We start from the raw sequence: 72089 nt of genomic DNA on the forward strand, positions 1-72089 counted from the left end.
ATACAATGTAGCAGAGAGGCAAAGCGCCTATCATCTGGATACAAAGACACTTGTGATGTTTACTATAACTCGACAAAATGTATAGTTGGTGGTGACTCCATAAAAAGGGACACAATTGTTTGGGAACTTTTGGGGTATATTGTGGACGTTGTGCTACATCTTGTCCAGTTATGAGTCTATAGTATTGTAGGCTAACTTGCATTGCCTAAATGAAAAGATAAATCTTGCCGGCCGATTAACTTTCTAAGGCCTTCTGTAGCCAAGTGAAGGTTGGTTGCATGCACCACTGCCATTACTGAAATTGAATTTACGAACCTTTCAGTTTCTGTCCTCGTGGGTTTTTCTTCGTGACCATGGCTATTCGAAGTTGCTTTGAATTCAAGTGGAAATTCAAAATTAGCGAGCGTCACTGTCAATTTCTTGCAATAAAGGTGGCCCAGTAGAAATCAAATCTCTCTGCCCTCATAAACCGAAGCCCATAGCAACCCCGTCGACTTTTGAGTGACTGCGCCCTCAGCCAGTGAGGGTTTTACGAAGACAAGATGGGCGGAGAAAGGGAAATGTCGTCCAATTCGCTTTCAGAGGATGTTGTCTTATTCAATCGTGTGGATACCCGCAGGTTAGAACCACCTCGTCCATGGTCATGTCTAGATGGGATACAGTTTTTCTCGAATTTGACCTCAAAATGAGGTTTTCGCTAACCCTAACCTTAACTATTTTTCTAACCTTGACCTAATTCTCCGGACCTGATACGTTAATTATCCTAATCTGCTGCGTAAATTCTCGTAAACCTGCTACATAAAGTCAATTTTGACAAAAGTTGTATCCCTTCTAGAGAAAACCCTCGTTCATGCCCGTTTTTTTCTGTACTGGAACGTGGCAAGATAGAAGATAAATCCATCGCGAGACTAGACGGTGTTCTTCACAGTACTGTAATAGCTCTTTATTACGTAACCTATGTAATCACGGAGTCATAGTGCAGTTGTAAACCGTTTTTAACAAATATGTCGCTTAAAGCCACGTTACCTTGTGACGGAATTGTATTAATGGCGCATGTTAGATGTGCATTTGATAGAAAGGCCTACTAAAAGTGAGTCACAAACAAGACGAGAGACGTGTGTAGAGAATGGCCGTGTTCGAGAGGATCAAAACCGTAATGTGTCGTGGGTAAATTGTGACTGACTGATCTACAAATAATAATGAGTAGTTATTATTGATGCAACGTTTTTTGTAGATCAACCAGTTGGCAGTTGCCTGCACGGTCGGCTGCAATTTCGAACAAGCCCAATTAATTGCATAGCCTAGTAGCTTCCATGAGCTCATTAGTGTTTGCAGACTTAAATCCAGTGTCAGCACAATGCTGATTCTGCTCTAATTCTTCAGAAACGGATATCTATAATTATCAAAGTAATGTACTCCCTTCATGCACTGCAAGTATGCGGCAGTATACAAATTACTTTCCAGTTGAATATTAAATTATGTGACGTACACTTGTGCTAAACCTGCGCTCACGTGCCCAGTCATGCAGGAGTCCACATCATCCTTAAATGGGTTCGTGGCAGGCAGAGAATTCTAGACATGCTTTGCCGGAATACAACCGCACAACTGGACAATTGTTGATTGAAGTAGGGAAATGTGTGTGTGTGTGTGTATATATATTTACAGTACCAGTCAAAGGTTTGGACACACCTACTCATTCCAGGGTTTGTCTTTATTTTGAATTTTTTCCCACATTGTAGAATAATAGTGAAGACATCAAAACCATGAAATAACACACATGGAATCATGTAGTAACCAAGAGAGTGTTGAACAAAATCAAAATATATGTTATATTTCAGATTCTTCAAAGTAACCACCTTTTGCTTCGATGACAGCTTTGCACACTCTTAGCATCCTCTCAACCAGCTTCATGAGGTAGTCACCTGGAATGCATTTCAATTAAATGGTGTGCCTTGTTAAAAGTTATTTAGTGGAATTTCTTTCCTTCTTAATGTGTTTGAGCCAATCAGTTGTGTTATGACAAGGTAGAGGTGGTATACAGACGATAGCCCTATTTGGCAAAAGACAAAGCCCATATTATGGCAAAAACAGCTCAAATAAGCAAAAAGAAACAACACTCCATCATTACTTTAAGACATGAAGGTCGGTCAATCCAAAATATTTCAAGAAATTTTACATTTTCTTCAAGTGCAGTCGCAAAAACCATCAAGCACTATGATGAAACTGCCTCTAATGAGGACCTCCACAGGAAAGGAAGACCCAGAGTTACCTCTGTTGTAGAGGATACATTCATTAGAGTTAACTGCACCTCTGATTGCAGCCCAAATAAATGTTTCACAGAGTTCAAGTAACAGACACATCTCAACATCAAAACTGTTCAGAGGAGACTGCGTGAATAAGGACTTCATGGCCAAATTTCTGCAAAGAAACCACTACTACAGGACACCAATAATAAGAAGAGACTTGCTTGGGCCAAGAAATCTGTCCTTTGGTCTGATGAGTCCAAATTTGAGATTTTTGGTTCCAACTGCAGTGTCTTTGTGAGACACTTAACCAGCATGGCTACCACAGCATTCTGCAGCGATTCGCCATCCCATCTGGTTTGCGCTTAGTGGGACTGTCATTTGTTTTTTAACAGGACAACGACCCAACAAACCTTCAGGCTATGTAAGGGCTATTTGGCCAAGAAGGAGAGTGATGGAGTGCTGAATCAGATGAACTGACCTCCATCCAATTGAGATGGTTTGGGATGAGTTGGACAGCAGAGTGAGAGAGAATGCCAAGAGTGTGCAAAGCTGTCATCAAGACAAAGGTTGGTTACTTTGAAGAATCTAAAATATATTTAGATTCGTTTAACACTTGCTTGGTTACTACATGATTCCATATGTGTTATTTCATAGTTTTGATGTCTTCACTATTATTCTAGAATATAGAAAATAATACAAATGAAGAAAAACCCTTGAATGAGTAGGTGTGTCCAAACTTTTGACTGATACTGTGTATATATAGTAATATCTTATGTATGTGTAATTACTTGCTACATTATATTCAGTTGTGTAAAGTACTTGAAAAAGTGCAGTGAAAAGATATTTGCCCCTTTTACATTTTTGCATATTTTCTATATTGAATGTTATCAGATGTTGTACCAAAACCTAATATTAGATAAAGGGAACCTTTACAAATAACAAAAACATATAGAGTTGAAGTTGGAAGTTTACATACACTTAGTTTGGGCTCCTTAAAATCTCGTTTTTCAACCATTCCACATATTTCTTGTTAACAAACTATAGTTTTGGCAAGTCGGTTAGGACGTCTACTTGGTGCATGACACAAATAATTTTTCCAACAATTGTTGACAGACATATTATTTCACTTATAATTCACTGTATCACAATTCCAGTGGGTCATAAGTTTACATACACTAAGATAACTGTGCCTTAAAACAGCTTGGAAAATTCCAGAAAATGATGTCATGGCTTTAGAAGCTTCTGATAGGCTAATTGACATAATTTGAGTCAATTGGAGGTGTCTCGTCTCCTAGAGATGAACGTACTTTGTTGCGAAAAGTGAAAATCAATCCCAGAACAACAGCAAAGGACCTTGTGAAGATGCTGGAGGAAACAGGTTCAAAATGATCTATATCCACAGTAAAACAAGTCGTATATCGACATCACCTGAAAGGCCGCTCAGCAAGGAAGCAACTGCTCCAAAACCGCCATAAAAAAAGCCAGACTACGGTTTGCAACTGCACAACAAAAATAGAACTGTTTGGCCATAATGACCATCGTTATGTTTGGAGGAAAAGGGGTGATGCTTGCAAGCTGAAGAACACCATCCCACCCGTGAAGCACGGGGGTGGCAGCATCATGTTGTGGGGGTGCTTTGCTGTAGGAGGGACTGGTGCACTTCACAAAATAGATGGCATCATGAGGATGGACAATTATGTGGATATATTGAAGCAACATCTCAAGACATCAGTTAAAGCTTGGTCGCAAATGGGTCTTCCAAATGGACAATGACCCCAAGCATACTTCCAAAGTTGTGGAAAAATGGCTTAAGGACAACAAAGTCAAGGTATTGGAGTGGCCATCACAAAGCCCTGACCTCAATCCTATAGAAAATTTGTGGGCAGAACTGAAAAAGCGTGTGCGAGCAAGGAGGCCTTGCTCCGTTACACCAGCTCTGTCAGGAGGAATGGGCTAAAATTCACCCAACTTATTGTGGGCAGCTTGTGGAAGGCTACCCAAAATGTTTGACCCAAGTTAAACAATTTAAAGGCAATGCTACTAAATACCACTGGGAATGTGATGAAAGAATAAAAGCTGAAATAAATCATTCTCTCTACAATTATTCTGACATTTCACATTCTTAAAACAAAGTGGTGATCTTAACATACCTAAGACAGGGATTTTTTACTTGGATTAAATCTCAGGAATTGTGAAAAACTGAGTTTAAATGTATTTGGCTAAAGTGTATGTAAACTTCCGACTTCAACTGTATATACTTATTTTATTTATTCAATTAACAAAGTTATGCAACAACCAGTTCCCCCGTGTGAAAAAGTAATTGCACCATTACACTCAATAACTGGTTGTTGTGGCACCTTTAGCTGCAATGACTGCAACCAAATGCTTCCTGTAGTTGTTGATCAGTCTCTCAAATCGGTGTGGAGGAATGCAGAACTGCTTTAACTCAGGGACATTTGTGGGTTTTCAAGCATGAACTGCTCGTTTCAAGTCCTGTCACAACATTTCAATTGGGATTAGGTCTGGACTTTGAATCGGTCATTCTAAAACTTAATATTTGTTGCTTTTTAACCATTTTCATGTAGACTTGATTGTGTGTTTTGGATCTTTGTCTTACAGCATGACCCAGCTGTGCTTCAGCTCACAGACGGATGGCGTGACATTCTCCTGTAGAATTCTCTGATACAGAGCAGAATTCATGGGTCCTTCTATTAAGGCAAGTCCTTCGGGTCCTGAGGCAGCAAAGCATCCCCAAACCATCACACTACCACCACCATGCTTGACCGTTGGTATAAAGTTCTTACTGTGAAAGGCAGTGTTTGGTTTTTGTCAGACATAATGGGACCCATCTCATCCAAAAAGTTGATTCAAGTTTGCCAGAAAATAACCTGGAAGCACCTGAATGATCATCAAATCTCCTGGAAGAATGTTCTATGGACGGATGAGTCAAAAGTATAACTGTTTTGACGACGTGGGTCCCATTATGCCTGGCGAAAACCAAATACTGCATTTCACAGTAAGAACCTTATACCAACGGTCAAGCATGGTGGTGGTAGTGTGATGGTTTGGGGATGCTTTGCCCCCCATCTATCTTCAGAGATTGTGCTGTTAGGTGACCTAAACTGGGACATGCTTAACACCCGGGCCATCCTACAATCTAAGCTTGATGCCCTCAATCTCACACAAATTATCATGGAACCTACCAGGTACAACCCCAAATCTGTAAACATGGGCACCCTCATAGATATCATCCTAACCAACCTGCCCTCCAAATACACCTCTGCTGTCTTCAACCAGGATCTCAGCGATCACTGCCTCATTGCCTGCACCTGAAATGGGTCTGCTGTCAAACGACCACCCCTCATCTCTGTCAAACGCTCCCTAAAACACTTCAGTGAGCCTGCCCGGGTATCCTGGAAGGATATTGACCTCATTCCATCAGTAAAGGATGCCTTGGTTATTCTTTCAAATTTGCTTTCCTCACCATCTTCAATAAGCATGTCCCATTCAAAAAAAATGGAACCAGGAACAGATAAAGCCCTTGGTTCACTCCAGACCTGACTGCCCTTGACCAGCACAAAACATCCTGTGGCGTACTGCATTAGCATCGAATAGCCCCCACAATATGCAACTTTCAGGGAAGTTGGGAACCAATCTACACAGGCAGTTAGGAAAGGAAAGGCTAGCTTTATCAAACAGAAATTTGCATCCTGTAGCACAAACTCCAAAACCTTCTGTGACACTGTAAAGTCCATGGAGAATAAGAGCACCTCCTCCCAGCTGCCCACTGCACTGAGGCTAGGAAACACTGTCACCCCCGATAAATCTGCGATAATTGACAATTTCAATAAGCTTTTTCTACGGCCTGCCATGCTTTCCACCTGGCTACCTCTACCCCGGTCAACAGACCTGTACACCCCACAGCAACTTGTCCAAGCCTCCCCCATTTCTCCTTCACTCAAATCCAGATAGATGATGTTCTGAAAGAGCTGCAAAATCTGGACACCTACAAATCAGACGGGCTAGACAATCTGGACCATCTCTTTCTAAAATTATTTGTTGAAATTGTTGCAAACCCTATTTCTAGCCTGTTCAACCTCTCTTTCTGAGATCCCCAAAGATTGGAAAGCTGCCGCGATCATCCCCTTTTCAAAGGGGGAGACACTAGACCCAAACTGCTATACAGACCTATATCTATCCTATATCCATCCTAATAAGGTCTTCTAAGCCAAGTTAACAAACAGATCACTCTGTCAATCACCACAATCTTTTTTTAAATAAAAAAATTACCCCCCTTTTTTTACAAATACCTAGATGTCTGGTTAGACTGTAAACTCTCCTTCCAGACTCACATTAAGCATCTCCAATCGAAAATTAAATCTAGAATCGGCTTCCTATTACGCAACAAAGCATCCTTCACTCATGGTACCAAACATACACTTGTAAAACTGACTATCCTACCGATCCCTGACTTCGGTGATGTCATTTACAAAACAGCCTCCTACACTCTACTCATCAAATTGGATGCAGTCTATCACAGTACCATTCGTTTTGTCACCAAAGCCCCATATACTACCCACCACTGCGACCTGTATGCTCTCGTTGGCTGGCCCTCGCTTTATATTCGTCGTCAAACCCACTGGCTCCAGGTCATCTATAAGTCTTTGCTAGGTAAAGCCCCGCCTTATCTCAGCTCACTGGTCACCATAGCAGCACCCACACATGGCACGCGTTCCAGCAGGTATATTTCACTGGTCATCCCTAAGCCAATTCCTCCTTCGGTCACCTTTCCTTCCAGTTCTCTGCTGCCAATGACTGGAACAAACTGCAAAAATCACTGAAGCTGGAGACTCATATCTCCCTCACTAACTTTAAGCACCAGCTATCAGAGCAGTGCACAGATCCCTGCACCTGTACATAGCCCATCTGTAAATAGCCCATCCAACTACCTCATCCCCGTACTGTTATTTATTTTGCTCCTTTGCACCCCAATATCTCTACTTGCACACTCATCTTCTGCACATCTATCATTCCAGTGTTTATTTGTTATATTGTTATTATTTTGCCACTCTGGCCTATTTATTGCCTTATTTATTGTATCCTACCTCATTTGCACACACTGTATATAGACTTTTTCTATTGTATTATTGATAATATGTTTGTTTATTCCATGTGTAACTCGGTGTTGTTGTTTTTGTCACACTATCCTGTCACACTGCTTTACTTTATCTTTATCAGGTCACAGTTGTAAATGAGAACCTGTTCTCAACTAGCCTACTTGGTTAAATAAAGGTGAAAAAAAAAAAATATATATATATATATATATATATATATAAAAAATCGCTGCCAAAGGTGCTTCAGGAAAGTACTGAGTAATGGGTCTGAATACTTCTGTAAATATGGTATTTCAGTTAAATGTTTTTTTAGCAAAAAAATATATGTTTTGCTTTGTCATAGGGTATTTTGTGTAGATTAATGAGGGGAAAAAACGATTTAATCAATATGGCTGTAACGTAACAAAATATGAAGAAAGTCAATTGGTCTGTGAAACATAGTATTTCCATTGACAGGATCCTACTGAAGAGGACTGACCACCCCTCAGAGCCTGGTTCCTCTCTCGGTTTATTCCTTGGTTCCTGCCTTTCCATGGAGTTTTTCCTAGCCACCGTGCTTCTACATTGCTTGCTGTTTGGGGTTTTAGAGTTTCTGTTGATAATACATTTGATTGACTGATCCTGACTACTAGGTGTTGTTATTATATGTTCAGAACCAGTCAGAAGTTTGGACACACCTACTCATTCAAGTTTTACATTTTTTAATTTGACTTTTTTTAAACTATTTTCTACATTTAAGAAAAGTAGTGAAGACATCAAAACTATGAAATAACACATATGGAATCATGTAGTAACCAAAAAAGTGTTAAACAAATCTAAATATATTTTAAATTCTTCAAAGTAGCCACCCTTTGCCTTGATGACAGCTTTGCACACTTGGCATTCTCTTAACCAGCTTCAAATTCCCACATATGCTGAGACCTTGTTGGCTGCTTTTCCTTCACTCTGCGGTCCAATTCATCCCAAACCATCTCAATTTGGTTGGAGTCGGGTGATTGTGATTGTGGAGGTCAGGTCATCTGATGCAGCATCATCACTCTCCTTCTTGGTCAAATAGCCCTTACACAGCCTAGATGTGTGTTTTGGGTCATTGTCCTGTTGAAAAACAAATAACAGTCCCACTAAGCGCAACCCAGATGGGATGGTGTATGGCTGCAGAATGCTGTGATAGTCATGCTGGTTAAGTGTGCCTTGAATTCTAAATAAATCACTGACAGTGTCACCAGTAAAGTACCCACACATCATCACACCTTCTCCATGCTTCACGATGGGAACCACACATGCAGAGATCATCCGTTCACCTACTCTGCCTCTTACAAAGACACGGCGGTTGGAATAAAAATTCTCAAATTTGGACTCATCAGACCAAAGGACAGATTTCCACCGATCTAATGTCCGTTGGTCATGTTTCTTGGCCCAAGCAAGTCTCTTCTTCTTATTGGTGTCCTTTAGTAGTGGTTTCTTTGCAGCAATTTGACCATGAAGGCCTGATTCACACAGTCTCCTCTGAACAGTTGATGTTGAGATGTGTCTGTTACTTGAACTCTGTGAAGAATTTATTTGGGCTGCGATTTCTGAGGCTAGTAACTCTAATGAACTTATCCTCTGCAGCAGAGGTAACTCTGGGTCTTCCTTTTCTGTGGCGGTCCTCATGAGAGCCAGTTTCATCATAGTGCTTGATGGTTTTTGTGACTGCACTTGAAGAAACTTTCAAAGTTCTTGAAATGTTTCGGATTGTCCTTCCTTCATGTCTTAAAGTAATGATCGACTGTCATTTCTCTTTGCTTATTTGAGCGGTTCTTACCATAATATGTATATATTTTCAAATAGGGCTACCTTCTGTATACCACCCTTACCTTGTCACAGCACAACGGATTGGCTCAAATGCATTAGAAGGAAATAAATTCCACTAAATAACTTTTAACAAGGCACACCTGTTAATTGAAATGCATTCCAGGCAACTACCTCATGAAGCTGGTTGAGAGAATGGTAAGAGTGTGCAAAGCTGTTTTCAAGACATAGGGTGGCTACTTTGAAAATATATATAAAATATATTTTGATTTGTTCAACACTTTCTTGGTTACTACATGATTCCATGTGTTATTTCATAGTTTTGATGTCTTCAGTATTATTCTGACAATGTAGAATTGTTTTTAAATAAAGCAAAAACCTGGAATGAGTAGATGTATCCAAACTTTTGACTGGTACTGTATGTGAACTTATAGCATGTAAATCTGTCACATTCGTCACTTCTAGTCCGTCTGGCTGCCTGGGCCTCAATGCCAAGAACAAGACAGATCTCTTTATCCTCCAGAGGATTAAATTGGTCATTTTAATAATAATTTTGGTCTGTAAAATAGTCAATTTAATAAAGATGATATTATCTTGACAGTGGGTTTATGGAGTTGTGTACAGCTCATAGCGTCAGGTCTAATAGTAGGCATACTTACGAGTAATTTGACAATGAGAATTGATAGTCATAAATATTTTAGGGCATAGTGAAGAGAATTCAGGATGTGGAGATACTAACTCATAAGCGTTTGGACTTTGGACTCATATTTTCCCCACTAGATGGCAACACTAGACCAGTTAAATATCCAGTAACTACCGTTCTGTGACTGATTATTTTTCTATGCTTTTGAGCCTAGTAATTTTATGAAATGCCATGGAAAAAATTGTCTGTGGACACTCAAATTCTTCCCACTGAAAGTTCTTCGTCCTCATTCACCAGGGAAGTAAGGGAATTCCATAGGAGGGAAAACGGTTGCACTACAGGGCAATTTTCACAAAGGAACTAGATAAATACATGGCAATAGACTCGTGCGTTGCTTTCCCTCCCACTTCTATGCATTTCTTTCGATTAGAGCAGAGGGCATAGACTGAAATTCAGAAAACCTGGAAGTTAAAATGTCATTGGTAAGAACAAGCAGTGGTGGGAAAAGTACTCAATTGTCATACTTGAGTAAAGATACTTTAAAAAGTCACCCAGTAAAATACTACTTGAGTAAAAGTCTACAAGTATTTGGTTTTAAATAAACTTAAGTATCAAAAGTAAAAATAATTAGACAGCACCCTTTTCTTGTTTTTTAAATTTACGGATAGCCAGAGGCACACTCCAACACCCAGACATAATTTACAAACTGTTTTTAGTGAGTCCGCCATATCACAGGCAGTAGGGATGACCAGAGATGGTCACCTGATAAGAGTGTGAATTAGACAATGTTCCTGTCCTGCTAAGCATTCAAAATGTAACAAGTGCTTTTGGGTTTTAGGGAAAATGTATGGAGTAAAAAGTACATTATTGTCTTTAGGAATGTAGTGAAGTAAAAGTTGTAAAACATACAAATGGTAAAGTACAGATACTCCAAAATCTACTTAAGTAGTACTTTAAGGTATTTTAAAAATATTTACAAATGTCAAGACAATGAGGGTAATATTAATTTGATATTTTAATAAAATATTCACCTTCTATAGCGGTTTAATAAACTTTCAATAGTGCAAGTTGTTTAATTACAGTACTATTCCAATAGCTAATAATAGTAGGAAAAGTAACCTTTGCCATGAGGAAGCAAGATGACGGTCTATCAGGAACCACTGTATGACGCAAAGCTTACAAAAGTTATTTTAAATTACTGGTATGTTCACATTTCCTCAATGCAATGAGATTGGTCATAAAGATGTAGCAAGCAATGTGTTCCAACAAGCCTCAAGTAGAATATCAATAGAGAAACACAGAGGCACTTCATCAAAAATCATTTTGCTCGTCTTGCTCCTAAACTCCACACAAATGGACACAAATAAAGCATAACTGAACATGATTAAATGAAGCCATCCAAATGTGATGAAATCTCCTCATACATGGACAGAGGGCTTGTTTACTGAGTTTACTGAGGGCCTGAGGTCAGGAGGGGAGAGAGCCCAGCCAAACTCAACACAGTAGACTGAGAAAGATCCCAGCCAGGCTCAACACAATGTTGTGAGAGAACCTAACTAAGCTCAACACACTGCCCCTCTGGACGGCATTTAGACTTTTGGACTGTTTCACATAAAGACAGGGAATGGACTAGAGCAGTGGATGCTGCTGAAGGGAGGGCAGCTCATAACAATGGCTGGAATGGAGTCAATGGAATGGTATCAACCACATGCAAACCACGCGTTTGGTACCATTCCATTGACTCCATTCCAGCCACCATGCGCCATCCTCCCCTCAGCAGCCTTCACTGGACTAGAGCTTCTGTAATAATAAACAGAGACTTATATAGCACTTCTCTCATCTGAGTGAGAGAGATGTTGAAAACATTGTCTTTCTTTAAAAAAAAAAAAGTTTTTTAATCTCTCCAATTTTGCTACAATGTGAACATTTCTGAGGACACATTTCTTTCATAATCGTCTGTGAGAAAAAGACAAAAAAGCAAAGAACTGAATCAATTTCCTCTGAGTTTGCTACTACAGACTGGGCAAAGGATATTCAGGGATTTTTGCTATCTTGTATTATCAATCTGGGTTAACGGATCTTTCCAAGAACAGGCTGGCTCAGCTTACACTGATTTGAGTAAAGAACTAAGCACTTAATCTTTGTAATTAATTAAAACACCAATCATTGTATAAAAATACACTTCACTACTACAGTGGACATTCACAGAACTGTACAAATAGCTAAAATATGTATTTAACCTTGTCTTTTGTTTTAACACATTATGGAAGCAGTTGGTTGAGTAAATGGAGATACCTATAGTCAGTCTTACAACTGAACGCATTCAACTGAAATGTGTCTTCTGCATTTAACCCAACCCCTCTGAATCAGAGAGCCTCGGAGGGCTGCCTTAATCAACACTTTTGCACCCGGGGAACAGTGTGTTAACTGCCTTGCTCAGGGGCAGAATGAAATGTTTTACCTTGTCAGCTCTGGGATTCGATCTAGCAAACTTTCGGTTACTGGCCCAACGCTCCCACCCGCTAGGCTACCTGCCGTCCCAATAATATGAATGTTTGCAAAACCCATAAAACAGATGAGATGGAGAAAAGTAGTCTAGGCCCAATTCCAATGTGTTATTACTGAAACACAATGTGTTATGATACTATTTTGAGCACTAGCTCCTACCGAGCATCCCTCGTCATCATCCTATCTTTTCATTGACTACTGATAAAAACTTTAAATAAATAAACAGGATGCTCATATAAACTCAAAACTAGCAGACAATCTTATACCGAGAGCTCAAGTTTTGTACCCCAACCATATCGATTGGACTTCCCTTAAAAAAGAAGGTGAAGGAAGGAATAAGAAATTGGAATTGGACTTCAGAAGGATGCTACGAGTTGTGTGGTTGGTCAGTGAGATGCACTCTGGGATGTGTAGTCTATGGGGAGTCAGGAGCTGTAGGCAGACTGGCTATCAGGTTCTGGGTCAGAGGTGACCTCATCTCCTGCAGGGTAGATGGAAAGCTGGGTGAGGAGTTCCTCAGACTGCAGGATGTGGGAGGTCCACTCCTGACACACCTCTTCCATGGAGGGGCCGCTGCCCCCGTACTCCTGGGGGAGGATGTCTTCGGAGAAAAAATCCCTCAGAGTCTCTTTGAAGGTGCTGCCATGCATGTGGATCTAGGAGTAAGACAGGAGGGCATTGACATGAATTAGTATCACTGCCGTCATGATCAACATTGTTGTCACTATCATCAGAGACATCATCATGGGTTATAAGAACCTGCTCTAAACAACATCGAAAGTCGCTAACATCATCTCCATCACTCCCGTTAAATGTATGAAAGAGATGTATCCAGGTGAAAACAAGAGTCGGTGCAAGAAGGTGAATGATGAAGCATGGCGACTGACCCGCTGTTTGATCTTATCGGGCAGAAATGGGCGGAGCATGGCGAAGACGGGTCTGAAGAATATGGGCTCGTTGATCAGATGGATTCCTCGCACCTTCAGAGGGAACGAGTCCTGAGGGGATCACATTTAAATAGAGGCTTAAAGCTAGACTCAGCTAGATGATGTTGCAACGAGCAGCACCGCAGATATTGAAATGAGCGGGGTGCAACACTTTGCTCTCACACAGTCACACAAAGTATCTGTGCATGTGCACGGGTGTGCTTCCCATTACAACAGAGGAGAAGTTCAGCCTCACACTACAACGCTCTTAGTTGTTGCGGATATTGACTAATTACTGTTGTTTGCTTTGTGCATCTACATCATATTCATATTCATATCATATTACAGTATATTCTGTAAGAGTAACATATGAGATTTCGGCAACTCTGGATCCAGAACTAACCGTATCCATAGACCTTTACAATTACTGATCATGTTATTCTAACACATATCATACAAAGATTATTTCTCAAACCAGCAGACGGGCCCATTAAAACAGTAGTTGATAATGAGTGTCCTAATGAACATGACCCAGTTCAACAGATAACCTACCGTGAGCACAGAGGAGATCCTTTTGGCCAGGGAGGGGTTGATCTGGAGGGCGTGAGCGAAGCACCATCCCTGCATGTCAAAAATGGCTTTTAGTCCATTCCTCTGAGTCTCCGTCTCCTGGACGATCAGCTCAGATGTGATCAGACTGACACGGAACACCTCGTACACTGTGAAGTCTTTGGGGTTCCACTGGCCTGAGGAGAAAAGCCAACACATCTCAAATGACACCCTAAAGATAGGCCCTCAAATTCAAACCTTGACCTCGAAGCCAGTTTCACTGCTTTAAAAAAATGTATTCCCCTCTAATCAGGGACTGATTTAGAACTGGGACACCAGGTGAGTGATTCCCCTCTAATCAGAGACTGATTTAGACCTGGGACATCAGGTGGGTGATTCCCCTCTAATCAGGGACTGATTTAGACCTGGGACACCAGGTGGGTACAATTCATTATCAGGTAGAACAGAAAACCAGCAGTGCTCCAGACCTCGTATGTTAAGAGTTCAATATCCCTACTATAGAGTAACCTATATTGAAGAGTATTCCATCTCCTTACATGTTCAAAGCACATTTTAGGTGGTTTTATGCAGTGGTACCGCTTGCCTTGCCTGACACCCAGACCACACCCTATGAGACCATAAGAGGTGAGAACTAACCGATCCTATAGATGAGCACTCTGCTGCCACTGAGGTCCCGGTCCCTCAGCACTCCATGGTAGTTATTCTGGAGGAGTCCCAGGACAGAGGATGGCTGCAGGTTGGCACTGATCTCTGGGCACTCTCTCCTCCAACGCTGGTAATTAAAGAGTAGCTATAGATAGAAAGAGAAAGAAAATACATATTTTGGGGATTGCGACAGAGGACCCACAGCCAGCTGTCATCCTGTCAAATCCTGGCAGGCTGTGTGAACACTGTTAAGCGCCAAGCTGGTAAATGTTTTCCAAACCTAGGTGCACTGACTGACATTTGTAGGCTATGAACAGGATACAGGGCTACAGACATGAACTATGCCACACATTTTGTTGAATGCAGTTAAGACACATACAAACATGAACGTACAAGTGTTTAAACCATGAATGATACAATATAATTCACACTCCTATGCCTGCATTGCCTATCCTACAGTGAATGTTTAGTTGGAGAGGTCCAAAACGTCCAACTATTGCAAAGCAAAATGTCTTTTTTGACATGGTTTTTGACATTATCCATGCATGTGATGCAATCTGGTCGTTTAAAACTTCCTCACATAGCGACAACCTGTAGCCCAAATAGTTTATTTTCCCCGTTAGTCCAGTTGGCATGGACCCAACTTTCTTTCAGTGACAAACAGTCTTTGAGTCCAAGTTCTAAACAAGTGCGATAGGCATCGAAACCCAGCTAGCACATAAACGTTCCGAGAACCATGTTTCTTTGAGCTTAGTCTTATGGTTATTTTGCATACAACCTTCCCACAATTTTCTGGAAATGGTGCAGCTCGCACATAACGTTCTGAGAACTATGTTTCTTAGGTGGGAATTTCAGTACTTCAGCATGTTTCCTCCAGGTTTCTACCTCATGGTTTTATTTAAAGTAATTCTCAAATTGTTTTCTGAGAACATTAAGAAACAACATTCTTCTTTGAGAATTTCAGTACTTCAGCTTAACAATTCCTACAGACTATCATGGTTCTATTTAAAGTCATTTAAAGTAATGTTTTTTAAACACACATGCCACAAAAAAAAAAAATGGTTACATGATTAATTCATTGGGAATTAATTTCCATGTGTCCCAACTGTGCTTGGAGTTCAAAATAGTTCAACTAGGCTATCAGTTTTATTGAGTTATTGAAAAGGTTATCAGAACGTTAATCATCTTCAAATAACCTATAATTTCCATTCTCAGAAAGTTCATAAAACCTAGGAAAATGTTCAGGGAACCATAGTAAAACATTCTCAGAACCTCCCTGCAATTTAAAAAAAATACTATAAACAGGTGAAATTTTTACTTCTGTTCTCAGAACATTTCAAACGTTTTCAGTTTTACCGGTCAAAACAGTTACGGCTTCGTAAGTGTTCTGACCAATGGGATACCAAAAACGTACGTTCCCACAACTTCGAAGGAACCAATGTGCTAGCTGGGCAACATGCGGCATAGCCTAAACAGTTTCAATTTCTCAATACCTTTAACCCACCGAGATACCAACCTTCAGTGACAGCTCAACATTAAAGTCTCTCGCTCGCAGAAACTTTATTAGAAAACTGTCTGACCAATTCAAGCTTTGCTGCGGGTCGATGATGTCTTTCTGTGCCCTCTGTCTCAGTTCTAATAAATAAGGTTGGACAAAGTTGGAGTCTTCGGGCAAACTATTTAGGTCTCCCTCGTAATCCGTCTCCTCTCCGGACTTCATGTCGGTACTGTATCACATTTCACGCCCATCACATATAAAAGTAAGTTACTCTATTTACACAACGGAGAATGAAGAAACTTCCTTCGGCGCAATCAGAATAGGCTACTGAAATAGTCTCGCTCGTCAACGCGCACGCGGCTCACTTACTCACCTCTGTACAACAAGGCAAATACTTTATGCGACGAAATCAAGGCTGTACAGCCTTTTACTGGTCAGGGGTAAAACTGTGTTTTCAAGTACTTGTCGACCTAAAGTCCACTGCCATGATACGTGGCAGTAGAGCAAGACAGTGGAAAAACTAGTCCAGCGACTTGAGCAATGTTTGAGCTATTAGACTAAATGCATTTTCCATTATGCTACAATTCAAACACTCAAATAAGGCAGGCTAGTGTTGTCTATTTGGTCATACATTTTATTTAACTAGGCAAGTCAGTTACTAAGAACAAATTATTTACATTTACGGCCAAACCCGGACGAAACTGGGCAAATTGTGCGCCGCACTATGGGACTCCCAATCACGGCCGGTTGTGATACAGCCTGGAATCGAACCTGGGTATCAGTAGTGACGCCTCAAGCACTGAGATGCAGTGCCTTAGACCGCATGCATCACTCCCTAAACGGAATGAAATACTTCCAGTGAAGAAGGATCAGGAATAGATTGTAACGTTACAAACGGGCTGTAAAATGTATTTTTTTCTAGACTAAGTGTATCCATTGTTATAAAGTGTTTCAACCTTCTTCCACGAAAGGGCGGTGTCGTATTGACCACATTTGATAGCGGACGTCTAGGCTTGGGCATATTTTTTGGTGCCAAATCAAATGTGGCTTGCCCTTGCCTAAACCTGGTGAACAGTATTCAAATATTACAATATTTCATCGAATTTCTCTTACACCTATTAAAAAGGTTTCAGCCTGCCAAGCATGGGCAAGAAACGTTGTCTATTACTTTGAGTAAGCTACACGAATACATTTCTTTGACACCTCCCTATGCAAAAGAAACCAAAATATATAGCAAAATGTTCTCACCATTAGGCCAGCCACATTCAAACATTATGGAATAGAATGCCCTCTAAAGGTCATAAAACAGCGCCACCCGCAGGACAAAGAAATAGTGGAAGAAAATTGATAAAGTGGAAATAAATGGGTACAGAAGGATGGAAATAAACAGCTACAAGTACAGAAATGTTTAGACTTTTTTTTAAACTCAAAAACCATGTAACAGGGACAGGGAGTCAATCCAGGCACCTCAGTTAGCAGAGAATGCCAAATGCATGAGGAGTACTCTAAAGGTAGTAGTTACAGTGACCAGGGTATGATGACAGTACATAGGGCGAGCATATTAAAAAACTGGAACATAAAAACAACGCTAGCGGGACATATTGGACATGGGCAACAGTCCGTTTCATATAGTTCATACAGGGCCCTTCCTTCACTTGGGTTTTTTCCGTCTTTATAGAGTTCTAAGCAGAAGGGAAACACGGTAACTTTCTAAAGAGCTTTGTTTTGGTCCAGGCTTTTGGTACAGTAGGTTCCACTCTTCTTCCATAGGAGGATCTATTTGAGTGACAGCTCAGTGATCCAATGAGAAGCTATAGGGAGACAGGTCCAGTGCAACTCCACCCTTAGCATTCATAGCTGGAACATACTCCAAGCAAGGTGTTTGAGTGTGTGTACAGGGTATAATTGTAAGTAGGGTGTGTGTAAGCACTTCAGCGAGAGTGTGCATTAATATTTACAAGGCTTTGTATGTGTGTGTGTGGGCCCTCCAGCTCACTCTCTCAAGGGTGAGATGTTACTTTAGGAATGTAACAAAAATATAGAGATATTCTCTATTTCCCCACTAGGTTAATTGGTTGACCTAGGTGGTACAGTCTCCAGCCAGGTAGAGACCACAATATTTGAAAAAGTAACAACAGGTGACCATCACAATCTTTTCAAGGGGCGGGGGGACCCAAGGTGCACAGGGTGTTGAATTGTTACTAGTTGTCATTGGGCCCCAGCTTCTGCGTTTCTGTTTATTCTGTGTCTACTATGGTTCTTTTTAGCAGCTAAAGTGCATTTCTGGCAAATCATTCAGATGAGGTGACTCTAGTTAAATAGGAACTATTTGATCTACAACACACTGAGGCCCAATGAAAACCAACAGTTTGCCCTGAGGCACTGGGGTCCCTCCTCCCTCTGCTGCAAACATCACTTTATACTTATGACTTATTACAGGGATAATGCATGGCTGTTATTGCTAACCAGCTCCATTCAAGTCTAAGAGCCTCCAAAGTCGGCTCCCTTTGAGCTGGTCATGACATGGTCGACAAGAAAGCTCAAGCATCACAGGGACATATCTGAAATGGCACCCTATTGCCTATATTGTACCCTAAGTTAAAAATAAGTGCCCTATATTGAGAATAGGATGTCATTTCGGATGGAGCCACAAATAGAACACCGTGTTGTCTTTATGTGGTTATCTTCTTCATCACATTATTTAAGTTTCCCCAGACATTTAAGCTTCATCAGGCTTTCCACAATCACTATTGTGGTTGACCTCTACACTACAAATGCAGCTTGAACTTCAAGAAGTATGGGCCAAATCCTAACCTGAGATACACCTGGGTTAACTCAAACCTTTGAATATTGTGCATTAATGTCAATGGGAGACGAGTTATCCGGGCATATCAAGTTAGGATTCTGCCCTAAATGATTGCTTATATCTTTACAGAGTTAGTAAATCTACCAGGGCACACAATGGGGGTTAAAACCCTCAGGTGGCTTTTGGGAGAGGCAGGAATTCTAGGAAATTGTGTTTACTCAGTAAGAGTAGAACATTTAAAGCTTTTGCCTTCATTAGAACTGAGAATATGCATTGAATGCATTCTAATATTAAAGACTCCTTAGGTGAGTCAACACAGACACTTCTCTTCGGGACTAAATGTGAGAACGCACACACATCGTGTTTGTTGGCTGGAATTATTAACAGAATGATACATTCAACAAATGACCCAAAGTGAGAAGTGTTCAAGCTAGGAACGAATAAAAACTATTGAATGGATGGAATTACTTAGATTTCTACTACAGAGGAATATAATGATGTTTTATAATTTAATTCAACTGAAAATATTCATTTCAGTTATCTAGTAAAAAATAAAAAAGACGCAATACACACCCAGGAAGTGGACATCAGAATGAACAGGATGGATGAATCACAATGGAGATGATTGGTTGGTGAAGAGGCCAATACCTGCACACCCCCAGACACATGCGACATCGGACTCCTAACTGGCATTTGGGTGTGCTGCCCTGAGATCTAATGGAATGGACCGGACCGGGAACAACACAGGGCCAATAAAGATGGCTAAACTGAAGTTGACAACAGAGATCTGCGTTATGCTGTATGGGGGGGGGGGGGGGGGGGGGGGGCTGCGAAGTAACGCAGATAGAACTCAGATGTCTAGAACAGAAGGTATATATTAAAAAGTGAGTAGGGCTCTGATTTTCTCCTGACCATGTGACCTGACAACTCAAGTCACATGACCAAGAAAAGTGAGGGCTGTTAATAGTGAAATATCTTCTATAGATTCTATTTATATCTGCTGTGCTATGTGACTTACGGAGGAGTTGTGCCGTGGAAGCACAGTCCAGCTCTCAATGGAATGTTGCAGATATTTGGCCAGCTCTGAGAAGAGCAAGCGATATAACGATAGTAGAAAATCCTGCCATTCTCACACAGCTTACTGAGAGATTGCATTAGCTCACACTGGTATCTAAAAAGACAAAAGACTAGATTTGGCATGAAAGTAAACACAATGTTATAGTTAACCCAGATTGGAAGGTTCTGAAGACAGGGAAGGGGGTGGCTTGTTTTGAGAGAATTGTCTACATCGGAGCCTCCTGAGGGTTTTTGAACATACAAAGTCCTTTTATAGGATGAGATGCCCAAAAAACATTGGTCTCTGATCAGACTTATATTCAGGCCGACCCACTTAACCATTAGAATGAATCCCAATCCCCAACAGGTCCTGGAACAGTTCTTATGGGCAACGTCAGGCAGAGACTTTAGAAGCCATTTCAAATCAGAAACACCCATTTTGTTTTTAATTTAAAATAATTCACTCCCAAAATATTTTAGGCATCTCTCCCCTCGCATAAATAACAATTAAATGTACATTCAACAAAATAAAATAAGAACCAAGGTATTCGTGGAAGAACTTATAGCACATGGAAAGAACAGCCACATTAATATAGTCATCTTCATCATCATCATCATGTTCATCAAAACATGGAATGAGGAAGTCAAAGAACCAGACTGGTCAGACACTCCTCTGCAATCACTGTTCAGAGTCCAACGCTCTCAGTCTTTTTTTATATTCGATCATTTCTGATTAGCCATCTTGAAATCAAAAGTTAGTCCACCCGTTTGTTCTTCCTGATATCTACATCAACATGTACAGTCTTGTTGTTTCGTCTCATTCCCATGAATCTGAAAAATAACGGGTGACGTCAACTCAGTCCTAAATGGTCCATGAATGTAACAAAAAGAAAGTTTCTTAAAAGTAGCTGTTCCAAGGTGTGTAATATTTTGTTCCTCTACCTACTCCTATATTCATGTCTTTGTACTCCCTCTCTCTCTCTCTGTGTGTGTGTGTATTTATGTCAATACATGTAAGGTGCAGATAGGCAGCTCTGTGATGGACTGATTGGAGAAGCTGACGAGGGGGCAGGTCAATCAAACGATCGATCGACTGATTGATGGGGGAGGAAGGGGGTCAGGGGGCGTGCCCCTAGGAGGGGCGTGGTCCTTTAAAGAGGTTCTGAACCCATGCTATGGATGCAATGGGTCTGGCCTGATGTCAGGTGTCCTCGTCAGTGTCCTCGATGAGAACTTTGGTGTCTCGGGTCTTGGTCCTGAGAGGGAGAGAGAGAAAGTTTAGTGGAGGGCAACACAGCCATACGTTTTATATAAGGTGTGTACGTTATTACCGTACTGGGAAGCAAGGCGAGGCCGTCTTAGGGACATGCTGTAGCTTTGTGTGGGTGTGTATGCATGCCAATGTGTGTGTGTGTAGCTCTTCTATAACCGTACTGGGAAGCAAGGCGAGGCCGTCTCAGAGACATGCTGTAGGAGCGTTTCCAGTTCTTCTTGCCCAGGCGGTTCCGGACTCCGTCCTCCTGGTCCATCATCTGCTCCAGCAGCGTCTGGTCGTCAGCGTTCAGTGGAGCCACTGAGATGTCCCTCACGGCTCGGAACTCGCCACAGTTATTCAGGTGCTCGTTCTCCAGACGGAAGAAGTTCCAGACAAAACGCCTGCAGTGGAGAGGGAGAGGAAGAGAATAGCAAGTGAAATATTGTTGAGGTGTTTCAATGTTCGTATGGGAAGAGAGAATTATGTATGAAATGTCCTTGAGGTATTTAGTGGCTAAAAGTTTGTCTTTTAAAATCTTCAGGAAAGAGCTCTACCTAGAGGTCAACACAATAGTAGTCAGCCCTGAAATGTCCATTTACAAGAAATAAGATATTGGCATAGAAAAAGGGTGTTTGAGAGACAGCGGGTAGGGAAAAATAAAGTGAAAGGAAGAGAGAATGCAAAGAAAATATAGAACACAAGAGACAGAGAGAGGAATGGTATTTGGCCCTAAACAGAGAGTACACAGTAGCAGAACAGCTGACCACTGTGACTGACCCAAGATTAAGGAAAGCTTTGACAATGTACAGACTCAGTGAGCATAGCCTTGCTATTGAGAGGCCACCATAGGCAGACCTGGCGCTCAAGAGAAGACAGGCTATGTGCACACTGCCCACAAAATAAGGTGGAAACAGATGCACTTCCTAACCAAATGTTTGACCATATTAGAGACATATTTCCCTCAGATTACACAGACCCGCAAAGAATTCCAAAACAAATCCAATTTTGATCAACTCCCATTTCTATTGGGTGAAATACCACACGAAAAGGGCACCGAGTGAAGAACAAACGTCATTGTAAATACAACCCATATTTATGTTTATTTACTTTCCCTTTTTACTTTAACTATTTGCACATCATTATAACACTGTACATTGAAATAAACAGACATTTTAAAATGTCATTATGGCTCTTGCTTTGGCAATGTAAACATATATTTCCCATGCCAATAAAGCCCTTTGAATTTAATTGAGTGGGGGAGGGGGAGGTAGAGCGAGGTAGAGAGATGTAGAGCGAGGTAGAGAGATGTAGAGCGAGGTAGAGAGATGTAGAGCGAGGTAGAGCGAGGTAGAGAGATGTAGAGCGAGGTAGAGCGAGGTGGAGCGAGGTAGAGGGAGGTAGAGCGATGTAGAGCGATGTAGAGCGAGGTAGAGAGATGTAGAGCGAGGTAGAGAGATATATAGAGAGATATATAGAGAGATATATAGAGAGATGTAGAGCGAGGTAGAGAGATATATAGAGAGATATAGAGAGATATATAGAGAGATATAGAGCGAGGTAGAGAGATATAGAGCGAGGTAGAGAGATGTAGTCTGTTCTCACCTGAAGACCTCCAGAGGGGCTAGGATGGTGGCCAGGATGTCTGCAGCAGAGGGTATCCCACTGACTGTGCTCAGGAAGAGGGGTATCGTCCAGGCAAAACGTAGCAACACATCCTCCAGTATGGCACAGTAGTAGTAGGCCTGAACACACACACACACACACACACACACATCAAATAATCATATACAAACCTTCTGAAATAATAGGCCTGAAAATGTTTTTATGGTGATTTACATTAATAACCCTGTAGATTTCATCTGGCCCTCCCTAAAGTATATTGAGCCAATGGCAACCACTGATGGCCGCTAGTGTATCGCCAACTGAGCTCTCATTAAACCATCAATACGCGTTAAAATCACTGGAACAGCTGATCTCACTGGCAACCCTCATCCACCACCGATTTACCACTCCATAACACGGATGTCGGGGGTTATCCTTTAGTCCTAATTAGGGTTGCAAAGGGAGGGTATATTACTTGAAACTTTCTAAGTTTCCCAGCAAACTGCCAGAATTTTTGTAACTTTCAAGTATTTTATGTAATTTATCACAAGTTATATCTATCTAGTGGCCCTTTTGGATACTTTCATGGTATACGATACATTTTTCATTTTCAATTGATGTAATCCTGTCAGGTATGCGTAATTGGCTGTAAGGGAGTCAGGTGCAGGTGAGCAGATATTGGGTAGCCAACGGAGCCTTTTATTTTGGCAAACCAAAAGCACATGGCAAAAATAAACACAAAATAACAATTTGGATTAACATAACCCAGCGCAACAGACTAACGTGCACATAACATGAAACAGAATAAACAATACCACACAAAGACATGAAAATAACATAAAATTTATCAGAAATAGTGTAGACATTGTTAATGTTGTAAATTACTATTGTAGCTGGAAATGGTTGACTTTTTAGGGAATACTGTATCTACAGAGGCGATTATTGGCAAACATCACTCCTGTGTGCCAATGACACGTCGCGTTAGCTAATCCAAGTTTATCGTTTTAAAATGCTAATTGATCAGCTTCATCAAATAGTACCCGCAAAACACCAGTCTCAACGTCAACAGTGAAGAGGCGACTCTGGGATGCTGACCTACTAGGCAGAGTTGCAAAGAAAAAGCCATATCTCAGACTGGTCAATAAAAATAAATGATTAAGCTGGGCAAAATAACACAGACACAGGACAGACGAACTCTGCCTAGAAGGCCAGCATCCCGGAGTTGCCTCTTCGCTGTTGACATTGAGACTGGTGTTTTGTGGGTACTATTTGATGAAGCTGCCAGTTGAGGACTTTTGAGAACCAGACGCCTCACACTAGACACTCTAATCTACTTGTCCTCTTGCTCAGTTGTGCACCGGGGCCTCCCACTCCTGTTTTTATTTCTGGTTAGAGCCATTTTGCGCTGTTCTGTGAAGAGAGTAGTACACAGCATTGTACGAGATCTTCAGTTTCTTGGCAATTTATTGCATGGAATAGTCTTCATTTCTCAGAACAAGAATAGACTGACAAGTTTCAGAAGAAAGTTCTTTGTTTCTGGCCATTTTGAGGCTGTAATCGAACCCACATGTGCTGATGCTCCAGATACTCAACTAGCCTAAAGAAGGATCGTTTTATTGCTTCCTTAATCAGAACAACATTTTTCAGCTGTGCTAACATAATTGCAAAAGGGTTTTCTAATGATCAATTAGGCTTTCAAAATGATGAACTTGGATTAGCAAACACAACGTGCCATTGGAACACAGGAGTGATGGTTGCTGATAATGGGCCTCTGTATGCCTACGTAGATATTCCATTAAAATAAAAATCTGCCGTTTCCAGCTACAAGTCATTTACAACATTAACAATGTCTACACTGTATTTCTGATCAATTTGATGTTATTAAATTGGGGAAAAAATAGCTTTTCTTTCAAAAACAAGGACATTTCTAAGTGACCCCAAACTTTTGAACGGTAGTGTATATATATTGAACAAAAATATAAAGGCAACATGTAAAGTGTTTCATGAGCTGAAACAAAAGATCCCAGACATTTTCCATTCGCACAAAAAACATATTTCTATCAATTTATTTGAAATTTTTGGGGGCATAAAGTCCAACCGGCCTCACAACCACAGACCACGTGTACAAGGGTGTGCTGATGTCAACATTGTGAACAGCATAGCCCATGGTGCGGTGGGGTTATGATATGGGCAGGAAAAAGCTACGGACAACGAACACAATTGCATTTTATTGGTGGCAATTTGAATGCAGAGATATTGTGACGAGATCCTGAGGCCCATTGTCGTGCCATTCATCTGCTGCCATCACATTTCAGCATGATAACGCACGGCCCCATGTCCCACGGATCTGTACACATTTCCTGGAAGCTGAAAATTTTCCAGTTCTTCCATGACCTGCATACTCACCACATGTCACCCATTGAGCATGTTTGGGATGCTCTGGATTGACGTGTGCGACAGCGTGTTCCAGTTCACGACCATATCCAGCAACTTGGCACAGCCATTGAAGAGGGGTGGGACAATATTCCCCAGACCACAATCAACAGCCTGATCAACTGTAGGGAAGGACATGTGTCACGCTGTATGAGGCAAATGGTGGTCAAACCAGATACTGACTAGTTTTCTGATCCACACCCCTACTTTGTTTTTGTCTGTATCTGTGACCAACAGATGTATATCTGTATTCCCAGTCATGTGACATCCATAGATTAGGGCCCAATTCCATTATTTATATATGTATATGAATATATGTATGTATATGAACTGTAACCCAGTAAAATATTTGAAATTGTTGCATTTATATTTTTGTTCATAGATGATTAAATCAATATTCAACATTTTGGTTGGTATAGCTTTTTTCCCCAAAGGTGCACACTAACTTTCTGGGGGTAAACGATCTCCTCTCTGAGTAAGGTGTTATCGCCTGCGTTTCGGTCAAACAGGCCCCAGTCCATCTTCAGGTCCCACACCAGGGTGTAACAGGAACTGACTATGGAACAGCCAATCAGCAGGTAGAAGAAGATCTTAGCTTCGTTGTGACTCGCAGCTAGGAGAGAGGAATACCAGTTTGACACCAAAATATTGAAAACACAAACTAATTGACAAGGTCAAATGAATAAGTGTGTAAACATAGTTTCATCCTCATTAAAACACCAATGGTATTCACTAAGTTGATGGCTTATATTTAGGATAATGTTTTTCAGCTTTGTCATTACAATTTTTCTCAAAAGTTTATAATCTTATTCAATTATTTGATATATTTGACATGTGATAAGGTCACACAGAGGGCCAAAGATGATTAAATACACCAGTGATAATCTGAGGTACCCAAAAGAGCCACTAAATATATTGTGCTAGGTTATATCAAATCCTTGAAAGAAACCAACATTCTGGTACTTTACTGGTAAACTTCTAAAGTTTCCAGTAATATACCCTCCCTTTGTAACTGTATTAATGTCTGAGGAGTACACTAGTACAATACAGTATCACAACACTCACAATTCTCTTTGTGAGTGCTGTACAGGGCAGCGAAGGTGACCACGAAGAAAGTGGTAGAGTATTTCCCAGCGTTGACCAGGTGAGGGAAAGCCCGTTTGGAGTCACGGTAACGGCGCAGGCACTGCACGAAGCGGAACCACGCCGGTAGACACTGGATCACGGCCCGCACACCGTACGAGTAGGAGTGACACACGCCTCCACCTATCAGAATACACATGGATTAGAAATTAACAAATCAAATCATGAGCACGTTATATGAGTAGGAGTGACACATGCCTCCACCTATCAGAATGATTATCAATCAACCAATAAAACCCAAATATGTTCCATTGAAATTCCCCTCTGTTGGATGGATTAGACATTTTCTTTATAGGAATGCAATTCAATATACACAAATGACTTGAGTTTAAAATGGAGTTGACTCCAACACTTCTCACCTGCAATCAATAACATAAAGGTGATAAAACATGTGTTGGTACAGGGTTAGGTGGTGGTGTGTATGTTTGTTTGGACTGGATAATGTTTGTTGTGTTTGCATGGTGTGTGTGGACTAGGCTATGTTTGTTTGGACGAACGTCTTGAGGGTATGTTTAGTGTGGGCTAGATCAGGCTGTAGGCTTGTTTTGGCTGAGCTTTGTGTGTTTGGATAAGGCTGTGTTGGGTTGTGTTGTGTTTAGTTGTGTGTGAGAAAGAGATATATACAGACAGAGAGAGGAGAGAGGGACAAAGGAGAGGAAAGAAAAATAAAAGTAACCATCAGAAATAAGAAAAGTCCAAATTGAAGGTCTGAAACTAACAAGCTTATTTTCAATGGAGCTTGGAGTGTGTATTTGTGTCTCAGTGCTTGTATGTTGGCATGTGTATGTGTGTGTATCCATGTGTACTCGTATATCCATTGCTTACTGTCCTGCAGTAGCCCGTCCTGTTGCTTCCAGTCGAGCTCGAAGCTGTAGAAACAGATGAGGTACTCCAGGTCCATCAGAACCACCCCTAGAGAGTTGAGCTGGTCAGCCAGCCAGAAGTCTGCAAACTCTACCCTGTGGAACGGGGCTGTCACCACACGGAACTGGAGGAGAGGGAGGGAGGGGGGGCAGAGAGAGAGAGAAGAAGGAAACAGAGAGAGAGAGAGAGAGAGAGAAACAGAGAGAGAGGGAAACCGAGAGAGAGAGAAACCGAGAGAGAAACCGAGAGAGAGAGAGAGAAACCGAGAGAGAGAGAGAGAGGTAGAGAGAGAGAGAGGTAGAGAGAAAGACAGGGGAAAAGAGATAACTATATATTACTGTTCAGGACACACCACTTGTCAACATCAAATGTCAATATTTTTCCCCCATCATGATGCCAAGCACATTGAGACATGTTCAGCAGCTTTCTGAGCGTCTCACCAGCAGTTTGAGGAGCCAGAAGCGTGACTTGTAGTAGAGGGTCTTGAAGGGGTTGATGAGGAAGAGTAAGAAGAAGCCGTAGAGGACCAGCGGGTTGGCCTGCATGGGCACCAGGATGGATTTGGAGAACAGACAGGAAAGGATGCTCACACACCACAGCACCCCCAGGAAACCAGCAATCTATGTGGAGGAGAGAAGAGAGGTTAGCTGGTGTTGGAATTTGATTGCATTTTCAATCTATTACTGTGTCATTCCATTCTACTGCTTCTTGCTTTGGCAACAATTGATGGCTAATTTCACATCAATAAAGCTAGTTCAAATTTGAGACAAAGAAAGAGAGAGAGATAGGGGTAGAGAGATGCGGGAGAGAGAGTGAGAGATAAGGGGAGAGAGAAAGATAATTCAAGCAAATTACTTGATACTAACGTGAAAAGATAGATTCAGTAACATGACAGTAAATGTGAACACAAACAACCACATAGGTACAACTAATATCCAGAGCTGTATGATTAAAACACATTCAGTATCCAACCACTGTGTAGAGCCCCAAACTCCTACCTCAAAGAGGTGCTGGTGGGAGAGGTTGTTGCGTGGGTTGAGCTCGAAGATAAGCACGTGGTTAACCCCTGCCTGGCGCCAGCCGTACGTGTTGATGCCCAACAGGAAGAGGAACTCGATCAGCAGGAAGCCGCCGCGGTAGATCCTCACCAGTGGCCACACGTTGGCATTCTCTATCACAACCGCAGCTAGCGGGCAGGACGGTTAATAACACATTCATAACATTAATAACACAATAATGGTAACATTGTCGATAACTGAGCTATCAAACCCTGAACTAGAGGACTAGGGCCTGTATGAAATAATGAGAATAATCGACATAGAAAATCTCAGTATCAAGCCAATCTTTTCACATTGTAAAGCGCTTCACACCACCATGGTTTAAAACCTGTGTTAGAGCTTCAGTAAGACAGAGGGTAGGAGGAGAATAGGGGAAAGGCAGGGAAGACAGGTATACCTGTGATGATGACGGTGACCATGAGGACTAGAAAGACTCCACAGTACAACCCAACCCTAAAGGTGGTCCACGCCGGAGCAGGCTGTGCAGCACCCAGTGGTGGCACTCGTAGCCTCTTCATGGCTCGCTGTCTGTCTCCTCCCTCCAACTCTTGTGTTACCAGGGCCTGCGAGGAGAGAGATTGTGTCACAGCTAAAAGACAAAAACTGAAATGATTATAGTACATTGCTACGAGCTAATACTTCTCATTGATAAGAGGGGAAAACAAAATGGCTGTCCAGTACCTCAGTCTCAGAGATGAGCTGGGTGATCTTCTTGCAGGTGTAGAAGGGGGCAACCTCCACATGGGCCACGCGCCAGTCGGCCCCCCGCGATGTCTCCAGGATCTTATCATGCTTCTTCAGGATTTTACGGAAACCTGTGAAGTTCAGATTCTGGGGAGACGAGAGGAGAAACAGTTGAATGGTTATAAGTAGGAGTCTCTCAGATTATTTTTTCGGATCCCTCAGATATATTTGTTGCTCGTACAGATATGACAAAAACTGTTGCAATTGATCAGGTGACACAAAACAACAAGGTTAGGCTTAGCGGTAGGGTGTCTAGGGTTGGTGTTTAGGAGCTGGTAACTAATGCTGGTAGTTCTGCAGCAGGATGAGGTAGTAACCAGGAACAGTGTATAGGGGGTAATATCTAAGGGTAGTATCCAGGGTTGGAAATTAACACCAGCCAAATGCAGGTAGATCGTCATTGGCGGGTAAGAATGTCTATTTCACCAGCCAAATTGGAAGGTGGTCACAACATTTAGGATTATAATTTTTTGATCCGAAGCCCATATGTGGAAGTTGGCCAAATTGACAAGGCAGGCTACTAAAACGTGACTTTGTCGTGACTTTTTCTTTGGCAAGTTACATTGTTTTGTTCACATGCTAGGTTGTTTTTCAACGTTAGAGTTTGCTGCAACTTTCTGCTGCTAGGAAGAAATCACAGTCTGATATTTTTTTCATCACAGATAAGCAAGTGTGAAAGTTACCATGGTTACGGCCCTTAAAGGAGGCAGCTGAACATTTGTCTCACCTAATGATTGTGCTCGATTAATAATGAATCACTCCCAAAAAACGTTTATCCATTAACTTTTGTCATTAATCTCGTAGATTTACTTGTGTGCTTCTACACTGAACAAAAATATAAACTCAACATGTAAAGTGTTGGTCCCATGTTTCATGAGCTGAAATAAAAAATCCCAGATATGTTTCATAAGCAAAAAAAGCAGATTTCTCTCAAATTTTGTGCACAAATTAGTTTACATCCCTGTTGGTGAGCATTTATCCTTTGCCAAGATAATCTATCGACCTGACAAGTGTGGCACATCAAGAAGCTGGTTAAACAGCACGATCATTACTAGGGTTGCACATTTTGGGGAATATTCAGAGGTGGAAACTTTCCGTGGGAATTAACGGGAATATGGGAAATAACGGGAATATAAGGGAATTAATGGAAATATGCTAATTAATATGAACACCATTTAAATGTAGATGGTTTTTGCATTGGATATATTTACCATATCATATGGAGACAAACATACATACCTTTATCATAAGTAGACATATTTGCAAATAATGAAATCCTTCCAATAGAAATTTTAAAAACAATTTAGTTACGAATTGAAGGAGTTGACTCTTCACATGGGATGATTTCACTGAACAACAAAAGAAAGGGAATATTGAATGATCCCCAATGATCCATCGCATCTCCCAAAAATGTTTTCAACATACATCTGTAAAATGATATCCTAAGCTTTAGTTTCTAGACTGTTTTCCTCTCAGGCTTCCATGTCTTCTCCCTGGACCTCCTCAATGTCCACCTTTCATTTATTTATTTTTCACCTTTATTTAACCAGGTAGGCCAGTTGAAAACAAGTTCTCATTTACAACTGCAACCTGGCCAAGATAAAGCTAAGCAGTGCGCCACAAACACAGAATTACACATGGAATAAACAAACGAACAGTCAATAATACAATAGAAAAAAATCTGTATACAGTATGTGCAAATGAAGTAAGGAGGTAAGGCAATAAATAGGCCAATAGTGGCGAAGTAATTACAATTTAGCAATTTACACTAGAGTGATCGATGTGCAGATGAGGATGTGCAAGTAGAAATACTGGTGTGCAAAAGAGCAGAAAAACAAAAACAAATATGGGGATGAGGTAGGTAGTTGGTTGGATGGGCTATTTACAGATGGGCTGTGTACAGCTGCAGCAATCGGTAAGCTGCTCCGACAGCTGACGCTTAAAGTTATTGAGGGAGGTACAAGTCTCCAACTTCAGCGATTTTTGCATTTCATTACAGTCATTGGCAGCAGAGAACTGGAAGGAAAGGTGACCAAAGAAGTGTTGACTTTGGGGATGAACAGTGAAATATACCTGCTGGAGCACGTGCTACGGGTGTGGCTATGGTGACCAGTGAGCTGAGATAAGGCGGGGCTTTACCTAGCAAAGACTTACAGATGACCTGGAGCCAGTGGGTTTGGCGACGAATATGTAGCGAGGACCAGCCAACGAGAGCATACAGGTCGCAGTGGTGCGTAGTATATGGGACTTTGTGACAAAACGGATGGCACTGTGATAGACTGCATCCAATTTGCTGAGTAGAGGGTTGGAGGCTATTTTGTAAATGACATCGCCGAAGTCAAGGATCGGTAGGACAGTCAGTTTTACGAGGGTATGTTTGGCAACATGAGTGAAGGAGGCTTTGTTGCGAAATAGGAAGCAGATTCTAGATTTAACTTTGGATTGGAGATGCTTAATTTGAGTCTGGAAGGAGAGTTTACCAGACACCTAGGTATTTTTAGTTGCCCACATATTCTAAGTCAGCACCGTCCATAGTAGTGATGCTAGTCGGGCGGGCGGGTGCGGGCAGCGATCAGTTGAAGAGCATGCATTTCGATTTACTAGCATTTAAGAGCAGTTGGAGGCCACGGAAGGAGTGTTGTATGGCGTTGATGCTCATTTGGAGGTTTGTTAACACAGTGTCCAAAGAGGGGCCAGATGTATACAGAATGGTGTCTTGAACATCAGACTCTGAAGCCTCATCTTCACTCTCACTTTCCAACCTTGTTGAGAATGGCTCGTTGTCAGGCTCAAAAAGCCTCAAATTTGCCCGGATGGCCACAAATTTTTGAACCCTTGTATTGGTCAACCTGTTGCGTGCTTTCGTGTGTGTGTTCCCAAACAAGTTCCAGTTTTGCTCTGAGACGGCTGATGATGGTGGGATCTGGAGGATAATGAAGGCAACAGGGGAAAGAGTCTCAAATCCACAAAGTCCATTCCACCAGGTGGCTGATGAGATATGTTGGCACGACGGCCATATTGCATCTCCATCCCAAAGTCCTTGCTTGGAAGTGTATTTCGCCAGACTGTCAAGAACCTTGCCCTCATCCAGGCCAAGGTGGCGAGACACGGTAATGATGACACCATAGACCTTGTTGATCTCTGCACCAGACAGGATGCTCTTGCCAGCATACTTGGGGTCCAACTCGTACGCTGCGGTGTGTATGGGCTTCAGGCAGAAGTCTTCATGCTTTTTGATGTATTTCAGAACTGCAGTTTCCTCTGCTTGGAGCAACAGTGAAGTGGGCAGGGTAGTATGGATTTCTTCTCTTATATCTGCAAACAGAGTCTGAACATCAGACAGGATGGCATTGTCTCCCTCAATCCGTGCAATGGCTACTGCTACAGGTTTCAGGAGTTTCAGGCTGCCACTCTTTCCCAAAATACATCATCCAGGAGGATCCTCTTGATGGGGCTGTTGTCCATATCGGCAGACTGTGATATGGCCATTTCTTGGAGAGATCCTTCCCCTCCAGGAGACTGTCAAACATGATAATAACACCACCCCAACGGGTGTTGCTGGGCAGCTTCAATGTGGTGCTCTTATTCTTCTCACTTTGCTTGGTGAGGTAGATTGCTGCTATAACTTGATGACCCTTCACATACCTAACCATTTCCTTGGCTTTCTTGTCGAGTGTAACCATTGTTTTCAGTGCCATGATGTCCTTGAGGAGCAGATTCAATGCATGAGCAGCACAGCCAATGGGTGGGATGTGAGGGTAGGACTCCTCCACTTTAGACCAAGCAGCCTTCATGTTCACAGCATGGTCTGTCACCAGTGCAAATCCCTTCTGTGGTCCAAGGTCATTGATGACTGCCTTCAGCTCATCTGCAATGTAGAGACCGGTGTGTCTGTTGTCCCTTGTGTCTGTGCTCTTGTAGAATACTGGTTGAGATGTAGTTAATTATTCCCAGGAACATTCGACCACTCATCAGAGATGATTGCAATACAGTCTGCTTTCTCTATGATATGCTTGACCTTCACTTGAAGGTGAGTATGCTGGTCAAAGAACATTCAGAAATCTCTTCCAATACACATTGCCTGTGAGCACCAGAGGTGAACCAGCTGCATACACAGCTCAAGCAAGACATTCATCAGCATTTATCTGACTACGTTCCTCCATTGAGTCAAAAAAACTTCTGATTCCAGGAGGACCATGAGCTGTTGCTATCGATAAGATGTATGATTCATCATTTTCACCTCGAATACAAGTAGAGGGACCTTTGTCAGAGGTTGCTTGTTGTGAGCGCTGAGGGAACTTGATGCACTTAGCCAGATGATTCTGCATCATTGTTGCATTCTTCACATATGATTTGGCAGAGTATTATCAAATGTACACAGCTTTTCCTTTTCATTAGCTGCAGTGAAATGTCTCCACACACCAGACAGTGCCCATGGCATTTTCCTGTGAAGACTAGGAACATTTTGGGGGGGAAAAACCCCCAAATACAATTCCATGTACAAATAAATAGTTAAGCACTTAGATCAAACAACTCTTTTGTAAGATACATGTTTTAAAATGAAACATGTATTGAAACAGGTGAATGAACACTCTTCAGTTAGCAGGTTCAAGCAAGCTAAAACCCACACGGTAGCAAAAACTAACTAGCAGAAATTATTTTGAAACACCTTGCTGTAGGCTACTATTTACTAGTTAACAAAAAATAATGTATGTCATATAAAATATCCACCCCACCCAGTACTGTAATCAAAAACTTACCAGAAAGCATATAGTCCTTGGCTCAGACAGTGTAGTAGTGTGGGCTCAATAGCATCTCATTAGTGTGCAAGATCTTGAGAATCAGCTGTACATGCCATAGAAGAGTGCACTGCACAGGTGATGGTAGAATGCGCTGTGCATTGAGGGTTGCAATTCCATTGAATTGGGGATAGTTTAACCAAAATATGCCACTAGAATTGTTGTAGATGTTCAGTTGTAGAACGGTTTATCTGTTTTTAATATTGGATTTAAAAATATTTATTTTAAACATAATTGGTAAAAAGATGCATTTCACAAAAATGAAATGAAGCAATATACCCCATTACTTCTTACTAGTAATAGTTTAGAAACATTAGGAAGGAACAACAAGAAAAAAACAATTGCCTGGTAAAAAATCTACCTGCCACCAAAAAGTTCATTTCCCACCCTGGTAGTGTCTAATAACTTGGTAATTCTGCAGCAGGATGAGGCTGAGGTAGTATCTAGTGATAGTGTCTAGGGCACAGGAGGTTGGTGGCACCTTATTTGGGGAGGACAGGCTCATAGTAAAGGCTGGAATGGAATAAATGGAATCGAACTCCTCATTTGATACCCTTCCAGTCACTTCATTCCAGTCACTATTAATGAGCCTTCCTCCCCTCAGCAGCCTCCTGTGGTCTAGGGGTAGTGTGTAGGGTTTAGGGTACTAACCTGGTAGTTCTGCAGCAGGATGAGGCTGAGGTAGAACTCGGAGAAGGCCAGCTGCAGGTCCTTGATGTTGCGGTGTTTGCAGCGCTCCTGCTGGGACAGGTGGAACACGGCCTTGCGGCGGCGACGGAGGCCTTGCATGCTGCTTTCCCTCTGGGCGTCCAGCGACGACTGCAGCTCATTTTGGAGAGTGGCGAAACGACGCTGGGCCTCGGCTAGCTTTTCTGGAGAGGGGGAGAAAATAGGGGGAGAGAAGAGCCAGAGAGAGGAGGAAGGGTCATGGGAAAGAGAGAGATGGAGATTGAGTAAGAGAGAGGCAGTCTGATTCGGTCTCTGTTGCCTAACTGTTGTTTTCTGGCAGGGAGATTCACTCCCTAAGGGTTTAAATGTTTGTCTTCTGAACAGATGGGCCTTTAGTGGCCTAGGCCAGTAGTGGACAGTGGAGGAGCGTGTAACTTTTTGCTAATCACGCAATGTGAATGTGCTGTAGTTTTTTTGTACAATCATAGAAACGGCTAGCTAACTAGAGAGGCACACAGAGGTTTGGTTATATGAGGTGCAGGATGACATAAATGAACAACATAAATGACAACACATTGTTGTACACAATTGTACAGTTACCTGAGTAGAATGTGTTGATTTTGGCCAGCTCCTTCTCGCACGCCTGAAAGAACTTCTCCTCAAACTTGGCATAGTATCTCTTGACTGTGTCCTCATCTGTGACTGGAAAGAACGAGGTGTTATTCATCTTATCTCTTACAGAAAAGCTGACGAATTTTCAAGGGGTTTGCAAATGTCTTTGAGAGCTTGCTATTTTTGCCACTTGTGATATCCCATTCATTTCACATTTGATGTATTTCAACACAAGCACCCCTGGTTCTACCATCTAGTCAACTAAATCAGCAAGCCCTTGTTTAGTGGGAATCCATCAAACATGTTTAAAACGACTGGATCCCTAAGACTGTGTTGAGAGAGGCCGTCTTAAAAGAAGTGGTTAGTTATTTTGGAGACTCAGCTTTGAGCAAGGCTTCTGTACATACATGACACAGTTATTACTTATTCAGCACATTCAGGTGGCACAACATTGTGAAGAAAATCTATAATGAATAATGTGTCCAGCCCAGCACCAAAACACTGGATTCACCTAATCAGTCTTGTGGATTAGTTGAATTGGGTGTTTAAAAAGAGTGACGCATGAGACCAAACCCTGCACACATTGCAGTTCTCTAGGAACGCCTAAAATAATTGAGAAAGTGCATTATGTGCCTTGATACACTGCTACCTCACTCCTGTAATACCCCAAAGGGCCACCAGAAGGAGCCACGGCAGAGGGCAGGAGCCCGCAGGTTGGTTCCCGGTAATTCCCAATGTAACAGAAGTAGGTTAACTTACTGTAGGGCTATGGGTAGTCCAGACAGGCACCTCTGACTCAGTGTCTGACGACTATCCGTGAGTCAGAACAGCCAGACTCTGTAGTCAGGAAAAAAAACTGGGTGGGTGTCTGGGATAATTCAAGGAGTCACTTTCATTACCCCTTACAAGCTCATGTTTTATCTGGAGCATTTGAGTAAGGATAAAACAAAAGGACTGGAGTTGTGGAGAATGCTGACCCATGTATGGTGCATTCGGAAAGTATTCAGACCCCTTGACTTTTTCCACATTTTGTTACGTTACAGCTTTATTCTAAAATTGATAAAATAGTTTGTTTTACCTAATCAATCTACACACAATACCCCACAATGACAAAGTAAAAAACGACTTTTAGACAATTTGCCAATGTATAAAAAAAAATTTTGTTGTTGAAATATGACATTTACATAAGTATACACCTTTGCCAGTGATTACAGCCTCGAGTCTTCTTGGGTATGACACTACAAGCTTGCCACACCTGTATTTGGGGAGTTTCTCCCATTCTTCTCTGCAGATCCTTTCAAGCTCTGTCAGGTTGGATGGGGAGTGTCGCTGCACAGCTATTTTCAGATCTCTCCAGAGATGTTCGATCGGGTTCAAGTCCAGGCTCTGGCTGGGCCACTCAAGGACATTCAGAGAATAGTACAGAAGCCACTCCTGCGTTGTCTTGGCTGTGTGCTTAGGGTCATTGTCATGTTGGAAGGTGAACCTTTGCCCCAATCTGAGGTACTGAGAGCTCTGTAGCAAGTTTTCATCAAGGATATCTTTGTACTTTGCTCCGTTCATCTTTGCCTTGATCCTGACTAATCTCCCAGTCCCTGCCATTAAAAAACATCTCCACAGCATGATGTTGCCACCACCGTGCCAGGTTTCTTCCAGATGTGACGCTTGGCATTTAGACCAAAGAGTTCAATCTTGGTTTCATCAGACCAGAGAATCTTGTTTCTCATGGTCAGAGTCCTTTAGGTGTCCTTTGGCAAACTCCAAGCGGGCTGGTCATGTGCCTTTTACTGGGGAATGGCTTCCGTCTGGCCACTCTACCATAAAGGCCTGATTGGTGGAGTGCTGCAGAGATGGGAAAACTTTCCAGAAGGACAACCATCTCCACAGAGGAACTCTGTCAGAGTGACTATCGGGTTCTTGGTCACCTCCCTGACCAAGGCCCTTCTCCACTGATTGCTCAGTTTGACGGAGCGCCCAGCTCTAGGAAGAGTCTTGGTTCCAAACTTCTTCCATTTAAGAATGATGGAGGCTGTGTTCTTGGGGACAGAAATGTTTTAGTATCCTTCCCTAGATCTGTGACTCGACACAATCCTGTCTCTGAGCTCTACGGACAATTCCTTCGACCTTATTGTTTGGTTTTTATATAGACAGGTGTGTGCCTTTCCAAATCATGTCCAATCAATTGAAGTTACCACAGGTGGACTCCAATCAAGTTATAGAAACATTTCAAAGATGATCATTGGAAACAAGATGCACCTGAGCTCAATTTCAAGTTCCATAGCAAAGGGTCTGAATACTTATGTAAATACGGTCTGTTTTGCAATTTTTATACATTTGCTAAAAAGAGCCTGGACTTGAACCTGATCGAACATCTCTGGAGAGACCTGAAAATAGCTGTGCAGCGATGCATGTGTGCCAAGCTTGTAGCGGCATACCCAAGAAGACTTGAGGCTGTAATCACTGCCAAAGTGCTTCAACAAAGTACTGAGTGAAAGGTCTGAATACTTATGTAAATGTGATATTTCAGTTGTATATTTTTTTTATAAATTTGCCTAAATTTCTACAAACCTGTTTTTGCTTTGTCATTATGGGTTATTGTGTAGATTGATTTCTTTACCAATGAATTGAATCCATTTTGGAATAAGGCTGTAACTTCACAAAATGTGGAAAAAGTCCAGGGGTCTGAATACTTCGGAATACTCCGACTGCACTGTATTAAAGGAATATTTCTTTCATTAGTCCACTGTTAGTCCATACGGTCACACATTTTTGTTGCATGTCAGCAAATCAAATTTTCAAGATATAGGACTTTCAAAAAGCAAATTGTAACTTGCCATATCATGAAAGTGTTCGTCTGATAACTCCAGATGTATTCCGGTATCAGTTTCTAAACTACTGCACGTAATCCCATGTAGGACCAAAGATGCTGAACTGAACTTGAAATGTGATAGGCTGGGAGGATCTGGGCATACTGGCCTCTTTATATGGGTCTATGACTGGGACCAAATCCACAAAATCTCAAAATAGGCAAGAGGACAAGGATTCATCATCCTAATAGCCCTGCATCAGATGAGAAACTCTAGATTCATAACAAAAACTGCCCATCCTGCTTTCTGCAGAATGAGCCAATCATGAATACATTACATATGCGAGCACTCGTGTTCAGACATTTGCAGCTAAAGTTAATCACTGGTCTGCAAAGTTTTGGGACCAGAAATGCTATCTGGAGTCATGCGGTGAGCGAGTGAGAAAGAGAGGCCATCGTTAGAGCCTGAAACCACTGGATGAGGAAGAGAGAATGGGTAGAATGATGGATGGGTGCAGATGAATATTAATAGCCAAAAAATACCACTCAGAACGCTCCTTCTGGAACGGTACGCCTGAACAGGATGTTAAGTCTGTGTTAGTGCCGTTGGTAAGTCTCCAAATATCCCTTTACTGGCCTTTCAGACTGTTTTGCACAGTGTCTTTCCCTCAGTGAAAAGGTCAGAGAAATGTAATAGGTCTGAATGTAAACATTTTCACAGACTCCATAAAGGATTTTGACAAAGTGTTTTTCCCTGACTGTTCTCCAAGCTTTGGTGAAGTCTTTAGTCCATTGGGCTTGATTGAAATCCGAAGAGAGACAAAACAAGTTCAAAGTAGGAAGAAATTATACTTCACATTGATGGATAATGCCATGATTTTATCATTTTTATTCACATAAATGTATGTGTTATGACTCCAGTTTCAATATACAGTGACACATGCTGACCAAATGTGAGTGGGGACTCTCCAAACGAGTTGTTGTGAGTCTGCAGATTAAATACAGCTCATTTTATTAAAATAGATGCTATTTTATAGCAGACAGAGTGATCCTGACACAGGCTGAATCATGGACAAAATTATTACTGTTTTCCTCAAAATGTTCCTTTAGCAACTGGACAAGGGGGCAGATGACATTGTCACAATACCAACAATCTTAATAGGCTATAGGCCGTCCCTGCTATACCCACTCAATAAAACACTTATCCGGTGTGATGTTGTTTATCAAGTTGAACTCCGGATTTGATCAAGGTTGTCAACTGCCCCAGGGAATGGCAACAGCACTAGTAATGCATCCCAGCTGTTAGTGTAGTACTGGTTTGACTGAGTCAACCCCTATATAAAACTAAAACTGGTTTAGATGTATAGAACTGGGTCACTGGGGCCGACTGGGCCCTGAGGAGAGCTGACTAGATTAGAGAGATACCCTGTAACCAATCTATGCACAGCTGGATGACACACTGACAAATCACAGAGGGGAAACATTGGTCTATTTTTTGATGTTTCAGTTTCCAGATGTTTCCAGCGAAAGATTAGCCTCATGACAATTTCAGTATTTCAACATTTGCCTATCAGGCTAGAGTTGAAGAAAGCAATTCTGCGCCATTTCTATGCACACAGAGTGGTTAATAAAAACATTAAAACAGTTTCGACAGAGTGGGCAGACTATGATGATGGTGCCAGTGAAGTCAGACTTGTGAGAATGCTGGTAAGGTAAGTGACATCATGGCGTCCGTGTGAAAATGAACGGGTGAAACCGACCTCACAGGTCCGCAAACATCAGCCGTTTCGGAGGACCATCATTAACTTTTCAATTACATTCAATTTGGCCTAAAATGGCCCTGTGATTATCATCAGTCTGCCATGGCAAATAACAGGTATGGACCAACCATTGAGGAAGTCGACTAAACCATTATAACGTTTCTGCAACTACCTCCCCCGAAAAAGCAACGTTTGAAATATTTTCTATCCTCTTGTGGCTTTGAGTCAGTGACTCTTATCGCGCATGCACACACGCAGAGCTACGTTATGGCACAAAAACAGAGATAATCAACACACCCCTACACATACATATTTATAAACCACAGCCATTCAATTCAGTAATTAACCACACATGGGTAGGCCACATCCTCGCTCCCGTTCTCGCTGACTCTGAGAGACACACACACACAGAGACCACACCAATCAATAGAAAAAGTGCATGACTTCAGATATGAAGTTATTGTTTAAGCCACAGAGATCCTATTAAATTACTAGAGGGGCTGTGTCATAAACTCTCAAAAATCACAGAATGCGGTGAAAATAGCAGACTTATTGTTATTGAATTAGAGGTCGACCAACTAAATCGGAATGGCCGATTAATTAGGGCCGATTTCAAGTTTTTGGACACCGATGGCCAATTACATTGACTACCTGTTATGCGAGTGCAGCAAGGAGCCACGGTAAGGTGTTAGCTAGCATTAAACGTATCTTATAAAAAACTATCAATCTTAACATAATCACTAGTTAAACTAGTAATATCATCAACCATGTGTAGTTATCTAGCTTGTCCTGCGTTGCATGTAATCGATGCGGTGCCTGTGAAATTTATTATTGAATCATAGCCTACTTTTCCAAACGGGTGATTTAAGCGCATTCGCGAAAAAAAGCACCGTCGTTACACCAATGTGTACCTAACCATAAAGACAGCCAAACGGGGGATGATTTAACAAAAGCGCATTTGTGACAAAAGCACAATCGTTGCACGAATGTACCTAACCTTAAACATCAATGACTTTCTTAAAATCAATACACAGAAGTATATATTTTTAAACCTGCATATTTAGATAAAAGAAATCCAGGTTAGCAGGCAATATTAAACTAGGGAAATTGTGTCACTTCTCTTGCGTTCATTGCACGCAGAGTCAGGGTACATGCAACAGTTTGGGCCGCCTGGCTCGCTTCAAACTAATTTGCCAGAATTTTACGTAATTATGACATAACATTGAAGGTTGTGCAATGTAACAGGAATATTTAGACTTATGGATGCCACCCATTAGATTAAATACGCATCGGTTCCGTATTTCACTTAAAGAATAAACTTTTTTTTTTTCAAAATGATAGGATTTCGCCATATTAACATGAATCTCCAATATTCCCAGGTAAGAAGTTTTAGGTTGTAGTTATTATAGGACTATTTCTCTCTATACCATTTGTATTTCATATACCTTTGACTAGTGGATGTTCTTATAGGCACTATAGTATTGCCAGTGTAACAGTACAGCTTCCGTCCCTCTCCTCACCCCAACCTGGGCTCAAACCAGGGACACATCGACAACAGCCACCCACGAAGCATCATTACCCATCTCTCCACAAAAGCCGCGGCCCTTGTAGAGCATGGGGAACAACTACTTCAAGGTCTCCAAGCGAGTGACGTCACCGATTGAAACGCTATTAGCGCGCACCCTGCTAACTAGCTAGCCGTTTCACATCGGTTACACCAGCCTAATCTCGGGAGTTGATAGGCTTGAAGTCATAAACAGCTCAATGCTTGAAGCACGGCGAAGAGCTGTTGGCAAACGCACGAAAGTGCTGTTTGAATGAATGCTTACGAGCCTGCTGCTGCCTACCACCGCTTAGTCAGACTGCTCTATCAAATCATAGACTTAATTATAACATAATAACACAAAGAAATACGAGCCTTATGTTAAAAGGAACCATATGTTATGTTAAAAGGAACCAACAGCTGTCATATGTTCTCATGTTCTGAGCAAGGAACTTAAACGCTAGCTTTTTTACATGGCACATATTGCACTTTTACTTTCTTCTCCAAAACTTTGTTTTTGCATTATTTAAACCAAATTGAACATGTTTCATTATTTATTTGAGGCTAAATTGATTTTATTGATGTATTATATTAAGTTAAAATAAAAGTATTCATTCAGTATTGTTGTAATTGTCATTTATTACAAATAGATAAATACATTTAAAAATTGTCCGATTAAACGGTATCGGCATATGCTGGTCCTCCAATAATCGGTATCGGTGTTGGAAAAAAAAAATCATAATCATCCCGAGTGGCACAGTGGTCTAAGGCACCGGATCGCAGTGACTGGCCAAAGAAATTACAAGAGCGATAGGTAGGCTATTTTGTTTATCTTTTTTGACAGTCTTTGGTTTATAGCCGTGGATATGCGCCCTTTTTCGGTAGTTGAGAATAGGGAGTTTCAGACCCCCCTGAAAGTGGTTGAGCCATGTTACGAACTTCCCAATTGCACCCATTTTAGCAAACATGTAGTACACACTTTATATAAGCAAACCAAAGCTAAAGTTTTCAAAGAATTGGCCAAAATTCTTGCTTGAGAAATTACACTTAGTTAATTAAGATGCTTTTTTTGTTTCTGTTTGAACATTTTAATTGAAAACAGTCACAGTAAGTTACATAATTGTTACCCAGAAAGTATTTGAAATTGAGATAAAAAACAGCTGCATCGGACCTTTAACAGTGAAAGCCCATCACATTACCCCTGAGTGGGAGATGTAGAGCTACAGACATGCCTGCGTTATGAGAGTCACAAGTACGCATCTGGCACTGAAGGAGGCAGCGGCATGGTGCGTTCCTAACCAAATAGGAAGTGGGAATTTACCCGGACTCTGAAAAATCCACTTGAACAGCCCTCAAACTGGCAATTACTAGTGGGAAACTCGTCTATCATCCTGAGCATGTCCTCTGACGTCACCTACTTAGGAAATGGCCTCTATAAGAACATTTTTGGCAGTTAAATGCAACAACAAAACATTACTTATAAAAATACATCTATTAACACTATACATTTGTTTACAAGCATGATAGCCTTATTTTAATGTTATGGTTGACAGCTTTTTGGCCATTAGCCAATCGGCATTTCTTAACTGGTATTTATGACTTCACAACTGGTAAATTCCATGGCATTTTAATTTTGGCTCTGTACCAAAACCGAACCGTGACCCAAAAACTGCAATAGGCACCGAACAGTGGGTTTGGTGAACCATTAAAACCCTACATTCTTTTTTAAATGAAATGTATCTATGGTGTATTAAAGCAACTTAAACAAGCATAATTGCCGGTAGGCCTACTGAACAAAGAGCTAAGGCTATTAACAAAAAACAAACACTTGGTTGGGAGTACGTGTTTCCCTATGTGCTGACTGCGGCAATCTCTTGGTTATATAACACTGGTTGGTTACAACGTTGTTATATTAAAACACACTGGGAGCACAACAGTGTCCGGAGATTGTTTTACTGATACACTGATGAGTTGACTTCTAACATTGGCAACACTCCAGGCCTAGTGTCCAATGTCCAGCCATAGCAACAGCACACACAGACCCAAAGGTAGGCTAGATATGTTTATTGCCAATCCTATCAATGATAGTGCTGGTTGAACTATGACCTCAGATGACCACAGGAATCTGTGTTTGTTGTTGCTCAGAAGAAATGGCCTCCGAGGCATGGAATTTTCTACAAAGTATACTAAAACTAGATGTACTAGTGACCCTCATTGAGTTTAAAACTCATTTAACATCATTCAGCTTCTAAATCACCACGTGAGAGTCAGAGTGAGCATGGTGGTTTGACATTGAGTAGCTTGCCAGGGACAGTGTATTTGGTTAAGTAAATCAAAAGTACACCCTATCCTTCAATCAAAAGTCCTCATCACATGCTCATTTGGTTAACGTTCACTGGCTAACCAGCAATGTATTTAGCATAGCTAGCTAGCAAGCAATCTGTGCTATTTATGCATGAACACAGGACTGACGACATAGTCAACACTGACTCATCCTTCACACAGAAATAACACTGTTACTGTCTGGGCTTATTGTGTTAGTGGGATTTTTTTAGTTAGTTGGAGCAGATCTAGAATTCAGTCTGTCTGCTTAATTCACGATGAGAGAAGATTGTTAGCTAGCCAGCTAGTTCAATTAGTCATGTGTGACTAAAACCAGTGCAGCAAGCATCTTCCTGCATTAATGTTTCAGTCATCAGCACAAGCCATTTGCAGTTGAAATATATAGCAGACATGTTTTGTACTGAATAACAGTGTAAGAAAACATTTTCGGAATGAATGTGTGGACCCCAGGAAGAGTAGATGCTGCTTTTGCAGCAGCTAATTGGGATCCTAATCAAATTAAATACAAAAAAATTAAATAACAGCTAGAATGTGCTTGTCATAATACAGAGTACATTACGCAACAATAAGCCAAAGACAGAGAAAAGAAGAGCTAGGAATCCCATTGGGCAATGAATGGAGGAACATATAACGCCTCACACAGCAGACAGTCGGCCAATTGCATTCAGGTTGTCATGCTGCCTCATGCGGTTGCTAATCATCATGCAACCCCTTCACAAAGTCAGGGTATGCGTCGAGAAACCTGCATATTTTCCCCTAAAGTATGTAATGTCACAATTTCAAAGCAAAACGATATTACAGATAACAAGTTAAATGTTTGTAATGTTGTACTTCTAGTTGGTGAAATTCATGCTAATGTTGAGTTTTTGAGCTAGTGCCCAATTGACCCCTGCACTCCTTGAAGGAGAGCCCTTCTTGTCCCGGGAATCGCCCAGAAAGCACAGCACAGTCCATTGACGACGCATGGAAAACATACACAACCTGCCGTTGATACAATTCCAATGGAGTTTCCCCATCTCCTTAAAAGTATCTCTGAACACGCTCTCATTGCAGGTTGCCAAAGTGTTTCCTTACATGACCTTTGACTGTTGTAAAGCACCGTAGTGAATCTGCTCAATGCTAAAGTGGTGACATTATGAACTGCATGTTACACGATTTCACTGCATAGTTTGTGATCTTGTGAACAGTGCAGATTCAGATTTAATATCAGATTAACGTTGAGACAAAGCTCAATTCATTCAGCCTTTCTTGTTTATTAGTGTACTTGTGGTGCTTCCGCACAAACACTTCTGCCTTCTTATCCACAGCCATAGACAGACATCTTTAAGTTGTAACTAAGAAGGTAAACTGAACAAGTGTTAAACTGACTTTGTATTTATAGAGGATATACAGTGCCTTTGGAAAGTATTCAGCCCCTTGACTTTTTCAACTTTGTTACGTTGCAGCCTTATTCTAAAATGGCTTTTTTATTTTATTTTATCTACACACAATATCCCATAATAACAAAGCAAAAACAGTTTTAGAATTTTTTTGTGCAAATGTATTAAAAATAAAAACAGAAATACCTTATTTTCATAAGTATTCTTGCCTCACATCAGTATTTGGAAACGGTATATTGATGATATTTTTGTTCTATGGAGGGGTGATGCAAAACAGCTCCAGGCGTTCCATGCTTTTCTTAACTCCTGTTCTGAGCATCTGAGATTCACTATGCATTCTTGATCTTCTGATCTTGTGTGAAGATAATGTTCTATACACTGATCTTTACAGGAAGCCTACTGATCGTAACAGTTTGTTGAGGGCTGATAGTTGTCACCCACTTCCCTTGAAAATAGTTTGCCTTACAGCCAATTCTGTTGAACTAATGTTCTTAAATAATGTAAATTTTTATATTTAGTTACGAAATCATAATTTAGAGTATCTGTTAATCCTTTGGAGCACAATTTGTGAGAAAAAAAAAAGGTCTGTTTTTCATTCTACCTGTTAAAAAACATGTATCGGCAGATATATCGTTAGCTCCCTAAAATCAGTATCGGACTCAAAAATCCCATATCAGTCAGGCTCATATCTATTTATCTATCGCACACACACATAATATTTGAACCGTTTCAAATACTTTGAGCGTTTGCTTTCGCCTGCCTGGAGTGCCAGGTAGGTGACTAACGTATTTGAAATGTTTTAAAATTGTATTTGAACCCAGGTCTGATACAGAGACATACACAGGTTTAGTAAACCCATTCTCTTTTGAGAGAAGCTACCCTGTACAATCCTCCACCTACATGTCTGCATGAGATCCTTCCAACTTTGCCTAGCCTAACGCCTATGTCTAACTTCAGGCTCATCGGAGGGTTGCTACCCTAATGAGCATAGCTACACTATACAATCCTCCACCTATATAGGTCTATACTGCAGTTCCCACCAGTGGTTCAGAGTAGCCTCTGTTGCTAGTCAAACGTAACAAGTTGGATTAAGTCTCCAAGCACACAATGCCATGCAGAAACACCACAGGGAACTCTTAAAAGGGACATGAGGTGTTTCACTGAGAATCCCGCTGTAGAAACAGATCAGCCTTCCAATGAAACTGAAAGCGGCTATGACGTAGCCAGTGACACTAGAAAAAGGCATGAGCAATGCATTGTCATTCTCCTCGCTGTTAGACCAAAGACTGATGGCCAGAAGCTTCATTTAGAGGGAGGGGTATTTGATGAGATGTGATTATTGTGCACGTCGCTTTCTCTCCCAAGCTCAACACTCTTTTCCTCCTCTCGCTCTTTCTCAGTTTTTTTCACTTGCTCATCTCTCCTAGAGGATTGACTTTGTTCTTGCATTGATTTCTGCAGAATTAGTTTGATACTGAAAGGCTAAGGGTTAGCTACAGTGGGGCAAAAAAGTATTTAGTCAGCCACCAATTGTGCACGTTCTCCCACTTAAAAAGATGAGAGGCCTGTAATTTTCTTCATAGGTACACTTCAACTATGAAAGACAAAATGAGAAGGAAAAAAAATCCAGAAAATCACATTGTAGGATTTTTAATGAATTTATTTGCAAATTATGGTGGAAAATAAGTATTTGGTCACCTACAAACAAGCAAGATTTCTGGCTCTCACAGACCTGTAACTTCTTCTTTAAGAGGCTCCTCTGCCCTCCACTCGTTACCTGTATTAATGGCACCTGTTTGAACTTGTTATCAGTATACAAGACACCTGTCCACAACCTCAAACAGTCACACTCAACTCCACTATGGCCAAGAGCTGTCAAAGGACACCAGAAACAAAATTGTAGACCTGCACCAGGCTGGGAAGACTGAATCTGCAATAGGTAAGCAGCTTGTTTTGAAGAAATCAACTGTGGGAGCAATTATTAGGAAATGGAAGACATACAAGACCACTGATAATCTCCCTCGAACTGGGGCTCCACGCAAGATCTCACCCCGTGGGGTCAAAATGATCACAAGAACGGTGAGCAAAAATCCCAGAACCACACGGGGGGACCTAGTGAATGACCTGCAGAGAGGTGGGACCAAAGTAACAAAGCCTACCATCAGTAACACACTACGCAGCCAGGGACTCAAATCCTGCAGTGCCAGACGTGTCCCCCTGCTTAAGCCAGTACATGTCCAGGCCCGTCTTAAGTTTGTTGGAGAGCATTTGGATGATCCAGAAGAAGTTAAAAACTCAACTCGTCGTGTTTGGAGGACAAAGAATGCAGAGTTGCATCCAAAGAACACCATACCTACTGTGAAGCATGGGGGTGGAAACATCATGCTTTGGGGCTGTTTTTCTGCAAAGGGACCAGGACGACTGATCCGTGTAAAGGAAAGAATGAATGGGGCCATGTATCGTGAGATTTTGAGTGAAAACCTCCTTCCATCAGCAAGGGCATTGAAGATGAAACGTGGCTGGGTCTTTCAGCATGACTATGATCCCTAACACACCGCCTGGGCAACGAAGGAGTGGCTTCGTAAGAAGCATTTCAAGGTCCTGGAGTGGCCTAGCCAGTCTCCAGATCTCAACCCCATAGAAAATCTTTGGAGGGAGTTGAAAGTCCATGTTGCCCAGCAACAGCCCCAAAACATCACTGCTCTAGAGGAGATCTGCATGGGGGAATGAGCCAAAATACCAGCAACAGTGTGTGAAAACCTTGTGAAGACTTACAGAAAACGTTTGACCTCTGTCATTGCCAACAAAGGGTATATGACAAAGTATTGAGATAAACTTTTGTTATTGACCAAATACTTATTTTCCACCATAATTTGCAAATAAATTCATAAAAAAATCCTACAATGTGATTTTCAGGATTTTTTTTCCTTCTCATTTTGTCCGTGATAGTTGAAGTGTACCTATGATGAAAATTACAGGCCTCTCTCATCTTTTTAAGTGGGAGAACTTGCACAATTGGTGGCTGACTAAATACTTTTTTGCCCCACTGTAATAGTAGAATTGGGGAGATGTGGGGGGTGGGGGTGACAGGCCCTAATAGTGTGCAGAATGCACGTACGTACACACACACACACACATCTTATTTTACCTTCGATAGAGGGAGCCTGGTCCTGGGCAGAATACAGCATATCCTTGAAAGCCTGCAGAGCAGAGAGAAAAACAAGAGAAAGGGGTCAAAAATAAAGTCACTGACCTAACTAATGGGATGACACATTTATAAAATGAACGGAAGACATTGTGTTGTGTTCGACGCAACATCACTTGTGTTTCGACACTTGGACTCCTTCAATAATGCAGCAATACACCAAGTATTCACACACACGTAAGCCAACAGCTCAATGTGGTAGAGCAGCACATGATGTAGTGTAGTGTATGAGTCAGCAGCTGCTACTGCTTAAAAGGGATATACTTCCAGTATTTGCTCTAATCTAGCGCGAATGTTAGCTAGGCCTGGGTTTAAGGTTAGGGGTTGGGTAACATGCTAGCTAAGTAGTAAGTAGTTGCAAAGTTACTAATTAGCTAAAATGCTAAAGTTCTCCATGATGTGATTCGAACATTCAACATTTGGCTTGCTGGACCTTTATATGCTAGGGATGGGAATTGCCAGAGACCTCAGGATATGATATTATCACGATACTTAGGTGCTGATACGACATGTATTGCAATTCTCACGATTCTATATGTATTGCGAAGCGATACTGCGATTTCATAGCGATTCGATGTTCCAAACATATATTCGTCACCATGCCTGCTGCTGAGAGACAAGAGGGAAAGGTACAGGTACAGACAGCTAGCACAAACATAATATTCTAATATTGTCAAAAATAATATTAATATACAGTATATTGTCAAAAATAGTATCCTGACATGTAACTACTGATTTCACCCATTAGTACTTGCATTTCTTAATAGACAAGCTAAAAAGCCAGGCCAAATCAGTGAATTCAGCCCCTCTTTAACATGGGCACCCAGATTATTGTAGCACTGACTAGCTAAAACAGCCAGGGAATTTCTGCCCAGGAGCAAGCAGGCAAGCAGGCGGCCAGGCAGACGTTTCATAGTAAACCCTTTCCAACCTATAAGGGAAGCTACACTGTACAATACTCTTTCAGCATGTTGGTATACAGACAGACAGACAGAAGGCCAGACAGGACAGCCAGCCAGCCAGAGGAAGCAGCAGAAAGTTGAGGGATAAAACAGGTCATGATATTCGGGGGTGTGTGTAAATATAACAATAGATATAACAATAGAGAAGAAGGGTGAAAAGGGGTAAGTGTTCCATCTTGGCTGTCCTTGAGAGAATGCCAAGAGTGTGCAAAGCTGCCATCATGGCAAAGGGTGGCTACTTTAAAGAATACAAAATATATTTTGATTTGTTTAACACCTTTTTGGTTACTACATGATGACAAATTACCATGAATTCTACTCAAATGTATTAGTTTAGGAAATCTGTTGCCAAGTATTCCCACAATGTGATCATCTCAATGTAATCAAGGAATGAAATTATTTTTTCATTTTCAAATACAACTCATTGGGATTAGTTGTGGTTAATTTGCACTGCACAAATTATAATTATAATTTTCCAGCCCCCTGACCATCCAGCCTCTGCTGAATTTAGTTGCCTACCCCTGCTATACAGTCACTCTCTGTGCCCTAGAGTAGAGAACAAGAAGTCACTTATTATTGTGGAAAAGCAAGCAAGTCTGAGGACAATGAAAGTCCTCAGTGCCAATAGAGCTGCATGGTCAAGGTCACTCATGCTCTGATGAATGAGTGGATTCAGTAGATTTACAAACAAGAGCAACGAATGAAGAGAAATTAACAAATGATTGGGAAAGAAGTCTAGTGTCCTGGAAGATAACACATTGGTAATAGGGATGCATGATATATCGGTGAGAATATCAGAATCGGACAATATTAGCCAAAAATGACGACATTGACAACGGCCCGATGTCTAGTTTAACGCCGATGTCGAAAACCGATGTCAAAGCTGAAGTGTTTACCTATATAATGTAGGTCGGTGACGTAATGATGCCACGAAAAATACAGCGCTACATGTGCAACACAGCATTCCTAACCTGGCCCACAATGTCTGCTGTGTGGATCTATTTTGACGTTTCAAAGGAAGATAACAGAAAGGCCATATGCAACGTTTGTGCTGCTATTATTTCCAGAGGACGGGAGAAAGTGAAATCTTTCAATACCACAAACCTAATTACTCATTTGAAAGTGCATCACCCCCAGACGTTCAGCGACTACTTGGAACAAAAGCAGAAAATAAACTAACACTTCCAACAACTGAACAAGTTCAAGTCGAGCAGTCATTTGAAAGAGTAAGAACATTTCAGCGAGACAACTCAAAGGCGAAATCCATTAAAGCCAAGATAATGGAATTCATTGCCCTTGACAATCAACCATTCTCTGTTGTGGATGATGTTGGCTTTCGCTGACTGGTCAAGCACCTCGAGCCCCAGTACACACTACCAAGTAGGCGCTATTTTTCAGATGTTGTGCTACTGGAGTTACACAGTATTGTTGAAATGCACATCCACGAGTTACTTGCTATGGGCGTCACTGCTATTAGCTTCACGACTGACATTTGGACCAGCGACGTGAGCCCCATGAACATTCGGAGTCTGACAGCACAGTGGGTCGACAAGGATTTCGTATTGAGGAAAGCAATATTGCATGCTCAAGAATGTGCTGGTTCTCATACTGCTTCTGCCATTTCAATGGTATTTGAGAAAATGTTTGAAACTTGGAAAATCCCAAAGAACACGCTGTGCTACGTGATAATGCACGTAACATGACAAAGGCTTTGGAAGAATGCGGAGTCGCCAGTTTGCCATGCATGGCACACACGCTTGAACTGGCTGTGAACAAAGATGTTTTGGCCCAACGCAGCATATCTGAGACAGTGGCAACAGGTAAGAAGATAGTGGGTTATGTTAAACACTCACAGCTAGCATACAGCCACCTGCAAGCAATACAAGCAGCTTGGAGTGAAAACAGAAAGGCTTAAGCAAGACGTTTCCACCAGATGAAACAGTACTTTTTATATGATGGAGAGCCTGCTGGAACAAAAATGAGTGCTTGGCGTGTATGCAGCTGACTATGAGTTACCTGCAACAATCAGTACAAACCAGTGGACTCTCATTGAAAGCATGAACACACTCCTAGCTCCATTTGACCAACTGACTCGAGAAATAAGCTCATCAACTGATTCTGCAGCAGACGTGATACTCTCTGCTCAACAAATGTCCGACACAGACCATGGGGTCAAAACTTGCCAAAGTACTCTACTAGACACTGTGAACAAGTGATTCGGTGGCATTCTCTCTGAGCCTCTTTACTGTGTCGCCACCATGCTTGATGCTAGGAACAAGACCCGCTACTTCGATGCAGACAAGAAACAGGGTTTATGTGAAATGTTACAGACACAGCTGGACAAGATGGAAACGGACACAGTGACAGTGCACACAAAAGAGGACCCACGACAGAAGAGGCCACAGACAGGCAGGGCTGAAACTTCACTGCTTGACATGTATGAGGAAATCCAGGTTGAGAATAAAACGACTGACCAAATTAACAAAACAGCACAGCAAGTAAGTGAAAATAGGTTTTGATTATGTTTTACTGGTAATGGGGACATATTGAAATGCCAACAAAATAACTTTTTGGTCAGTGTGTGTGAGAGTGACACTTACTTACATTTTCTGTTACTACATCGGCCAACATTTGCCAATGTTGATCTATGACTAATGAACGTTTGGAACGCAAGAATAATAGAGGACCCCCCCCTTCCCATTATTTGCAGAAGCTACTATTCCCCTCCACTTGGATACTGGAGAAGTAACAAGCACCATTTCCCCATCCTAGCTAAAGCTGTGCGCAAGTATCTTGGTGCTCCCTGTACTAGTGTGGCCAGTGAGCACCTTTTCAGTGCAGCTTCACACATTGTAGACAAAAAAAGACACAGACTCTCGTGACAAAGCCGAGCTGGTCCTCTTTGTGAAGAAAAACCTCCACCAAATGTTAAAGTTGTAAATGGGCAGTCATATTTTAACCCAGCCATCTACAGTCTCTGGAAAAATGTTTACTAAGCCCAATGGCTTTTCTGTTGTTCATTCATTCATTCATTGGGGCGGCAGGGTAGCCTAGTGGTTAGAGCGTTGGACTAGTAACCGGAAGGTTGCGAGTTCAAACCCCCGAGCTGACAAGGTACAAATCTGTCGTTCTGCCCCTGAACAGGCAGTTAACCCACTGTTCCCAGGCCGTCATTGAAAATAAGAATTTGTTCTTAACTGACTTGCCTGGTTAAATGAAAGATGTTGTAAATTTGCTCTCATTTTACTAGTCAAGTCAGTTGAGCACATTTTAAAAGTTGCTTGGCATGCTTGTGTTGTGTGTGTATTATCTTACAGTGGGAATCCCAAATCAATCATTACCGATTTGCTGGCCGTTTATCAGGGTTCCATACTTACTGTATCCTTATCCAACGTGTGTGTCCAACACCATAAACCCCCACTGTTCCCAACAAAGATGTAGGTAGATCCATTCTCACATGCTTGTTTCCTTCTCTCATCACATGACACCTTGGAACAACAGCTTCAACATCAGGCTACAATAACAAGCGTCCTCAGTTCTCCAGCCCAAAACATGCCCCTAGAGTGTCCAAATAAATGTTACTCCTAGGCAAAGGCCTAGGGTCAGCTTTCACTGCCTTAATCCAAGCCTTTGGGGGCTATTAGAAATACTGTTCCTAGAGTCTAGACAAGAGATTGGGGGTAAAGTCTAGCCAACCGATCTATCTATGAGGGGAAAATTACCTACGCTAGAAATGTATGCCCAAAAGGCCCCTAGCATCTATCCCCTTGGAACTTGTCTATATAGAATCTCATAAATAGTGAGAGAATAAGAACCAACAGACAAGGGGCCAGTCTATGGCCCTCCATTTTACAGCCCTGCTACATTAGATCTATCGGAGCACGGCATTGCCATCAGTCATTTAGGGAATGATTCCTTTGAAATCAATGAAAGCTGCTATGTTGCCCGCATTGTCACATCCAATGGCAGCTTCAAAGTGCAAGAATTGCTGAGGTTCAATTCTCTATGCCTAACGCGCACATTCATTCTATCTTGTGAATGGAAATAAATGAGAAAATAGTTGATTTTGGTTGGTTTCTGGTGTAGCAGGTAGAACTTCACATTGACACAATACTGATGGCAATGTGTGTAGTGCGGGCCCTCAGTGTCCGGTTTGGAATGTCAAGTCACGAGCTCTGCTGGTGGGCTACTGTGTAGAAACCTAGCGGTGCCAAAATCCCATTGTCTTCCCTCGAAAGCCTATGGAAAATAGACATTTTTTTCTGTATGGTGTTTTGAGCTCTAAAATTGGATGAGGCTTGCGCCCTCATGCACGCTCTTTGTGCATAACTCAGGCTGGATGAAAATGACTACATCAACCATGATCCTTTGCTAGTTACGGCCACTTTCAATATGATCCTTAGCAATTTTTTGGTGCCATTCAAGCTCAAATCATTAATATGGCGCGCTTCAAATACTTCCAGCTTCATGTGCCATCGGGACATTTCCATAGGAATATGTGGATGACGTCAGCGCTACTATCTTCTGGTTTTAATGTCTATGGTGTAGCGTAGCTGGCTTGTTAGCTAAGGTCTTCTGTGAGGCGCTGGTTGCGTTCCAGCCCATCTTTACACTGTTGGACTGTGCATATCATAAGACTGCTATATCATTAATGTGGTTCTTGAGATGTTAAAACACTACTCCAGGCATTGTGAGAATTTGCACAGCGCGACGGGCTGGAACGCAACCAGTATCTTACTCTTCCCTGGAGCTGAGCCAGTCAAGCAGCCAGCCAGTAAGAGAAGACACTGATATGATCGTGGGACTGTCACTGTGAGAGCAAGCTAATATAAATGGGACAATCCTCTGTTTAAATGCTCCAGTAGTTTAATTAGAAGCGTTTTTTGTTTTTAACCACAGAGAAGGCCTGACAAAGACCCTTTGCGGTCAAATCTTTGCTAGTAAGTAAAACCACGGGAGAATTTAGCCCTTAGGTTAAACCGTGAGCAGGTGTTTGATTTTTTTGATTTTTGATTTAAATCAACCCTTTTTTGCACTACTTTCGAACTCGCAGCAGTGTTTCCCTAGCCTAGCTCTGTTTTAAATGGTGAATGTGAGGAACAGATAGTGTTTTTACGGAGCAGAAAACCGTTTGTGGCAGAGTTCGTAGGAATGATAACAGCAACAGAGACAGGAATGGCATGGTGTGCTGTGCTTACAAAGATCACCAACTGTCATGCAATACTCAGCACAGAGCCTACACAGCAGGGTGCTACTAGTCTAGCCAAAGCCTGGTTTCCCCACACTACACACTGTGTATGTTTGTGTGTGTGTATGGTGTTTGTACTTGACAGAAAGGGCAACTTCCCATGCTTGAGCCTGTGTGAGTGTACACTAAGTTCATCAGCGGGTTCTAAAGCGTAAGTTTCCTAAACAAAGCAGACCACTACAGGCAAGCGATTATCCCTTCAGCCCCCCTCCCTCCTCCCTCCCTCTACCGCTGTACTCCTGTTGGCCCTTCACAGGTCTGTGGTATCTTGCTAGGGGTGTTACACATTTAGGGCCGTAATACAGGCCAAACTACAACACAAGGCCAGACAAAATCAAGGCAGTGTGGACTGTGGAGATATGGTGTCTGTTAGGCTACACTAGTAGCCTACGAGACAGAGTCTGGTTAGAATGAACGTTGAGTGACTTCTCTGACCACAACTGGCAACACATTCTCTGCCTCCAATCTCACTGCAGTCAACTGCCAAATAGGCTAATAAGCTAAAAGAAAACTGCCATATACACACATTATATATATATATATAAGTATTGGAGTGTCATGTCACGCGTATAATAGGATTAAATATATGACGCACAAGCCTAGATGAAGGAGTAGGTGGTTATTAGGCTATTAACTACTGGTGAGTTAGCCACTGCACGTCTCCAATCCGAGCTCAGAAAACAGTAAGCCATAATCAGGGTCATATTCATCAGGCACCGAACTGAAAAAAACTTACTGAAACAGGAAGGGACTACCAGAATGTATCCAATAAGAAACACTTTACAGAAGCAAACTGTTATTGCCATAATGAATATGACCCAGAAAAATCGGCTCCACAAGAGTAAAAGATACAAAAATAACAGAGTTATTATTCTCAACAAGAACCGTAACCACAGACACACAGACATGAATAAAGGCAGACATGAACATGGTACACAAACACGCATGTACATGCACTGCATGAATTCAGACAAGAATAAACAGTACAATGACAGACATAAAATGTCTGCTGCCTGCAAATGAATACAATAAGCCTCAGCCTGTTTCCCTGATGAATCTAATTTAGGCAGTACAGTGCTCTGCTCATACAGAATGTTGAGTGCAGAGTCCAGCTATCCTCTTGACCTGAGAGAGAGAGAGCAGTGACCAAATACAACACCTTTACAAGGAATTAGAATATATTCTCAGAGCGGCACGTGCATGCATTCACACACATGCATACATGTGTATGGGCGGACACATTCAAACACATACAGATAAACGCACACACACCTAGGCAGAATCTCACAAACAAGTTGTCATGAATAGGCTTAGGTCGATGTTCTCAAACATTTTGAAAACCACTACATGAAGAGACTACACTTCTGAAAACCACTACATGAAGAGACTACACTTCCGAAAACCACTACATGAAGAGACTACACTTCCGAAAACCACTACATGAAGAGACTACACTTCCGAAAACCACTACACGAGTGATACTTCGTCCCAATGTGTTGTGCAACTCTAGCCAACTGGCAGGAGTCTGGAAAGACAAATTGTGTAATCATTGTGTGGAGAACTGACCCCGCAAGAGCCACAGAGCCATCATTCACTCTCTGTTCTAGCCCTGACCATCTCTAATCAGTAGGCTAATCCAACAGAAATAACCTCAGCAGCACTGATGTGAAATGATTCAATTATGTGTACTGCAGTCAGAGGGAGTACTGATGTGGGGGGGGGGGGGGGTTAGAGTACTGATGTGGGGGGAGTAGGAAAGGGGCGCTGCCGTTTTAGAGTGCTGATGTGGGGGGGGGGAGTAGGAAAGGGGCGGTGCCTATTTAGAGTGCTGATGTGGGGGGAGTAGAAAAGGGGCGCTGCCGTTTTAGAGTGCTGATGTGGGGGGGGGGAGTAGAAAAGGGGCGCTGCCGTTTAGAGTGCTGATGTGGGGGGAGTAGAAAAGGGGCGGTGCCATTTTAGAGTGCTGATGTGGGGGGAGTAGAAAAGGGGCGGTGCCGTTTTAGAGTGCTGATGTGGGGGGAGTATAAAAGGGGCGGTGCCGTTTTAGAGTGCTGATGTGGGGGGAGTATAAAAGGGGCGGTGCCGTTTTAGAGTGCTGATGTGGGGGGAGTATAAAAGGGGCGGTGCCGTTTTAGAGTGCTGATGTGGGGGGAGTATAAAAGGGGCGGTGCCGTTTTAGAGTGCTGATGTGGGGGAGTAGAAAAGGGGCGGTGCCGTTTTAGAGTGCTGATGTGGGGGGAGTAGAAAAGGGGCGGTGCCGTTTTAGAGTGCTGATGTGGGGGGAGTAGAAAAGGGGCGGTGCCGTTTTAGAGTGCTGATGTGGGGGGGAGTAGAAAAGGGGCGGTGCCGTTTTAGAGTGCTGATGTGGGGGGAGTAGAAAAGGGGCGGTGCCATTTTAGAGTGCTGATGTGGGGGGAGTAGAAAAGGGGCGGTGCCGTTTTAGAGTGCTGATGTGGGGGGAGTAGGAAAGGGGCGGTGCCGTTTTAGAGTGCTGATGTGGGGGGGGGGGGGGGGGGGGGGAGTAGAAAAGGGGCGGTGCCGTTTTAGAGTGCTGATGTGGGGGAGGGGGGGGGGGGGGGAGTAGAAAAGGGGCGGTGCCGTTTTAGAGTGCTGATGTGGGGGGGGGGGGAGTAGAAAAGGGGCGGTGCCGTTTTAGAGTGATGATATGGTGGACACAACTAGACCATATTTCACACACTTGCATGATCATAATTCAAAAAGACAATGTTTATCATTGAGGAATGCAAGCTCAATAACAATTATTTTGGATCTATATGCCATAAATGTATTTGGCATGCTTACTTCATAACAAAGAAATGCTCTAGGGACCACTGGTCTGGACCCATTTTGCGCACATATTTTCCAGCAGACTGGAAGAGAGCAAGCTGACCCTTTCCAGAGCTTTTTAATTAAAAGTCAGTGTCCTTGAATTTGACTTTGTTGGTGTTGATACATGAGAGGATGGTTGCCAGCAAATATTTTCAAGGTAGCCATTTGTCCTGCGGTCTGAATTGGACCCAGCCCAGGGACTGTGTCAGTAAACATGACAGTGCTGGTGCAAGCAGCAGCAATGCGTAGAACTGAGGACTGCAGCAGTGATCACCTCCAAATGCAGGTGTTCATTGCAGAGCTATGTTGCTGCAATCCACACCAGTTCCATAGATTGCAGGTATATTCAATCATCTCCATCAAACAGGGGCATTGGGTTTTGTAGTTGATCCGTGCTGAAGAATGTTAGGGGATCAGTGTAATAGTGTGCACTGTATTACAGGTACTGTAACGTTATAACGCTACTAAACAAGCTAGCTATTTGGTTGGAATTGTAGAATTGAATTGCAAGAGAGTTTTCTATCTAGGTAATGTTGGCAAAATAAGGTAGAGAATAAGAATTATGAACCATACATCTAATGTAACGTCTAGTATGGCTCGCTGAGTTACATTAGGTCAAGCAATACTTGTAAAATACGCTAAATAGCTCAAATGCTTGACATTCAATGTCTCAAAAAAACTGTTCATTCACTGTCACACACTGCAAACCCCATTAGATGCAACCCCCCCCAGCAATATTAGCAGACTGTCGGCTAACCGCTAACATTAGGAGTTCATGCTACGTTATTTGTTATACTCGCTAGCTGCTTTATCTGGCTAGCCAGATAAACTGACATGACTTAGTAATGATTACTAGCTGTGTGTGTTATAAAAACGGAGCTCTATCAAGAGTATCCCTCTCTTGGCAGTTAGCTAGCTAACGCGAGCTAGCCGTTTACCTCATACTGGATGTATTGTTTTCTCCATTCAGGGGTGATGTGCGCCGAAAGGTGCTCCGTGAATTTCATCCTTCCTCAGTGGTTCCCCTCTGGGGTTTCGACGTTGAAATACTTGCTGTCAGATGACTTTCTTTGCGATGGAGGATATCATACAGCTAGCCAGCCAGCTAAAATAAAACCAGCGAGTCCGGTTTGATAGAGAATCACCACTAAGCAATGTTTGTCATCCAGATTATGACTGTGCTGCTCGGTCGAAGATCCCCTTTTCTCCGTCTCACATTATGGTCGGAGAACGTGAGTGACAGCCACGAAACATTACTTCAAGAAAATGCTCCTCTCCGCCTTTATCTTAACTAGCTACGTTGTCACTATAATAACATGTTTTTTCGCCTTTGATTATTACTTGGACTACATTTTTTCTGAGGTAACAGCCCCTAGCCTCTTGTGCTGTGAGGTCGTTGAGTCGCCATCGTTGGGCAGAAAGTGACGTGGATGTGGCGTCACTCTTCATAGAAAACACAACAGCAAGTGGATTTTAAATTCTCACCGCCCCCTTCATTTGGAAAACGGCAAGAGCATGTGCCTTCACCACAATTTCTACTCTAAACCACTGGTTTCACAAACTAAAGTCCAAACCCTTGCCAGAAGGTTAGACCTATCATACATTTGCGTTGTGGACATCAGCGTCTCCTAGAGCAGTGTATATTTATCAACAGACTATGAGTCAGAGCTTGATTGGCCCCAAGAAGGTCTGGCACCAAGGTGAACAGAGCTTAGACTATTCATTGGTTTTGCAACCAACATAAAAATGCACAAATCGTTATGTGATGTAGTCACTAGATGGCCATGTTAAAATAAGGACCAATGTAGTGATTGAGGGGAAAGAGTCAGAGTAGGACTTGAACCAAAAATCCTGCACAGGGCAAATGCACTACCACCTGTGCTAATAAGGTACAGAGAAGGCTTTGCTCAAGTACTTGATTTGGGCAGGAGCTCACAAGAGCCGAGGAGGCCTACGGGCACCTCAGATGTTCTACTATTTGAGCTACTGAAAAAAAAGGAAATGTAATGTGTCGCTCAGTTAAGTATAGAGTCAAGTCATCATGGAATTTTGTTAAATATATATATTTTTAAATGTAACCTTTATTTAACTAGGCAAGTCAGTTAAGAACAACCTCTGCCAAAAGAGGTTGCTCAGGCAGGTTTAACTTCAAATAAATAGATGTGCCTCCTCCTCTTTCTAAAAATTTAATTTAACTGTATACAAGAATATTCATATGTATGAATAGTGTGTAAATTGTATTTTTGTTGTCTTTTGATGTCTTTCCAATATATAACTCTTATTTATTTATTTTATTATAATTTGTTTAATGTTTAATTTATATATACCTTTTTTTTCTTTTTTTTTCTATACAGTACCAGTCAAATGTTTGGACACACCTACTCATTCAAAGGGTTTTCTTTACTTTTTGCTATTTTCTACTTTGTACAATAATAGTGAAGACATCACAACTATGAAATAACACATATGGAATCATGTAGTAACCAAAAAAGTGTTAAACAAATCTAAATATATTCTATATTTGAGATTCTTCAAAGTAGTCACCCATTGCCTTGATGACAGCTTTGCTCACTCTTAGCATTCTCTCAACCAGCTTCATGAGGTAGTCACCTGGAATGCATTTCAATTAACAGGTGTGCCTTGTTAAAAGTTAATTTGTGGAATTTCTTTCCTTCTTAATGCATTTGAGTCAATCAGTTGTGTTGTGACAAGGTAGGGGTGGTATACAAAAGATGGTCTTTTACCAAATAGGGCTAAGTCCATATTATGGCAAGAACAGCTAAAATAAGCAAAGAGAAATGACAGGCCATCATTACTTTAAGATTTGAAGCTCAGTCAATCCAAAAGATTTCAAGATTCTTCAAGTGCAATCGCAAAAACCATCAAGCACTATGATGAAACTAGCTCTCATGAGGACCGCCACAGGGAAGGAAAACCCAGAGTTACCTCTGCTGCAGAGGATAAGTTCATTCGAGTTACCAGCCTCAGAAATTGCAGCCCAAATAAATGCTTCACAGAGTTCAAGTAACAGACACATCTCAACATCAACTGTTCAGAGGAGACTGTGTGAATCAGGCCTTCATGGTCAAAATGCTGCAAAGGAACCACTACTAAAGAACACCAATATTAAGAAGAGACTTTCTTGGGCCAAGAAACACAAGCAATGGAAGACTATTGGAAATCTGTCCTTTGGTCTGATGAGTCCAAATTTGAGATTTTTAGTTCCAACCACCATGTCTTTGTGAGATGCAGAGTAAGTGAATGGATGATCTCCGCATGTATAGATCCCACCGTGAAGAATGGAGGAGGTGTGACGGTGTGGGGGTGCTTTGCTGGTGACACTGTCTGTGATTTATTTAGAATTCAAGGCACGCTTAACCAGCATGGCTACCACAGCATTCTGCAGCAATACACTATCCCATCTGGTTTGTGCTTAGTGGGACTATCATTTGCTTTTCAACAGGACAACGACCCAACAAACCTTCAGGCTATGTAAGGGCTATTTGACCAAGAAGGAGAGTGATGGCGTGCTGAATCAGATGACCTGGCCTCCACCCAATTGAGATGGTTTGTGATGAGTTGGACCGCAGAGTGAAAGAAAAGCAGCCAACAAGTGCTCAGCATATGTGGGAACTGTTTCAACACCTTTGGAAAAACATTCCAGGTGAAGCTGGTTTAGAGAATGCCAAGAGTGTGCAAAGCTGTCAACAAAGCAAAGGGTGGCTATTTTGAAGAATCTCAAATAAAATATATATTTAGATTTGTTTAACACTTTTTTGGTTACTACATGATTCCATATGTGTTATTTCATAGTTGTGTCTTCACTATTATTCTACAATGTAGAAAATAGTAAAAATAATGAAAACCCTTTAATGAGTAGGTGTGTCCAAACTTTTGACTGGTACTGTACACATATAAAAAAAATAATAATAATGTCCTTGTCTATAACTGTTCTGTACTTTGTCATGTGTTTGTACGTTTTATGTGGACCCCAGGAAGAGTAGCTGCTGTATGTGCAGGTGCTAATGTAGATCCTAATGAACTAAACTCAGTCTCTGTTCCCAGGGGACCGTAATTATTGGGGAACAATTAAATGGTATAAAATCACTCCTCAGATATGTTCAGGTCAGAGCATTTTGTACCTGAAGGTCATGTGTAGTATGTGCAGTGTTGTTGCTGTGTAAGCTTATTTCTGTGAGAGGAACTACTGTGAAGAATTGTTTGGGGTGTGGACACGGATTTGTTTTTATATTTTGGCTTAAAGAAACACACTCCAGGCTACACTTGAATGTCTTAAACTAGATATAAAGTATGTATAAATCAGCAGAGGCTGGTGGGAGGAGCTATAGGAGGATGGGCTCATTGTAATGGCTGGAATGGAATTATTAGAACGGAGTCAAATGTGATTTCCATATCTTTTGTGTGTTTGATACTGTTCCATTTATTCCATTCCAGTTTTTACAACAAGCCCGTCCTCCTATAGCTTCTCTTACCAGCCTCCACTGGTAGAAATGATAATGGACCTATGTATTTAAGTAACAAGGCCCGAGGGGGTGTGGTATATGGCCAATATACTATGGCTACGGGCTATTCTTATTCACGACACAACTCGGAGTGCCTGGATACAGCCCTTAGCCATGGTATATTGGCAATATACCACAAACCCCAGAGGTGCCTTATTGCTATTATGAACTGGTTACCAACGTAGAGCAGTAAAAATAAATGTTTTGTCATACCCGTGGAATACGGTCTGATATACCACAGCTTTCAGCCAATCAGCATTCAGGGCTCGTACCACCCAGTTTATCATTTCAAATAACTGCCCTTTTTCTGGCCCGCAAATCGATTTTGAGAAACAAATCATTCATAAAATAATCTTTGCAGCCCTATGTTGAAAGTGCAGTTAATTGTATTGTGTTTTATATGTATTTCCACACCATGAGGTTGGAATAATACTGTAAAATTGTGAAAATGATGATAATTCCCTTTTAGTGTAAGAGCTGTTTAAAAAGACCACCTGTATTTTCAGCCTGTTTTGGTGGGATAGGGTTTTGGCCTGCCTGGTGACATCGCCAGGTGGTAAATTAGTTAGTAGAAAAATAAGAAAGAGTGTTCCAAACCTCTTTGCCAATAACAGCTAGTTTTCAGTTTTCACCACTCAAACCACTCCCAGACAATCCTAGCAAAATTCTTGCTTGAGAAATTGCTCTTTGCTAAGAAGCTATTTTTGTTTCTTTTTGACTATTTTAATTGAAACAATCACAGCAAGGTACTTAATTGTTACCCAGAAATGATTTGATATTGAGATGAAAACAGCTGCATTGGACCTTTATTAACCCCTGGGTGTGGGCCAGTGTCCTGAGAAGGTTTGCTTATATCTTACACTAACACCGGGTCAGGCCTGTTTTCCATCTTCCAGCACATACAAAATCTAAATTCAACCCCAGGTCATACTCCATGCTACATTGTTTCATTGACTGCAGTAATCTCCAGTCTTTACTGTTTCAGCCTGAACAACATGAATTAGACTGTAATTCTTATTTGTCAACCCATTTAGATACTTCTTTGGCATGACAATGAACACAGAGAGGGCTTGGTTAAAACATGCAGACGAAACCAGCAGGCTTTTTGAGAGGCTCTTTAATTTGTCATATTTACCATTGAAATTTCCAAATAACTCTTTATATAAGTGACCTGAACACAAAACAGGAACGTCAAGTTTTTCTTGTGACAACAGCGCCCTCAAGTGTGAATATCAGATAAAGGCCTAGAGCATAATTTCTCCAAACGGTGCCCATAGGTACAGGCAGCTACCGTCATGGTGACTTGGTTATATAGTTTATTACAACAAGGTCTGGTGTTTGAATGAAAGTGAATAATGGGATGAAATAACGTATCATTGAAGTATATGGCACTGGTTGTATCATGTATTGAAAGTAGATGTTAATGGGAAATGATGCCTGTCTCCCTGGGCTCGGCTCTGGCTGCAAGCAAAGAAGATTACTACATGTCAGAATGACGAGAAAAAGACAAGTACGGTGCGGGCAGCGTCATTCTCTGTAATTCTCTTAAATCATACTTTTTAGATTTCCTTGTAAGGATTCAAAGTGCTGTTATCAATAGGACATCTAGTACTGACTCCCTAAGAGGTTGGTTTGCATGCTTACCCTATATGAAAGAGTGACAAGATCTCACGAAGCTACAGTGCCTTCAGAAAGTATTCACACCCCTTGACTTTTTCCACATTTTGTTGTGTTACAGTCTGAATTTAAAATGGTTTGAATTGGGATTTTGTGTCACTGGCCGAAACTCAAAACCCCATAATGTCAAAGTGGAATTAGGTTTTTAGACATTTTTACAAGGTGAAATATCTTGAGTCAATACGAATTCAACCTGTTTGTTATGGCAAGCATAAATACGTTCAGGAATAAACATTTGCTTAACTAGTCACATAATATGGTGCATAGACTGTGTGAAATAATAGTGTTTAACATGATTTTTGAATGACTGCCTCATCTCTGCACCCCACACATACAAGTATCTGTAAAGTCCCTCAGTCAAGCATTGAATTTCAAACACATATTCCACCACAAAGACCATGGGGGTTTTCCAATGCATCGCATGAAAGGCACCTATTGGTAGATGGGTAAAAATAAAATAAAAAGTAGACATTGAACATCCCTTTTAGCATGGTGAAGTAATTAATTACACTTTGGATGGTGTATCAATATACCCAGTTGCCGGAGAGTAAGGAAACCGATCAGGGATTTCACCATGAGGCCAATGGTGACTTCAAAGGAAACCGAACGGAAAACAGGCAAAATCCCAGAGGAAAACCTGGTTCAGTCTGCTTTCCAACAGACACTGGGAGACAAATGTATCTTTCAGCAGGACAACAACCTAAAACACAATTCACACCCCTTGATGTGAATATACACTGGAGTTGCTTACCAAGATGACATTGAATATTCCTGACTTGAAAATGACTTTCTAGCTATGATCAACAACTAACTTGACAGAGCTTGAAGAATTCAAAAAATTAAATATACACTGGAGTTGCTTACCAAGATGACATTGAATATTCCTGACTTGAAAATGACATTCTAGCTATGATCAACAACTAACTTGACAGAGCTTGAAGAATTCAAAAAATTATAATACGCAAATATTTGTACAATCCAGGTGTGCATAGCTCTTAGGGACTTCTCCAGAGAGACTCTCATCTGTAATCGCTGCCAAAGGTGATTCTAACATGCATTGACTCAAGGTATATATCCTGTTGGCCATGAAAATGAGTGAATATGCTGCAGAAGTCAGCTCCACTCCTGTTGTGTAAAACTGGTACTGTTATATAACTGTTTAGCAATGGTGCTGCATGTAATAATGTGGGTGCTTACTAATCCTATTTCACACATGTATTACACTTATGTTGAATTGAAATGTGTTTTTCTGCAGTTGTCAACAGCAACTCTGGAGCAATTAGAGTTAAGTGTCTTGCGCAAGGGCACATCAACAGATTTTTCACCTTGACATCTCTGGATTCGAACTGCCAACCTTTTGTTTACTGGCCCAACGCTCTAACCGCTAGGCTACCTGCCTGCCTGCCTTCAATGTGTGTGTGTGTGTGTGTGTGTGCGTGCGCATGTGCGTGCGTGCGTGCGTGCGTGCATGTGTGTCTGTGAATACAGTGCCTTTGGAAAGTATTCAGACCCCTTTACTTTTTTAAACATTTTGATAGCTTTCAGCCTTATTCTAAAATGTATTAAATTGTTGTTGTTTTCTCATCAATCTACACACAATAATAACAAAGAAAGCAAAAACAGGACTTTAGAAATTGTTGCTAATATATAAAAAATACAAAACTGAAATATCACATTTAAATAAGTATTCAGACCCTTTACTCAGTCAGTACTTTGTTGAAGCACCTTTGGCAGCAATTACAGCCTTGAGTCTTCTTGGGTATGATGCTACAAGCTTGGCACACCTGTATTTGGGGAGTTTCTTCCATTCTTCTCTTCAGATTATCTCAAGCTCTGTCAGGTTGGATGGGGAACGTTGCTGCACAGCTATTTTCGGGTCTCTCCAGAGATGTTCAATCGGGTTCAAGTCCGGGATCTGGCTGGGCCACTCAAAAACATTCAGAGACATGTCCCGAAGCCACTCCTGTGCTGTCTTGGTTGTGTGGTTAAGGTCATTATCCTGTTGTAAGGTGGAACCTTCGCCCCAATCTGATGTCCTGAGCACTCTGGAGCAGGTTTTCATCAAGGATCTCTCTGTACTTTGCTCCGTTCATCTTTGCCTCGATTCAATGTTTTTCAGTCCCTGCCGCTGAAAACATCCCCACAGCATGGTGCTGCCACCCCCATGCTTCACTGTTGCGATGGTGTCAGGTTTCCTCCAGAAGTGACGCTTGGCATTCAGGCCAAAGAGTTCAGTCTTGGTTTCATCAGACCAGAGAATCTTGTTTCCCTTACTGAGGAGTGCCTTCTGTCTGGCCACTCTACCATAAAGGCCCGATTGATGGAGTACTGCAGAGATGGTTGTCCTTCTGGAAGGTTCCCCCATCTCCACAGACGAACTCTAGAGCTCTGTCAAAGTGACTATCAGGTTCTTGGTCCCCTCCCCGACGAAGGCCCTTCTCCCCCGATTGCTCAGTTTGGCAGGCAGCCAGCTGTAGGAAGAGTCTTGGTGGTTCCAAACTTCTTCTATTTAAGAATGATGGAGGCCACTGTGTTCTTTGGGACCTTCAATGCTGCAGAAATGTTTTGGTACCCTTCCCAAGACGTGTGCCTAGACATAATCTTGTCTCTGAGCTCTACGGACAATTATTTAGACCTCATGGTTTTGTTTTTGCTCTTACATGCACTGTAATTTGTGGGACCTTACACAGACAGGTGTGTGACTTTCCAAATCATGTCCAATCAATTTAATTTACCATAGGTGGACTCCAATCAAGTTGTAGAAACATCTCAAGGACGATCAATGGAAACAGGAAGCACCTAAGCTCAATTTCGAGTCTCATAGCAAAGGGTCTGAAGCAAAGGTCTCATAGCAAAGGGTCTGAATACTTATGTCAATAAGGCATCTGTTTTTTTTTTACATTTCCAAAAATGTAAAAAAATCTATTTTCCCATTGTCATTATGGGGTATTGTGTGTAGATTAAAAATATATATTTTAGAATAAGCCTGTAATGTAACAAAATGTGGAAAAAGTCAAGGGGTCTGAATACTTTCCGAAGGCACTGTATATTTGTGAGAGAGAGAGATAGAGAGAGAGAGAGAGAGAGATCTTAAATACCGCAACACAACTTTTTTTCAATAAATATTTATTAGGCATGAGGTTAAACAACTGTGATTCTCAAAAAACAGTGGGCCTAACACACCATGCACAATGTAGGACAGCATTTGAGATTACTCTTGCCTTTCAATTACAAAAGAGTTGAGTTTGTTTGGTTTTGATGTAAACATCCACCCAGAGTCGCTCTAAGCAGCCAAAGGGAGACTTGCTAACACCATGATGACGACACTATGGCCGCTCATTCCGCTGCTGGTCAAATTCGGCACCACGCGTCGTGGACAGCTCCTCTGTGCCACACCAAATAACGTTGGCGTGAAATCACAAATCGTACGTCTCTCTGCAACGACAACGAACCAGAGTGAAATCTCCATGGGCAATTATATTTATTATGATGACCCAAACTACATTAATTTGGCTACAGATGCAATGCTATAAAATACAACAACAACAAAACAACATCGCGCAAAATAATGGATTATCCGCGTCCATTTGGTGCTGTATGGGCTCGGCTCTTGGCATTCACCGCGTGCCTTAATTGAATGACTTTAAATCAAGGTCCGCCGTGAACACGAGGAGCCTGAGTCTAAATCATGGACAGAGAGAAAAAGGCGTCGTCGGTCTCGATAGGCAAGCCTATCCATAATATTCCCTATAACCTATTTTCCATATAAGGTGTTACAGACAATTCGGGCGATCAAACGGTCAATAAGAATCCCATTGTCTATTCCTGAAAACTCCGTCTCCAATTCGAATTAGGATAATGTTTTGCTCCTGAAAAATAGTTAATTCAGCCTAGACTATCCATAATGAAAGGACCAATACGCATACGAGATAATCAACGGCAGCCATTATAAGAGAATCAAATTGGTCAGGCAAGGCCTTGCATTTTAGTCCTTGCTCTGATTTTGGAGGTTGTACAACAATGAAAACGCCTAACGGTGAAAAGCGGCAGCACATTTGATGTCCTTGCGCACCTGTAATGCAACATAAGCAAAATTGTTAACCACCATAATATGATGATTACAATAACCCCATAAAAAGACCAAGTAAAGGCCGTTATTCCCCAATCATTCATTCAGAGATGGGAAGGGGGATCATCTAGGCCAAACAACAACAACAACCACCATAGCCTACAACCCCACTAATTCGATATCGAATGCAAATATTGCACAATTCTGCAACGCCCTAATACACAGAAAAACCCAAAGAAAATAAATACACCAATTACCTACAGGAGTACAAATGTAACCCGTGTTTTGTTGAAAGGTAACAATGCTAGGCTGTATAAAATAATGTACAAATGCTGTTAAATACCAACCGTGCACAGGTTGTCTATTCTGGAAAGAGAAATAACATCATTTTATTCAAACGCAACCCACAAAAATAAAACTGCATCGGTTTTTAACTGCATATAGGCTATTCTTGTCCATGGCGCATTCTTTCCTCAGGAATGATCCCCAGTCACATAGCTCTCATCACGTCTGAGTTCCTTTTCAGAATTCAAGGAATTCTGATTCCATTGCGGAATTTAAAAAATGTAAATCTGATCTAATAGGCTCCGTCCTCGTTCAGCATTCTTCTTCGGTGATTTGTTTTACTATATTATGTTGGACCAGACGATAGAATAAGGTGGCAATTTCAGCATCCTTTCAGCGCGAGAGGATTACGCGCAGGGCCGGTGACGTCACTATGCAGCCAGACGCTCCAAAATCCCTCTCGTCCTCATCCTGTGCCCTTGAGACTGTTGCACTTGCAATTTTACCAGCCTTTTCTCAAATAGCTATTTGCAAATACGTCCATCTATATTTATGTGCACAAGTCAGCAATATTTTCATATGCAGAGTGTGAACATTTGTGTCTATGCTTGGCTTGCACATAACTGCGCACGATGACACTTGAAAAAACACCACGAATCAATTACGTAGGCCTAATTCCATTAGGCCTACTCTCGACAAATACCCATCCAGCACACACTTTGGGGCCGTTTGCATTAGGCCTATCAGAAATTGTACAAACCCTTAACAGGATATATATAGGAGCCATTCAAATAAACTGTGACGGACGTACAGATCTGAGTTTGCCACTAGAGAGCAGTATAACCGCACAAAGCACGTTGATACAAAGTTCACAGAAATCCAGCCACACTGAGAAGGAAGGTTAGATTTATATTGATTAGGATGGACTGATTAGCTCGGTTTTTGTAATTGCCTTTGGCCAGCCATGGATGTGCTCGTGTCCACTCTAAACACATGATTTGTTTCTCTTCAGATTCTGCAAGTCATGCCATAATGAACCCGTCACAATATTCTGTACATTGTGAACTTGATGTTCAACAGAATATATGGCCATATAACATAGTGAAACAGACTTGCTATGGACAGAGAGAGAGAGACATGCCCCTGATATTCTGCTTATCCTCTTCCTTGCACTTTCAGTTACTAGTTCCCTATGATGGAACCACATCATCTGTTCGGCGTTAAGCCTGCATCAAACCATGTGCCTCTTTGTGGACAGCAGGCTACACCACATCCAAGTCTAGCTGGACAGTATAGAGAGATTGAATGGGTGGCCTTCTAATTAAACCGCTGCAGCCTGGTCTCATAGACTAGATGTAACATAGTAAATGTTAAAACAGGACACTCATATAAGTATGATATGTTGTTACCTTTGGTATGGTTAAATAAGACAGAAGCATACTTAAAGCTGCAATATGTCACTTTTTAGGGGACCACATTCACATAGAAATTAGTGTTATAGATCTGTCATTCTCATTGAATGCAAGTTTAAGAAGCGCTATACAGTGCATTCGAAAAGTATTCAGACCCGTTGACTTTTTCCACATTTTGTTGTTACGCTACAGCCTTACTCTGAAATTGATGAAAATGTTTTTTTCCCCTCATCAATCTACACAAAATACCCCATAATGACAAAGCATAAACAGTTTTTAATGGTCTATCACATTAGATGTTCTTTCTATTTCCTGTCCAGTCTTATGGTCTATCACATTAATGTTCTTTCTATTTCCTGTCCAGTCATATGGTCTATCACATTAGATGTTCTTTCTATTTCCTGTCCAGTCATATGGTCTATCACATTAGATGTTCTTTCTATTTCCTGTCCAGTCAAATGGTCTATCACATTAGATGTTCTTTCTATTTCCTGTCCAGTCATATGGTCTATCACATTAGATGTTCTTAAATTTTTTTCTTGAAGGTGGATTTACTTATTGCCTGACAAATATGGATTGGTAAAAAGTTCCATTCAGCTTTGGCTCTATATGAAACTATAGCTTTTAGGCGATTTGTCCTTGGCTTGAGTTGTTCTAGCTGCCCTGAATTTGCCTGTCTGTTTTGGTGGTTATGCGTGTTGCTAGTATGTACTAATTGGACTGAAAAATACTGTTTTAAATTTGTTTTTTTAAAATATAACATTCCTAAAGAAAATCTGAAGACTAAAAGACTTTAACGTGAAGCCATGAGAGATTCTGATGCATTTGGATAATATTCATACGGTTAGAGCAATGAAGAGCTAACCTACCAGCCCTGTTAGGAGCAATGAAGAGCTAACCTACCAGCCCTGTTAGGAGTAATGAAGAGCTAATCTACCAGCCCTGTTAGGAGCAATGAAGAGCTAACCTACCAGCCCTGTTAGGAGCAATGAAGAGCTAACCTACCATCCCTGTTAGGAGCAATGAAGAGCTAATCTACCAGCCCTGTTAGGAGCAATGAAGAGCTAACCTACCAGCCCTGTTAGGAGCAATGAAGAGCTAATCTACCAGCCCTGTTAGGAGCAATGCAGAGCTAACCTACCAGCCCTGTTAGGAGCAATGAAGAGCTAACCTACCAGCCCTGTTAGGAGCAATGAAGAGCAAATCTACCAGCCCTGTTAGGAGCAATGAAGAGCTAACCTACCAGCCCTGTTAGGAGCAATGAAGAGCTAACCTACCAGCCCTGTTAGGAGCAATGACGAGCTAATCTACCAGCCCTGTTAGGAGCAATGAAGAGATAACCTACCAGCCCTGTTAGGAGCAATGATGAGCTAACCTACCAGCCCTGTTAGGAGCAATGAAGAGCTAATCTACCAGCCCTGTTAGGAGCAATGAAGAGCTAATCTACCAGCCCTGTTAGGAGCAATGAAGAGCTAATCTACCAGCCCTGTTAGGAGCAATGAAGAGCTAATCTACCAGCCCTGTTAGGAGCAATGAAGAGCTAATCTACCAGCCCTGTTAGGAGCAATGGAGAGCTAATCTACCAGCCCTGTTAGGAGCAATGAAGAGCTAATCTGGCAGCCCTGTTAGGAGCAATGAAGAGCTAACCTACCAGCCCTGTTAGGAGCAATAAAGAGCTAATCTACCAGCCCTGTTAGGAGCAATGAAGAGCTAACCTACCAGCCCTGTTAGGAGCAATGAAGAGCTAACCTACCAGCCCTGTTAGGAGCAATTAAGAGCTAATCTACCAGCCCTGTTAGGAGCAATGAAGACCTAATCTACCAGCCCTGTTAGGAGCATTGAAGAGCTAATCTACCAGCCCTGTTAGGAGCAATGAAGAGCTAATCTACCAGCCCTGTTAGGAGCAATGAAGAGCTAATCTGGCAGCCCTGTTAGGAGCAATGAAGAGCTAATCTACCAGCCCTGTTAGGAGCAATGAAGAGCTAATCTACCAGCCCTGTTAGGAGCAATGAAGAGCTAATCTACCAGCCCTGTTAGGAGCAATGAAGAGCTAACCTACCAGCCCTGATAGGAGCAATGAAGAGCTAATCTACCAGCCCTGTTAGGAGCAATGAAGAGCTAACCTACCAACCCTGTTAGGAGCAATGAAGAGCTAATCTACCAGCCCTGTTAGGAGCAATGAAGAGCTAATCTACCAGCCCTGTTAGGAGCAATGAAGAGCTAATCTGGCAGCCCTGTTAGGAGCAATGAAGAGCTAATCTGGCAGCCCTGTTAGGAGCAATGAAGAGCTAATCTACCAGCCCTGTTAGGAGCAATGAAGAGCTAATCTACCAGCCCTGTTAGGAGCAATGAAGAGCTAATCTACCAGCCCTGTTAGGAGCAATGAAGAGCTAATCTACCAGCCCTGTTAGGAGCAATGAAGAGCTAATCTACCAGCCCTGTTAGGAGCAATGAAGAGCTAATCTACCAGCCCTGTTAGGAGCAATGAAGAGCTAATCTACCAGCCCTGTTAGGAGCAATGAAGAGCTAATCTACCAGCCCTGTTAGGAGCAATGAAGAGCTAATCTACCAGCCCTGTTAGGAGCAATGAAGAGCTAATCTACCAGCCCTGTTAGGAGCAATGAAGAGCTAATCTACCAGCCCTGTTAGGAGCAATGAAGAGCTAATCTACCAGCCCTGTTAGGAGCAATGAAGAGCTAACCTACCAGCCCTGTTAGGAGCAATGAAGAGCTAATCTACCAGCCCTGTTAGGAGCAATGAAGAGCTAACCTACCAGCCCTGTTAGGAGCAATGAAGGGCTAATCTACCAGCCCTGTTAGGAGCAATGAAGAGCTAATCTACCAGCCCTGTTAGGAGCAATGAAGAGCTAATCTACCAGCCCTGTTAGGAGCAATTAAGAGCTAATCTACCAGCCCTGTTAGGAGCAATGAAGAGCTAATCTACCAGCCCTGTTAGGAGCAATGAAGAGCTAATCTACCAGCCCTGTTAGGAGCAATGAAGAGCTAATCTACCAGCCCTGTTAGGAGCAATGAAGAGCTAATCTACCAGCCCTGTTAGGAGCAATGA

At 41.8% G+C, this 72089-nt stretch overlaps 3 protein-coding genes across 7 annotated transcripts in view; all 3 read right to left on the reverse strand.

The window, feature by feature from the left end:
- LOC109872019 (aspartyl/asparaginyl beta-hydroxylase) overlaps positions 1-508 on the reverse strand; it is a 25814-nt gene extending 25306 nt beyond the window's left edge. For all 4 annotated transcript variants that reach the window (XM_031806513.1, XM_031806512.1, XM_031806509.1 and 1 more), the window contains exon 1: positions 316-508. In XM_031806513.1, the coding sequence (XP_031662373.1) occupies positions 316-355 (40 nt within the window). In that variant the 5' untranslated portion in view covers positions 356-508. The remainder of the gene's footprint in view (positions 1-315) is intronic.
- Positions 509-10791: 10283 nt separating this feature from the next.
- LOC109871979 (alpha-tocopherol transfer protein-like) lies at positions 10792-16338 on the reverse strand. 2 transcript variants are annotated; one of them, XM_020463034.2, is made up of 5 exons: positions 15960-16338; positions 14435-14588; positions 13781-13974; positions 13190-13300; positions 10792-12958 (listed from the first exon to the last, which is right to left on the reverse strand). In XM_020463034.2, exons 1-5 carry the CDS (start codon positions 16161-16163, stop codon positions 12728-12730), a joined length of 894 nt encoding a protein of 297 aa, XP_020318623.1. In that variant the 5' UTR covers positions 16164-16338; the 3' UTR covers positions 10792-12727. The 2 variants fall into 2 exon arrangements, with proteins under 2 accessions (XP_020318623.1, XP_020318622.1); XM_020463033.2 differs by having other exon boundaries at positions 15948-16308.
- A 1004-nt stretch (positions 16339-17342) lies between these two features.
- LOC109872138 (xenotropic and polytropic retrovirus receptor 1 homolog) lies at positions 17343-58488 on the reverse strand. The gene is made up of 14 exons (XM_020463252.2): positions 57996-58488; positions 47962-48013; positions 34971-35072; positions 34353-34573; positions 28840-28989; positions 28556-28721; positions 28099-28286; positions 27541-27720; positions 27062-27224; positions 26159-26359; positions 25540-25706; positions 22661-22800; positions 21238-21459; positions 17343-21059 (listed from the first exon to the last, which is right to left on the reverse strand). Exons 1-14 carry the CDS (start codon positions 58062-58064, stop codon positions 21005-21007), a joined length of 2076 nt encoding a protein of 691 aa, XP_020318841.1. The 5' UTR covers positions 58065-58488; the 3' UTR covers positions 17343-21004.
- Between the last annotated feature and the right edge of the window lie 13601 nt (positions 58489-72089).

This window comes from Oncorhynchus kisutch, linkage group LG27 (assembly GCF_002021735.2).
Source record: "Oncorhynchus kisutch isolate 150728-3 linkage group LG27, Okis_V2, whole genome shotgun sequence".
Taxonomy (NCBI): Eukaryota; Metazoa; Chordata; class Actinopteri; order Salmoniformes; family Salmonidae; genus Oncorhynchus; species Oncorhynchus kisutch.

Bases quoted from the DNA above. Each gene is read 5' to 3' on its own strand.
- LOC109871979 (XM_020463033.2), bottom strand. From the start codon at position 16,163: ATGAAGTCCGGAGAGGAGACGGATTACGAGGGAGACCTAAATAGTTTG. The intron at 14,589-15,947 runs GTGGGTTAAAGG...TTCTATCTATAG, and splicing joins CACTGAAGGTTGGTATCTCG to CTACTCTTTAATTACCAGCG. The intron at 12,959-13,189 runs GTCAGTCGCCAT...TCTTACTCCTAG, and splicing joins CCGATAAGATCAAACAGCGG to ATCCACATGCATGGCAGCAC.
- LOC109872138 (XM_020463252.2), bottom strand. From the start codon at position 58,064: ATGAAATTCACGGAGCACCTTTCGGCGCACATCACCCCTGAATGGAGA. The intron at 35,073-47,961 runs GTAAAATAAGAT...CGTTCTTTCCAG, and splicing joins CCAGGCTCCCTCTATCGAAG to TCACAGATGAGGACACAGTC. The intron at 21,060-21,237 runs GTACGGTTATAG...TCTCCCTCTCAG, and splicing joins CGGCCTCGCCTTGCTTCCCA to GACCAAGACCCGAGACACCA.